The sequence below is a fragment of the Nicotiana tabacum genome, chromosome 13 (assembly GCF_000715075.1).
Source record: "Nicotiana tabacum cultivar K326 chromosome 13, ASM71507v2, whole genome shotgun sequence".
NCBI classification, from domain to species: domain Eukaryota; kingdom Viridiplantae; phylum Streptophyta; class Magnoliopsida; order Solanales; family Solanaceae; genus Nicotiana; species Nicotiana tabacum.
Window position 1 is genome coordinate 15,235,252 of NC_134092.1, and position 72,089 is coordinate 15,307,340.

General features: G+C 37.0%; 2 protein-coding genes across 2 annotated transcripts in view; one reads left to right on the forward strand and one right to left on the reverse strand.

The window, feature by feature from the left end:
- The first annotated feature begins 16,351 nt into the window (after positions 1-16,351).
- LOC107808850 (ABC transporter G family member 1-like) lies at positions 16,352-32,351 on the forward strand. The gene is made up of 8 exons (XM_016633413.2): positions 16,352-16,989; positions 22,753-22,832; positions 23,021-23,485; positions 23,737-23,823; positions 30,590-30,715; positions 30,826-31,020; positions 31,154-31,240; positions 31,365-32,351. The coding sequence occupies exons 1-8, from the start codon at positions 16,479-16,481 to the stop codon at positions 32,037-32,039; spliced, it is 2,226 nt and encodes a 741-aa protein (XP_016488899.1). The 5' UTR covers positions 16,352-16,478; the 3' UTR covers positions 32,040-32,351.
- Positions 32,352-65,785: 33,434 nt separating this feature from the next.
- Positions 65,786-72,089, reverse strand: part of LOC107808849 (uncharacterized) — a 9,657-nt gene continuing 3,353 nt past the window's right edge. The window contains exons 5-15 of the mRNA XM_016633412.2: positions 71,208-71,274; positions 71,072-71,120; positions 70,877-70,962; positions 70,474-70,739; positions 70,309-70,364; positions 69,349-69,434; positions 68,601-68,693; positions 67,601-67,928; positions 66,869-67,419; positions 66,334-66,556; positions 65,786-66,253 (exon numbers count right to left, since the gene is read on the reverse strand). Of these exons, the coding sequence (XP_016488898.1) occupies positions 66,027-66,253; positions 66,334-66,556; positions 66,869-67,419; positions 67,601-67,928; positions 68,601-68,693; positions 69,349-69,434; positions 70,309-70,364; positions 70,474-70,739; positions 70,877-70,962; positions 71,072-71,120; positions 71,208-71,274 (2,032 nt within the window). The 3' untranslated portion in view covers positions 65,786-66,026. The remainder of the gene's footprint in view (positions 66,254-66,333; positions 66,557-66,868; positions 67,420-67,600; positions 67,929-68,600; positions 68,694-69,348; positions 69,435-70,308; positions 70,365-70,473; positions 70,740-70,876; positions 70,963-71,071; positions 71,121-71,207; positions 71,275-72,089) is intronic.

Here is a 72,089-nt window from a genome sequence, read left to right on the forward strand (position 1 = left end):
TCAATTCATCACTATTCATCTTTTTCTTTGCCCAAATTATCATTTTCAAGACCTTCCCTTAGGGTTCATATAATATCCCATTACAACTTCAAATAAAACTCATAAACATGCTACCCATACTCCAATATGACATATATATATGAAGCTCAATGTAACGACTTGGCCGGTCGTTTTGAATATTATAACTCCGTTCCCCCATTTACTGCTCAATTTATGTCTTGCAATTGATTTATGACTTATCGGGTTAGTTGGTTCGGGTCGGGAAGGAATTCGGAAAGAAATGAGACGCTTAGTCTCATAATTGAAAATTTAAGTTAGAAAAGTGGACCGGATATGGACCTATGTATAAACGACCTAGGATTTGAATTTTGATGATTCCAATAGCTTTGTATGATGATTTTGGACTTAGGAGCGTGTCCGGAAAAATATTTGGAGATCCGTAAAGGAATTAGACTTGAAATGCCGAAAGTTGAATTTTTGGGAAGTTTGACCGAGGGGTTGACTTTTTGATATCGGGGTCGAAATCCGATTCTAAAAATTTAATAGGTATGTTATGTCATTTATGACTTGTGTGCAAAATTTGAGGTCAATCGGACGTGATTTGATAGGTTTCGGCATTATTTGTAAAAATTAGAAATTTCAAAGTTCAATAGGCTTGAATTGGGGCGTAATTCATGGTTTTAGCATTGTTTGAGGTGATTTGAGGATTTGACTATGTTCGTATGATGTTTTAGAACTTTTTTGTATATTTGGTTGAGGTCCCGAGAGCCTCGGGTGAGCTTCGGATGGTTAACGGATCAAAAATTGAACTACAACAGCTGCTGCAATTTTCTTCTATTGGAAATTTCTTTTGCCAGATTCGAGCCCAGAAATCTTTCAGAATCGAGCCCAGAACCTGCCAGAATCGAGCCCAAGGTCGAGGGCCACGATCGAAGCCATGATCGAGCCCAGGGTCGAGGGCCATGGTCGAAGGCAGGGTCGAAGACATGATCGAAGGCTAGGGTCGAGGGTCATGATCGAGGATCAGGATCGAAGCCACGATCGAGGCCCAGGATCGAGGGCCAGGATCAAGGACCTCGATCGAAGGCCAAGATCGAGGCAGAACCAAGGTTGTTTGGGCAGAATTATAAAAATAGGGACTTCGTCCCATTCGCCATTTTTGACAAATTGGAGCTTGAGGAGAGGCGAATTTTGATATATTTTCAAGGAAAACTTGAGTTAAGTCCCTTTTGATCATTTTTACTCCATAATATTGAATTATCACCGAATAATCCGACTAGATTACATGATTTTGAGGTATAAATCGGAGATTGGAACTTAGAAATTTAGAAATAAGATTTGTAGACTTGAGGGTCGAGTTGAGGTTAGAATTTGGTAAAATTGGTATGGGTAGAATCGTGGTTCAATGGGCTTTCGGATTTTATAACTTTTGTCGAGTTCCGAAATATGGGCCCCACTGGAAATTTTTGAGCTAAAATTCGGATTTTTATGAAAAATTAGCATTTTCTTATGGAATTAATTCCAATAAATTTTATTGACTGAAACGAATTATTTGTGACTAGATTCGAGGCATTCGGAGGCCGATTTGCGAAGCAAAGGCATAGCAGAGTAAAGAATTTCACGCTCTGAGGTAAGTAACAGTTTTAAATCTGGTCCTGAGGGTATTAAACCCCAGATTTTGGTATCATGTGATTATTTTGGAGGTGACGCACATGCTAGGTGACGGGCGAGTGGGCGTGCACCGAGGAGATTGTGACTTGGTCTGTCCCGGGAAACTGTAAAGTTGAATAATTTGTTGTTAGCTATATGATCTCTATGTGTTGATAAAATTTGACTGTAAATCATGTTAGAAATCATGCTTAGGTTATGTGATTATACTGTTGGGACCCACAGAGTTCGTGTACTTGTTGAATTGCCTGCTAAATGCTATATGTACTCAGTCTTAGTTTTTACTTGCACATTTTATCTCAGTCTCTATATTATTATTGATACATCATATCATTGTTGTTGGGCTAATTTCATGATTAATGAGAGCCCGAGAGACTGGAGAGATTTATGACTGAGAGAGGCCGAGGGCCTGATTGTGAGATATTGATATCTTAGCACGTGAGTTATCCGTGCAGCACGTGAGTTGGCCGTGCAGCACGTGAGTTGGCCGTGCGGATCTAGATATTTATATTATAGCACATGAGTTGTCCGTGCAGATTATAGCGTTTGGGCTGTAGGAGCCCCTCCGGAGTCTGTACACCCCCAGTGAATGCGGGTACCCATTGAGAGTGAGTGATGAGGGTTGGGAGCCCAGGGAGTGATGAGGGCTGGAAGCCTAGTGAGTGATTGTTGTCGTAAGAGATTGTACTTGATTTCCATTTGTTGTTGCACTTAGTTGCTATCTATCATTATTGTGAAATCTCTGAAAGATTTTGATATACGGATTACATGAACAGGAACTGTATAAAAATTGATTTGACATTAAACTGCCAGATTTGATAGCATGTCTATTCTTTGCTGGAATTACTGGAAATGAACCATAACTGTGTAGCTCGTTACTATCTTCGGTTCCTTATTTATTATTGTTACTTGCTGAGTTGGTTGTACTCATACTATACTCTGCACTTCGTGTGTAGATCCAGGTGTTCTTGGACATAGCGGGTGTTGATTCTTTCACATAGTTGATTTTTCGGAGATTCTGAGGTAGTTGGCATGTTTCGCAGACCTTGCCTCTCCTTCCATATCTCCTTATTTACTATATTTGGTCTCAGACTGTTACGGACCGTAATTTTCAGACTTATATTCATAATTAGATGCTCGTGTACTCAGTGACACTAGGTTTTTGGAGTGGTTGTATCGGTAATTGTAAGATTTGTGGATGTTATTTAAATATTATATTTTCAGACTTGAAAGAAGTTATGGTTCATTGAGATTTCGGCTTGCCTAGTATTGAGATAGGCGCCATCACGACTGGTTAAAAGTTTGGGTCGTGACACTTAAGTAAAGGGATTACCTCTTGGTGGAAGAATCTAACTTTTTCTCTTTTTGGTGTTCTTGAAGATTCATCCCATTTTCTATGAATTTGATCCATAATAATATTAGTATTATCACTAAATGATGTTATATAATCACCCTTGTACTAAAATAACTTATCTTGAAGTGTATCCATGGTGGAAGAGCTCCTCCTTCTCTCTAGAAATCCATTCCAAGATGAAGAACTAACCCATTCTCTCTCTAAACCCACGTTTTCAGCTCTTAAAATGACCCTTGAAGCTATTGGATTTGCCTACGCAATGCTGCGTAGGTTATGCAAGACTCGCATAGCTGTTTTTCCACCCTTTAGTACAAATGTCATATCTTCTTGTAGAAATCTCCAAATGATAAATGGTTTGAAGCACTAAAAACTAGACACATAGACCTCTCTTTTCATAGGTTATACACCATATAACTCTTCATATCGTGAGAGTTATTCTCATTTGACGTTAGGTCTTGTGAGAACTCACTTGAAACTTTACCCCATCATAAAATTTTCAACTTGACTTAGCTTTAGGGCTCTTCTTAGACCATAAACTATTCTTAATGCACCTCATACATATATTATTATTATTATAAACTGATTTTATTCAAATTATCAGTCTTGTTCATACCCGAATTAATATAATTAGCATCCGCCAATCTTCTTAATGGTCTTAAAACTCTTCGAAATTTTCCGGGGTGTTACACTATTGATATTGTCAGGGCGGAGGGATAAGGGTGGCTATTATTATGGAGTGACACGGGTGACTATAGGAGAGATAAGCGTGGCTATTATCAGGGATGATATGTGATGATGTTGGATTTTTGTGTTGGTGAGTTTTACATGATGTTGTGATTTTTCTTGTGTTTACTTTTATCTCTTGTGCAACTTGTCTTGTTATTTCGGTAAACTTGATAATAGTATGATTTATGTTAAAATTGTGAGCATGTGGCTATTGCCGGGCGGTTTATATTATTGGCACGTGAGTTGTCCGTGCGGTTATGAAAGAAAGAAATATGGGCATGAGGTGCCGAGACATTATAATGATTTTATTATTGGCACATGAGTTGTCCGTGCGATTATGAAAGAAATATTGGCACGAGGTGCGGGGAAAATATGATGATTTTAGTATTGGCACGTGAGTTGTCCGTGCAGTTATGAAAGAAATATGGGCACGAGGTGCCGGAAAAATATTATAATTTTATTATTGGCACATGAGTTGTTCGTGCGGTTGTGATAGAAATATGGGCACGAGGTGTCGTGGAAATATGAAAGTGGGCTGAGACCTGTAATTTTTATGATTATGAAATGAGGTGTCACATGTTAACTTTTATTTGAAATAATTATATTCGAAAGATATTTACTTGAAAGAATTATATTCGAAAGATATTTACTTGAAAGAATTATATTCGAAAGATATTTACTTGAAAGAATTATATTTGAAAGATATTTATTTGAAAGAATTATATTCGTAAGATATTTATTTAAAGGAAGTATATTCGGGATATATTTGTAGGAAGTGGTGTACTCATACTACACTTCTGCATATTTTTTTGTAGAGCTAGGTGCTGGAGATATTGGACTCGAGCAGAGTTAGTGTGTTGATCGCAAGGATTCAAGGTAAAGCTGCTTGGTCGTCGCAGTCCCTTTGAGTCTTTTCATTTTATTGTACTGTCAATTATTATTCGAACAGTATAGTATATTCGATCCTTGAGATCATTTTATGTATTCAGTTAGAGTTTTTGACTCCGTATTACCAGTCTTGGGTGGTTGTTTGAATATTTCCGCTATTAGTTTTGACACTTGTATTGAATTCAAAAACAAATGACTTGAATTGCTATTATGATCGGCTTACTTAGTCTTAGAGACTAATTGTCATCACGACGCCTATTTTGGGTCGTGACAATAATAATATTGAGCATAATTTTCAAGAATATATAATGTATATTATAATATATCTTTATTTTGAATAAATATTTTTTATATTACGTGAATCGATATATATTATAACACTTTTATTTTTTTTCCTTCTCACTTGTGTAAATAAATTTTTGAGTTTTTGTTGTTAATATTAAGAGTATTAATACGAACAAATTGTTCTTATATTTCTTTTTACTATGATCAATATTTTATTCTTCCAATATTATATATGCTTAAATACTATTTTTCTATTTTAAATTTATAAATAAAATTTATTTATTATATAGGTTAGTCTATAATATAACTAAAAAAAGAAAACAAATCATAATATTAAGAAGTTAAAAAAAGAAGAAGACAAAAGTTGATAATTTAGAGAGTAAAATAGGTATTTGACAATTAAAGTTTGAGAAATCTAGTTGAGTGATCTTCTGAGTACTATAGGCATAATTAATTAACTTTGCTATTACAAATAAAAGAAAGATGACTTTTGTAGATAATTCTGGATAGTCGAGTGACCATTTGAAAAATGGACTCTATATAACAGTTATGCCTCAATCTGAAACTGTAACGACCCGACCGGTCGTTTTGAGTATTTTAACCACCTTTCTCCATTTACTACTCAAATTGGGCTTTACAGTTATTGTGTGACTTTTCGGGGCAATTGGTTCGGATCTAGTGAGATTTTGGAATGAATTGGAATACTTAGTTTCAAGGTTTAAAGCTTAAGTTAAAATAGTGACCAGATATCGACTTATATGTAAACGACCTCGAAATTTAATTCTGATGATTCCAAATAGCTCCGTATGGTGATTTTGGGCTTAGGAGCGTGTCCGAAAAATTATTTGGAGGTCCGTAGTGGAATTAGGCTTGAAATGCCAAAAGTTGAATTTTTGGAAAGTTTGACCGGGGGGTTGACTTTTTGATATCGAGGTCGGAATCCGATTCTGGAAATTGGAATAGCTTCGTTATGTCATTTACGACTTGTGTGCAAAATTTGAAGTCATTTCGGATAGATTTGATGTATTTCGGCACAAGATATAGAATTTGAAAGTTCAAAGTTCATAAGGCTTGAATTGAGGTGCGATTCATAGTTTTAGCATTGTTTGATGTGATTCGAGGCTTCAACTAAGTTCGTATGATGTTTTAGGACTTATTGGTATATTTGGTTGAGGTCCCGAGGGGCTCGGGTGAGTTTCGGGGTGGTTTCGGACTATTTCTAGGCCATTTTTAGTTGCTGGTTTCTGCCTACAGAGGTGTGCATCGCGATCGCGAACATTTGGTCGCGTTCGCGAAGAGCAAACAGCAGTTTGGAACCTTGTGAATCGCGATCGCGGAAGCTCTTTCACGATCGCGTAGAACAAAATCTCTATTGCACTAAATCGATTTTGGAAGCTTATATCTCGCAATCTATACGAAATTTGGAGATGATCCAAAAATGAAAGTTGTAGCCCTTGATGTCTAGTTTTCGGAAATGTATTTTGGAGTTGTCTACAAAAAGTTATGGTAGATATACTATAGGCTGTCCGGGAAGAGTTTGAAAATCTCTGTTGCACAGGGATGACTTTGGAAGATTATATCTAGAAATATGTAAGGAATGGGGACATGAAAAACAAATGAAAGTTATAGCCCTTAGTGTCTAATTTTCATAAAGGTAAACCATTTTAAATTTAGAGTTTTGTACAAAACGTTATGACCATTATACTAGAGGTTGTCTGGAAGTGCTGGAAATTTGTTCTTCGCGATCGCGAAAGGCAAATTTTGGGCTGAAAACTTTTGTGCTTCACGATCGCGAAGAGTAAATGCCTGGACAGAAGATATATTTTGAGGTTTCGGCCATTTTAACACATTTGGAGCTATGGAACTCGGATTGAAGCGATATTTGAGGCAATTTTCACCATATGGATTGGGGTAAGTGATTCTAACTCGGTTTTGGTTAAAGTACATGAACCTATTATTGTTTTTATTAACAAATTAGTATTTTGGGTTGAAAATAGTAGAAATATTCATAGACTTTAATTGAGGATTTGAAGGCCGAGTTGTGGTCGAATTTGAGTAATTTTGGTATGGTTGGACTCGTGGTTGAATGGGGGTTCGGATTTTGTAAGTTTTATCGGATTCCAAGACGTGGGCCACACGGGTGATTTTTGGGGCGTAATTTCAGATTTTTGGAAAATATTATTATTTTGATATGGAATTAATTCCTATAATTTTTGTGAGCTGAATCAAATTAATTGTGACTAGATTCGAGCCGTTTGGAAGTTGATACGCGCAGAATGGAATTTCTGGAGCATTGCTTAGCTTGCTCGACATTGGATTTGGCTTGTTCGAGGTAAGTAACTCTTCTAATCTTGGAGATGAGGGTATGAACTCTGAATATATGTATTATTTGAATTGTTGGGAGGTGACGCACATGCTAGGTGACGGGCGTGTGAGCGTGCACTATAGAAATTGTGACATAATTGTTTCTGTGTAACTTTGTAGTTAAATAATCTTGGCATTTTCCATGCGATTTTATGAGTTAAAGTAATTGAGCTGAAAAGCATATTAAAAATCATGTTGAGGCTATGTGCCAGTATTATTGGGACCCACAGAGGTCATATTGCTGTGAATTATTGGTTATGTTGAAAATTCATACTCAGGCGTATGGATCCAGATATTTATATTATGGCACGTGCGTTGTCCGTGCAACACATGAGTTGTCCGTGCTTATAGTGCTTGGGCTGTAGGAGCCCCTCATAAGTCTGTATACACCCCCAGTGAGCGCAGTCGACTATAAATAGGGATCGGGCTGCACGCTGTAGCAGGTATTGTATAGCGCTGAGTGATTGAGTATGATAAACATAGTGAGAGAGAATGCCAGACAGTGAGATGGAGTACTCTGACAGTGTGAGTACATGAGTACAATCTCTGATATACATTGCATTGACATGCACACATGACATATATGCATAGAGATGTGTTTTCCTCATGCTGTACGGTATCACATTATTCATGATTTCTCACACATATTGACAGATGGGCATAGTGATGCATTTATTTTACATTAGTTATCTGGAAAGAAAATGAGACTTTTTATTTATTATTGAAAGGATTTTAGAAAAATATTACTGTTTTCAAACTTATTCATATTTTTGGTAACTTCGGTAAGCGATTTGGGGTTTTTCACTGATGTACTTGAAAGGCAGAACTATTTTCAGAAGTCATGATTTAGCTGAGCATTTATTCTTTGAGTTACTTCTGGTATTACTTGTTTAATATTGTTATGAACTATTGTTGGTTATGGAAGTTGGACTCTGACCTTGGTACAAGCTCGTCACTACTTTCAACCTAAGGCTAGGTTTGTTACTTACTCAGTACATGGGGTCAGTTGTACTAATACTACACTTCTGCACATTGCGTGTAGATATTGGCTGTCGTTGTTGCTGTGTTCGATGGTTGCCGGATTTGAAGATATACCTGTGTTCCTGTTGTAGCTGCCTCTTGTTCAGGGTAGCCTTAGATTTATAAAAGCTCTGTTTATGTATTATTCAAACAGACTATGTATTTATTTCATTTCCGCTTTGTATACTCTATTCTTAGAAGCTCATGATTTGTACTACTAGTTCTTGGGGAAAAGTATTGGTTTTAGATATTTTCTTTTAATTAATTTCATTGAAATTAGATATTTGGTAATTGGCTTACCTAATGGGTTGGGTTAGGTGCCATCACGACTAGTTGGATTTTGGGTCGTGACAAGGTGGTATCAGAGCTCTAGGATTCATAGGTTCTACAAGTCATGAGCAAGTGTCTAGTAGAGTCCTGCAGATCGGTATGATGACGTCCATACTTATCTTCGAGAGGGTACAGGGCATTTATGATATATACTTCCCATCTTTCTTTCCTTATCGTGCGGGGTTGATTCAGCTTGGGACATAACTCTTTTAATTCCTTCCACGTATTTGTATGCGCACATGAGCGCTCGGTATCAGCTATGCATCGTCGACTTGTGATTCCATGAATGAAGTTCGAGATGAGTATTTTGTGTTTTGGTGATGGGCCAGTCTGGAGCACTTGAGGCCGGGGTTAGACCGCAGCTTAGGCTCGGTAGTTTCTGTTGTGAGAACTTGTACATTTGGACTCGTATATCCGGTAATATCCCTACGAGTGGAATTTATGGCTCGATGAGTGGTGGAATGGCCTTATGATGGATATGATGTGACCGTGGGATGTGTTAAGACGATTTGAATGTGACGAGAAGTGTTTCCTTGAAATGTAAAGAAATGGCCATTGGGTGCTTGATTTTCGTTTTAATGTGACGTACAGTCTCGAGTATGAATGTTTTGAAGGATCTTTCATATTGTTAAATTTTGGGGTAAATTAAATTCTCATGTCTGAGTAATGAGTTTGGACTCAGATTGACTAAGTGATTGCATAGTAATTGTGACTGCAAAAAGATATAACAAGATGCCAATTTGAGGCTAGGGAGGTGGGTTATCTCCTGGAGAGTAATCTACGTAGGTGTGTTCCTTATATGTGAGTGGAGAGTTACTTTTCCGCCAGCAAGGCGTATGTGTGGAGATTTGAATTTGAATCTGGCTTAGAAAGTTGATTTGAGTGTCAAGAGATGATTGCGAGCTTAGCAGATGATTTGGGGTATTTTTATGGTTGGCGTTATATGAGCTTGAGAAGAATTTTTTATTGAACTGGCGAAAGTATTAGGGCAGTAGTAGAGTATGGATATTGTGAGTTATGAAGTGTTTAAATTTATGGCTTTGAGCCAAGTTGGGGAGCCTGCTGCAGACGGGTTAATTTCATTGGTTATATATTAAATTTTAGTTTTGGTCTGAGGCATACTTGTGGATTAGTTATGACTTGCAGAGATGGAGTTCGAGAATGACTTGAGTAAACGAATTCTTGGATACGGGTTATATTGTACTTTATGAGTATGTGAAAATCATGGGATGAGTGAGTTGTTATTTTCAAAATATGTAGTACGCACGGAGTATGAATTTGATTGGGGGTATTAAAGTAGAGTTACTTCTATGAGTGTTGTTGTGCTAATGGGGCACGTGTCTTTTGACCCATTTGGGCGGTGCAATTAGATTTGAGCAAAGTGGGTGACTCTCGAGAAAATTCTTGTGGGTTTGAGAATTTTATATAGCAATTGAGAATTTCTCTGGACTTGTGTATGGATAAAATTTGAGATTTACACTGGATGGTGCCTGGACTTGTGGAAATTCTGTATGACTATGGATTCTATGTTGTAATATAGGGAGGGTGAGGAGAACAATTTCAAATTCACATAAGGTATTTTCAGAGCGAGTGTTACAATTGTGGTATTTTTGAAGGTGCTTAAGAAGAATACAGCTGCTTATGGGTCGTAGGGCATTGTGGTTCTATGCTAAGGTTTGTGGGGGGAGTTGTGGTTAAAGATTGTGGTGTTTTAGCAAGGAGAAATATCAATTTCAAGACAAATTCGGAAGGGACTTGGAGAAATAGGACAACTTGGTAGTAAGTTGGATCAGTATGGTAATGGATATGATCGGTTCTTTGAGTGCTTATGGTGTGGGGGGTTTTCTACAAGTGCTTTGTGGCAATACTTTTGGGTTTGGTGACCTACGTGGCTTGGTTGAGTTAGAGAGATTAAATTTGATGGAATCAGAAATAGTGATTCGTGTGTTCTATGGATTTGGAGACTGGGAGTTCTCAGGAGCAGATTGTTTTGTAGTGTTGGACTATGAAGTTGTGACCGAAGCGAGTCAGATGATATGATGTATTATGAATCAGTCGCGGTGAAATTTTGGAGGGTTATTTATCCATTGTGTTGACGAGAATTGATTTGGGGTCCATAGGTAGTCCCAATTAAGATGTGTATTCTACACCAAGCCGGAATGGTTGGCTCCATACTGATATTGTTGAGGGATGTGTCATCCGATTGATGTTGAACTTATCCGTGTTCTGAAATGATCTGTGAGTTACTCCTTTATGCTATGAGGAGTTGTGATTCATTGGTTATGTGCACAGATGGTGCGGTTCTATTTAAGTTTTATACTGGAATTTGAGAATATTTGGGTATTGCATGAGCGATTGCGTAATGGTTATGTTCTTTCAGGTTTTGTGTGGCATTTTTGTCCTTTGCCTCTCTGTGGTTATTGATTTTGAGCGGGGTGGCTTGAGGTATATATTATGGACCAGCGTTTGGATGGGGTCACGCATTGCAGCAGAGTTATGTTAAGGTATGAACCTTATGTTAGAATCGGGTGATGGTTCTATGGTGTATGATGAATTTTCAGCGTTTCGTTGTGGCGGTATTTGTTAATCTGGCAGGGCAGTTCTCTCATTTGAGTCATTTTCCAGGACTGGATACATTTGAATTGTTGTTTATTGGTGCACGGATTGCATAGGATGTGGCTCTGAGTTAAATTGGTGCGGTATGTCTATGGAACAGTTGTTTTTAGTAATAAAAGGTCATTGGACCTAGAATGGGTAGTATCAGGTTTGATTTCGGTATATTCGGGAGTATAATATTGAGAGTCGGCTCAAAAGGTGATTATGGTTCTGGTTGGGGCAAGAGAGCTCTGTGACTTGTTGATCTGATAAGTGGTTTTGAAATTTCACATGTTTCTTTTTTATCAACAGTGTACGAAGGTTTTGGGATGAGGTTTGGTTCGATATGGGTTTAATACTAGTATTTGGTTAGTTTTGGAGTAGTCACTGTGGTCAGGAATGGTGCTATGAGCATGCGAGTCGTGTAATATGTTAGGTGATTATGTCCATGGTTATGATTATGGTTATGGCTTGATACAGCTGGTTCAAACTCATACAGGGTGTAAATGTAAGATTCGTGTCTTGAAAGAAATTCTAAAGGTTGGAAATTAAATTCCAAGGCTTATGGGCTAAAGTTAACTCAATGATTTCAGTTGAATTGTATTGTCAAGCTCATATGGAATAGGGTGATGTGGGTTCACCCCCGAGTACATGTGTGGTAAGATGGAACAGTGATTTGATGGCTTGGAAACAACTCTTGGCACGTTCGAGGATGAACGTATGTTTAAGTGGGGGAGAATGTAACAACTCGACCGGTCATTTTGAGTATTTCAACCCCGTTTCCATATTTACTACTAAAATTGGGATTTACAGTTGTTGTGTGACTTGCCAAGGCAATTGGTTCAGGTCCGGTGAGGTTTTGGAATAAATTGGAACACTTAGTTCCAAGGTTTAAAGCTTAAGTTAAAATAGTGACCGGATGTCGACTTATATGTAAACGACCTCGGAATTTAGTTCTGATGATTCCAATAGCTCCGTATGGTGATTTTAGACTAAGGAGCGTGTCCGAAAAATTATTTGGAGGTCCGTAGTGGAATTAGGCTTGAAATGCCGAAAGTTGAATTTTTGGGAAGTTTGACCGGGGAGTTGACTTTTTGATATCGAGGTCGGAATCCGATTCTGGAAATTGGAATAGCTTCGTTATGTCATTTATGACTTGTGTGCAAAATTTAATGTCATTCCGGATTGATTTGATGTATTTCGTCACAAAATATAGAATTTGAAAGTTCAAAGTTCATTAGGCATGAATTGAGGTGCGATTCGTAGTTTTAGCATTGTTTAATGTGATTTGAGGCTTCGAATAAGTTCGCATGATATTTTAGGACTTGTTGGTATATTTGGTTGAGGCCCCGAGGGGCTCGGGTGAATTTCGGGGTGATTTCGGACCATTTCTAAGCCATTTTTAGTTGCTGGTTTCTGCCTACAGAGGTGTGCATCGCGATCGCGAACATTTGGTCGCGTTCGCGAAGAGCAAACAGCAGTTTGGAACCTTGTGAATCGTGATCGCGGAAGCTCTTTCGCGATCGCATAGAACAAAATCTCTGTTGCGCTGACCCGAATTTGGAAGCTTATATCTCGCAATCTATATGGAATTTAGAGATAATCCAAAAGTAAAAGTTGTAGCCCTTGATGTCTAGTTTTCGTAAATGTTAATCATTTCTCATTTGGAGTTGTATACAAAGATTTATGGTAGATATACCATAGGTTGTCCGGGAAGAGGTTGGAAATCTCTGTTGCACATGGCTGACTTTGGAAGATTATATCTAGCAATCTGTAAGGAATGGGGAGATGAAAAACAAATGAAAGTTATAGCCTTGATGTCTAATTTTCAGAAAGTTAAACCATTTGAAATTTAGAGTTTTGTACAAAACGTTATGACCATTATATTAGAGGTTGTCTAGAAGTGCTGGGAATTTGTTTTTCGCGATCGCGAAAGGCAAATTTTGGGCTGAAAATTTTTGTGCTTCGCGATCGCGAAGAGTAAATGCCTAGACAGAAGATATATTTTGAGGTTTCGGCCATTTTAACATATTTGGAGCTATGGAGCTCTGATTGAAACGATATTTGAGGCGATTTTCACCATATGGAATGGAGTAAGTGATTCTAACTCGGTTTTGGTTAAATTACACGAATCTATTATTATTTTTATCAATAAATTAGTGTTTTGGGTTGAAATTAGTAGAAAAATTCATAGACTTTAATTGAGGATTTGAAGGCCGAGTTGTAGTCGGATTTGAGTAATTTTGGTATGGTCGGACTCATGTTTGAATGGGGGTTCGAATTTTGTGAGTTTTATCGGATTCCGAGACGTGAGCCCCACAGGTAATTTTTGGGGCGTAATTTCGAATTTTTGAAAAAAAAAATAGTATTTTGATATGGAATTAATTCCTATAATTTTTGTGAGCTAAATCAAATTAATTGTGACTAGATTCGAGCCGTTTGGAAGTTGATACGCGCAGAATAGAATTTCTGGAGCATTGCTTAGCTTGCTCGACATTGGATTTGGCTTGTTCGAGGTAAGTAACTCTTCTAATCTTTGAGCTGAGGGTATGAACCCTGAATATATGTATTATGTAAATTGTTGGAAGGGGACGCACATGCTAGGTGACGGGCATGTTGGCGTGCACTATAGAAATTGTGACATAATTGTTTCTATGGAATTTTGTAGTTAAATAATCTTGGCATTTTCCATGCGGTTTTATGAGTTAAAGTAATTGAGCTGAAAAGCATATTAAAAATCATGTTGAGGCTATGTGCCAGTATTATTGGAACCCACAGAGGTCATATTGCTGTGAATTATTGGTTATGTTGAAAATTCATACTTAGTCATATTCATTTCATTGCATATCATATCTCAGTCTCTGTTGTTATTTATTGATACATCATATCATCATTTTTGGGCTATTCTCATGACATTGTGAGCCCGTGAGAGAGAGACTGCAGAGATTGATGACTGAGAGAGGCCGAGGGCCTAATTGTGAGGATATTTTTGGGATCGGGCTACACGCCGCAGCAGGCCATATTGGCTTTATATATATTATTACTATTATATGGATCGGGACTGCCCGCCTGCAGTAGGCCTTATTGGCGTATTATTGCACGTGAGTTGGCCGTGCGGATCCTTATATTATTATTGCACGTGAGCTGGCCGTGCAGCACGTGAGTTGGTCGTGCGGATCTTTATATTATTATTGCACGTGAGTTGACCGTGCAGCACGTGAATTGGCCGTGCGGATCCAGATATTTATATTATAGCACGTGAGTTGTCCGTGCTTATAGCGCTTGGGCTGTAGGAGCCCCTCATAAGTCTGTATACACCCCCAGTGAGCGCAGTCGACTATAAACAGGGATCGGACTACATGCCGCTGCAGGTATTGTATAGCGCTGAGTGATTGAGTATGCTGAGCATAGTGAGAGAGAATGCGAGATAATGAGATTGAGTACTGTGAGAGTGTGATTATATGAGTACAATCTCTGAGATACATTGCATTGACATGCACACATGACATATATGCATAGAGATGTATTTTTCTCATGTTGTACGGTATCACATTATTCATGATTTCTCACACAAGTTGACAGATGGGCATAGTGATGCATTTATTTTACACTGGTTATCTGAAAAGAAAATGAGACATTTTATTTATTATTGAAAGGATTTTAGAAAAAAATTACTGTTTTCAAGCTTATTCATATTTTTGGTAACTTCGGTAAGCGATTTGGGATTTTTCACTGATGTACTTGAAAGGCAGAACTATTTTTAGAAGTCATGATTTAGTTGAGCATTTATTCTTTGAGTTACTTCTGGTATTACTTGTTTAATATTGTTATGAACTATTGTTGGTTATGGAAGTTGGACTCTGACCTTGGTATAAGCTCGTCACTACTTTCAACCTAAGGCTAGGTTTGTTACTTACTCAGTACATGGGGTCGGTTGTACTGATACTACACTTCTGCACATTGCTCGTAGATATTGGCTGTCGTTGTTGCTGTGTTTGATGGTTGCCGGATTTGAAGATATACCTGTGTTCCTGTTGTAGCTGCCTCTTGTTCAGGGTAGCCTTAGATTTATAAAAGCTCTGTTTATGTATTATTCAAGCAGACTATGTATTTATTTCATTTCCACTTTATATACTCTATTCTTAGAAGCTCATGATTTGTACTACTAGTTCTTGGGGAAACGTATTAATTTTAGATATTTTCTTTTAATTACTTTCATTGGAATCAGATAGTTGGTAATTGGCTTACCTAACAGGTTAGGTTAGGTGTCATCACGACTAGTTGGATTTTGGATCGTTATATGAATCCTTACCTATTACGCTAGGATTGATCATAAATCAACTAATTCTACGGTTAATTAGTATCAAACTTATTATAACTCCTCTTTTGTTTGGCCCGACTTGAGAAATGCATGGAACATTCTCACATTAATTTGTTGGAGTTACTTTGCTTTAAATTATCCTGCTTTAAGAATAATACTAGCTGCCTAAGCCTAAATACTGCTATTAAATGGGTGCTTTTGGAGACTGCCAAGAGGAGCTACGCAAACGAAACACGGGTGCCGCCTACAGTGTTTGGTCCCAAGATATTAAAGAAAAGCAAATTCAGGGTTTAAACTTTTTAAGTTTGAATTTGAGATTTTATTATAATTCAAAAATTTTCCAAAGTGAAGATGCTAATTGGAGCAATATTTATATTTTTTATACAATTCACAAAATCAAGTCCGATCAACCTTCTTAATTATCACTAGAGGAAATAGTAAACGAAGACCAAGCTAGGCCAAAATTGTCTCATTTTATGGAATATATACGTTTGTTTCTTAGTTTCCATGCCTTGTTTGAAGTCAATCTGGTTTATTTAATTTAACTATTTTATACAACTAGATTATTACTCTAATTTCCAAACACCTCCCTCATTTTCATTATATAAATGGTCACCTTTCTATAACAATATTCTTATATAATAACTATTCACTATAAATGCCGAGTTATTCTTAGAATCGAATATTATATTATATCATAATATATGTCCTCTATAACTGCACTTTACTATAACAGCCAAAAATCTTTCGGAACAAATGAGGCTGTTATATAAAGGTTTGACGGTATATGAACCCTCTTTCACCACTCTCATTATTCCATGCATTAGCTTTACTTATTTCCATATATGCCTTTCTCTTTATCTTCTTCTCTCCTATATATATAGAATCCCAGCAACTAGCAGCAGATAGAGAGAAAAAATATTAGGAATGGAGTTACAGGATAATGTTCCGAGATGGACACCTAGTCCAAATAGATCACCACATAGACGCCAAGAATCTGAAACAGATAATGAAAGTGTCACTTATTCTCAAGATGATATTCCTTTTAACAACAACAACCCAACCAAAAATTTCCCATTTAGTAATAGTCCACCACCTCATATTGCTACTATTGAAGCACCATCTCTTAGGGTTGATTCTGAGATAAAGAGGTTCTTAGAAATGGAAAAATATGAAGCACCACCAATATTTAGGGAAGAGATAAAGGGAAATAGTACTACTACTGGTTTTGCATATGAAGTAGTCCCTTTTAATACAGGTGGTGGTAATGAAGGTATATACTTGACATGGAAAGATTTGTGGGTGACAGTGCCGGACAAGAAAACAGGGAGGAGAGCTATATTACAAGGGCTGACTGGTTATGTACAACCTGGTCAAGTCTTGGCCATTATGGGTCCTTCTGGTTGTGGCAAATCTACTCTTCTTGATACTTTAGCAGGTACTATTCTAATACTGCAATTGTTTTGGTTAAATAGTCTAAGTTTATTAGTCCGTCTAATCTAAAGTTATAGTAAAAATTTTGCAGCCACCCTATTTGGTCGTCTCCTTTAACCTATACCCATTTTTTTTAAAAGTTTTAACTTGTACCCACTTTTTAGACAACTTCACACCTCTTTCTCCTCTTCCTCCTCCTCCTTCTTCTTCTTCTTTTCTTCTTCTTCTTCTTCTTCTTCTTCTTCTTCTTCTTCTTCTTCAGGTGACAAAAATTTTTTTATATAGTAGTTGTGAACATATTTTAATGTAGTTTATGATATTTTACAATGGTGAGCTGTTATGACGTTTTATTTTTTACTATTGCTTAGAGTTTCTTCTTCTACTTTTTCTTAATTGCAAAATGGGTTCATTAGATTTATTATTGTTTTGACAAATTGATGATTGGGGATTGTTCCTGATGATATTTGGAGGTTATAATTATGTTTCAAATTTGAGCTCATTTGGAGTAGATTTAGGTATTAAATCGTATATTGGGTTGTTATAATTCGAACAACAAATTTTTGTTTCTGGGCAATTTGCACTTCAGACCTATTTGGCCTTAAGTGCATAAAAACGTTAGTTGCACTTCAGACCTTTTGGCCTTAAGTGCATCTCAAATGCAATTTTTCACTTTAGACTTATTGGCCTTAAGTGTAGCAAAACATTTGTTGCACTTCAGACCTTTTGGCATTAAGTGCATCTGAAGTGCAATATTTCACTTCAGACTTATTGGCCTTAAGTGCATGAAACCATTGGTTACACTTCAGACCTATTTGGCCTTAAGTGCATCTGAAGTGCAAATTTTCACTTCAGACTTATTGGCCTTAAGTGAATGAAAATGTTTGTTGCACTTCAAACCTTTCGGCCTTAAGTGCATTTGAAGTGCAATTTTTCACTTCAAACTTATTGGCCTTAAGTGTAGCAAAACGTTTGTTGCACTTCAGACCTTTTGGCCTTAAATGCATCTGAAGTGCAATTTTTCATTTCAGACTTATTGGCCTTAAGTGCATGAAATCATTGGTTACACTTCAGACCTATTTGGTTTTAAGTGCATCCGAAGTGCAAATTTTCACTTCAGACTTATTGGCCTTAAGTGAATGAAAACGTTTGTTGCACTTCAGACTTTTTGGCCTTAAGTGCATTTGAAGTACAATTTTTCACTTCAGACTTATTGGTCTTAAGTGCATTTGAAGTGCAATTATTCACTTTAGACTTATTAGCCTTAAGTGCATGAAACCATTGGTAAACTTCAGACCTATTTGGCCTTAAGTGCATTTGAAGTGCAATTTTTTTACTTCAGGCTAAAGTTTTTTAACTTCAGATCCGATAAGTCTGAAATTGATCGTAAAGTGGGTACGCTTGCAAACTTTTTTGCAAAATGGGTATAGGTTCAATTGTGACTCCAAAACCGGGTATAAATACAAAAGCCCCAAAGTTATACTGTGGGTGGAAATTTGAGCCCAACCCCATTTGACCCGCCCAACCCATCCAAGATTAGGTCAGTCATTGATCCACCCATTTATTGAACTCAGTCCATCTTGATCCAGCTCATCTGAGCTTATCTAAAGTTGAGCTGATTTTTATCCCAAATTGATCCATGAGTGACTTTCTTAAAATATCTTTAAAATAATTCTTTTTTGTTTGATATGTTATATGTCACCATAAAAAAAAGTCTTATTTAGTAATTAAATAATCCATACGAAAATAACACACATTAATTAAAACTTGATAAGAGTTGGGCGGGTTGGGTTATGACCCAAATTTAGCCTATTTTGACCCAGTCCATCTCAACCCAAATAACTTTTTGGCGGGTCATTGATCCACTCATTTATTGACTCGGCCCATTTTAATCCGTCCAAAATCAGCTTAACCCGCAAATTTGATACCTCTAAGTTGTATAAATAGGCATAACAAGAAGTGATTTTTTCGTTCCTATACAATATTTGAAACTTATTTACCAAAATTATTCTAATTTTATATATTACCCGTCCTAAACAAAGATTACTTACAAAATATATACAATCTATTATTAGTGTCTTAAATTAGGGACTTAATTACATCATTTTCCTATTTTCTCTCTACTCCTCTTTCAATAAGGAGGACATGACTACTCTCCAGTTTTTATCTCTCCAGTTTCCCCCAAAAGAAAAAACAATTACAATATATAGATTTAATCATTTTTACAAAAGACTAATTCAAAATATAATCACTTCATAATTCACTTCGATCTCTTTTCCTTCGTTCTTCATCTATTTATGCTGGTGCACATGGACCACAATAGATACCTCTCTCTTCCAACTTTTGCGAGATAAGTGTATGCGGATAGAACCGAGCTCGATGCTTGATCTAGCATCTGGAACAATAGACCGGACTCGACACATTTGTAAAAGATCGAAGGTATAGATGAAACCGAGATCGATATCGAGGTTCGAAATTCGACAATACCATCAGATTTGCCCTCGAGTTTACAAAAAGCACGACTGATCTTGCTTCTAACGGCCTCGAAGAAGAGCTTTGCCAACTCATCCGACAAGGATCCGTGATTCTCGCCATTAATCAATCTTTATGGCAGAAATCACGGGATTAAGTCAAAAAGGGAGCTAACGGTCTACATAATTTCACATAAAATAATGTCTTAAAAGCCTAATCTCCCTAAATATATAGAGAAGAAACTCACTAATTGGGAGACATTGTAACTCACTTCAAAGAACAAGATACTATTTTTTTTCAGCTTTGTTAATATTATCCTGGCTTCAATAATATCACATCTAAATTCGAAGGAAGTTAACCTTGCGAGGCTTAAGTTGTTCAATCTGCATGGTTCACATTTATTTTTTTTACTTATTCTTCCATTTTATCTGATTTCTCACTTTGTATCAAATTAGATCACATATCCTTAAAATCATAAATTTAATTATTATCCGATTTTGGGGTAAACAATAAGTATCACATGTCAGGATCGAAGACTCTAAATCCTTACTACTAATTTCTGGCAAAATCAGACAAGAAACCAGAAATTAAACTTCGTCCATTAGTAACAAACCCTACTGACTAGGGATAACAAACCCTAAGGCACAACATATTGTTACAGAACTAAGAGACCCACCAAGACGCCGCTCCCTAATCTAGGATGGGACTCAACAAAGAAACACACTAAACTCAGTAATACATAAAACAACTTTAGCAGCGTAGAATCTTTCATAAGCCCCTATCAGAAATTATTTGCTATTCATTGCTCTACCTTTCATATCATAAGGTTAATCCCAATTTAAGAAATCACAACATGGCTTGTCCATGAGCCCGAAATTATAAAAAGTTACCTTGAATCACAACATGGCTTGTCCTTCAATCAATGTATATATAATATGTGTTTGCATATTGACTTCTTTCATTTAACTGTGATTTATCAATAGGCAGAATTGCTCAGTAGAAAACTTATTTACAACTTTCATATATCATTTCTATACAGTTAAATACAACTACAATATCCTACAACTTAAATATAATTTTCATACAAATTTTATATAATATGTCTTTTTGTATATTTTGTATATTATTTGTATATATTTTGTAAGTGGTGTGTTCTTCTTTCTCTATGAAATTCCAATCAAAACTTTCTCTTTTAATCTAATTTTGATACATATCAATAAATATAAAAAGATAGTATTTATAACTTAAATACAAATTTCATACGACGATTCATACATTATACAACTATTTTTTAACTTCCATACAACATTCAAATAAAAAAATATATAAATATAACATAATACAATTTACATACAACTTTAATACAATTTCGTACGGATATTGTATGTCATGTATTCTTCTTCTTCTTCTTCTTCTTCTTCTTCTTCTTCTTCTTCTTCTTCTTCGAGTTTTAGTCTGAAATTCAGCCAAAATCAAGTTTAATCTTCACCAAACACGAGATATAAACTCCAAAGAATATTCTCAATTATTTGCAACAACACCCAATCCAAACAAACAGTAATTTTTGAAAACCCAAATTCGAATTCAAAGCTTCGGAGCTTTTTAATGGCTGTCAATGGTGGAGAATCAAACACGGGGATGAGAAATAATTGATTCCTTATTCAATTCATAATATAAAGGGGTGCTCATTAATATTAATTTGTATATAATTGGTAATTTGTATATGCCAATGTAATTAAGTTAAAATTTGATTTGGGAAAGTAAATAAATTTTATATGTAGTATAGATAGGTAAAAATTTCATGTGGTCACATCCCTCGGTGATTAATTTGATGCTAGGAATTGGTCCATCTAAACCATATATTTAAAAAAAGAAATGTTTTAATCCACCTGAAAAAGACCCTGCTAGTTGTTAGCTAGTCGATACATTAAAAAATGAATAAGTCCCGTTTGGCCATAGATTTTGCCAAATTTTTTCCAATTTGTTTTTTGACAAAATATGTTTGTTTATAGATTTTATTCATGTTTTGGTAAATTTTGAAAACAAAATTTCCAAATCCCAAAACTAGTTATAGGCTTGTTTTTGGCCCAAAATATCACTGTTTATTTTTTTTAATAATTTTAAAAATTACCCCAAACTTTTGTATTTTATAAAAAAGTCCACCATCTATTATGACCCAACCCACCAGCTAATTACTATCATTTTTTTTGGACTGGTGGATCTGGTAATATTATTGTAATTTGATGAATTATAGTGGCTAGTAATTGTGTTATTAACATTTGTATTAAAATGTTGTATTATGTAGTTCATTGTAAAAATGATAATTTTGTGTCAAACTTATCTATGTTCAGGAATATGATTTGTGATAATGTTAATGAATGGTACCGATGAAGGTTCTACGTATACAGGATTAGCTAGTTTGTTTGTTTGGTATTGTTGACTATTTTTGATAATTTTTAGAACTTATGAGTATAAGTCATATTTCATGTTTTTCCAAACAAAAAAAAAGTGATATATGTCCAAACAGACTTTTATCTTCAAATCAAACTTCATCCCAATCAGATTTTTTAAAATAAATTTAATAATCTATGACAACGCTAGCTAAGAATATTTTTCTATGAAATCCACGTTCACATTGCTCAGTATACATTTCTGACCCCACCCGTTTCCTCTATACCGTATAAAACATAGGAATAAAACAAGAATTTATGTTTAAGTTTGTAAATCTGATTTTAAGCTGGGAATTAATACTATTGCAGGCAGGGGCGGATACATACCGTTACAAGCTTCACAAAAAAAAATACTAAATTTATGAATAAATGATAAATTAAAAACGTAATAACGGTAAAATACTATTACAGTGACACCACTTGAAAAAATGAAGTGCTCTAAGTCCAATGGTAACATAGTTCATTATGCTAGTGTGTGTTGTGGGTTCGATTCAAAGCGTTTGTTTAGTTTGGGCACTATTTTTACTTATTTAATTATAAGTTAAAGAGTCCTAATCCTAATGACATGTGATTCGTCCAGATATTTTCCTTTAAAAAAGTAAGAAAAAAATGACAAATCACAATAGTGGCTCTAAAAAAAGTTTATTATAAAGGATAAAATATTTAAAATCTAAAATCTATTTAAAAAGAAATTCTTAATGATATTCTACGCGTTTTACAAGTCATAACGTTTCTCGGGGACATAGTTTATTCTCCGAGTTTGGTGTTATGGTAAAAAAAAAAAAAATCATTTGTTTACTTTTTTTTTTAAGTGTGACACCACTTACGCAAAATACCATTGATTGCAGGGAGATTAGATTCCAACACCAGACAAACTGGAGAAATCCTCGTCAATGGTCGGAGGCAAGCTCTTGCTTTTGGCACATCGGTAAGGAGAACTAATAACTCACCTCTTTCTTGTCGAGTTTAACTTCTATATAATGTGTAAAACAGAGTTTAACACTTTAACTTAGTATTTTTAGGAATATAGCATGTTAAAACTATGATATATTTTATAGGCTTGTTTAGTGACTAATTAAATGACATCCTTTTATTTATATTTTTCTTTTTCAAAAGGCTTATGTGACACAAGATGATACCCTGATGACAACACTAACAGTGAGAGAAGCAATATACTATTCAGCACAACTCCAATTACCAGATTCAATGTCAAGATCCGAGAAGAAAGAAAGAGCTGAAGCAACAATCAGAGAAATGGGTTTACAAGATGCAATGAATACTAGAATTGGAGGGTGGAGTGTAAAAGGATTAAGTGGTGGACAAAAAAGAAGAGTTAGTATTTGCATTGAAATACTAACACGTCCAAAGCTTCTTTTCCTTGACGAGCCAACTAGTGGACTTGATAGTGCAGCATCTTACCATGTTATGAATCGAATAGTTCAATTGGCTAAACAAGATGGAAGAACTGTTGTTGCTTCTATTCATCAACCAAGTAGTGAAGTTTTTGAGCTTTTCCACAATCTTTGCCTTCTCTCCTCTGGTAGGACTGTCTACTTTGGTTCCATTTCTGCAGCAAATGAGGTATTATAACACTATAGTCACAGGAGTTTAACTTCTATATAGTACAAAAGATTGTTTTTTTAAAACATTATCATGGTTCATAATAACTGAAATTGATCACCTGAAAATAAAACAAACAACTTACTATAACAGGTTAAACTACACTGATAAATCAGTCGATATAAGTTAAATCTATAACAATGATGTCACTCAATATTATGAAAAGTCTAAAATTAGTTGATGATGAATCTTTAATACTAATTTTTTTTCAGTTTTTTGCGTTGAATGGCTTCCCATGTACAACTATGAGGAATCCTTCTGATCACTACCTAAGGACAATCAACAAGGACTTTGATGCTGTAAGTATATTCCCATCTTCTTCATTTAAAATCTATTTATTTGCAGAAAAATAATTTGTTGAAATCAACATGTGCAGTATAATGTTGTACATAAGCAATGGTAGTTGTACATAATTAATTAGTATAAGTTTAGTACTAATAGATAGTTATATGTATTGTTAGAAGAAGTTCGAGTAGGGGGTATATATTTAAAGGGTTACACATGTGTAAAGATAGATGAAATAATAGAGTCAAAATTTCCAGAACTTTCTTCTCTCTCTATTCTCTCATTCTTAGCTTGAAGAGCAGCTCTCTTCTCCCTTTCACTATGGTATCAGAGTCATAGATCCATGGTGGTTTTCGAGCTGATTCTTTGAGGAATCTAATATTAGTATAGATATACTCACTCAATTTTATCGGAGAAGTAAGAAATTAAGAGAGTTCGTCAGAAATTTGGGCGATTCACCTAGGGTTTGCGATCGATCTCATAATTCGCAAATTCCGGCAAAGTGCAAGGTTTTCCTTGAAGATCGACCTTGATTCTACCTTCGATTCACTAATTCCAAGCCTCGTCGATGACGAATTCAACTCTGGAGACCGGGAAGGACGACGGAGAAAAGTTCACAGACATACATCCCAGGCATCCTCTATACTTACATCCCTCCGATAGTCCAGGTAGTGCTCTAATCCCTCAACAACTAATGGGAATAGAAAACTATACGGCTTGGAGTAATTCTATGCGAGTAGCTTTATTAGCCAAAAATAAGCTAGGGTTCATAGATAGAAAATCTCATAAAGAACAGTATAATGGTGATTTGGAACATGAATGGGAGAGATGTAATGCTTTCATGTTGTCCTTGATAACTAATTTAGTGTCTAAAGAACTAGTAAATGGTATAATGTACTCAACCAATGCCTATAGTGTTTGGACAGACCTAAAGGAAAGATTTGATAAGAAAAATCTCACTAGAGTTTATCAACTGCTCCGATAAATTTGTACCACTAGCCAAGGGAGTTTATCAGTGTCAAAATATTACTCAAAATTGAAACGTGTATGGGATGAGTATTAGTCGATGGTACCATTGCCATTTGACTGCACAAAGCATAAGGAATATGCAGAACGCATGGAACAACAAAGACTGGTACAATTTCTGATGGGTCTAAACGAAACATATGCACAAGCAAGGAGTCAAGTATTGTTGATTGTCCCTATTCCCACTCTCAATCAAGCATACAATATGATCATGCAAGATGAAAGCTAAAGAGTGCAATCAAACATGATATCACATGTAGCTCCAGCCTTGCAACAGCTTGATTTGAATGACCCTACAGTCTTGGCTTCCATCCAAAGTAACAGGTTCAGAAATAACAATGGAAATAGTGTATTGCAATGTGATTACTGTCATATGAAGGGTCACGAGAAAGAGAATTGTTATAAGCTGGTAGGGGGTATCCACCTAACAACAATTTCAACAAAAGGAGAACTTTTGACAAGGGAAATTCAGGAGGAAGCAGGGGATCTACAGCCAACAATGTGAGCTGTGTTGAGGAATCTGAAGGAACCAGCTCAGTAGGCAGCTCATCAAGGCCCAGCAATATACCATTTTTCACTCCAGAACAGTATCACCAACTGTTGAAGTTAATTGACAAAGAACCAACAACAACAGATGCACTCCTTAATGCATGTTACTCTATAGGTTCTGAAACTAACTCTTGGGTCATAGATACTGGAGCTTCGAATCATATGATTTCTAGCTTGGACCTCTTAACTTAATCTCAATCTATTGCTACTAACTCTAGTAAAGTACATCTGTCAAATGGCAACACTACTTCAGTAACACATACAAGATCATTAATTCTTTCTAATGACCTAGAACTGTATAATATTCTTTATGTTCCTAATTTCAAATACAATATGTTATCTGTTTCAAAGCTAACTAAAAAACTGAAGTGTTGTGCATTATTCTTTCCTAAATTCTATATTACAATGGCAGGGTGAGGGGGATTGGTAAGGAGAAGGGTGGACTTTACATACTTCAACCTGCCAAGATACCACCATCTGTCAAAGTACCTGAAACACCTTCAGCTCCTGCTTTCAACTCTTTTATACCTTCAACAACTCCAGCCTCTACTACTCCAGTCTAGGAGTGTTTGTTGGTCGATACGGTATGGTATTTAGATATTTTGGTTCGGTATTTTCGGTATTCGATTTCTTAAAATTCTATATCAATACCGTACCTAATTAAATTCGGTATGGTTCGGGTTTTCTCCTTTCGGTTTCGGTTTATTCGGTTCAGTAACTTCGTTTTATTCGGTTTGAATACTAACTAGTGCATTGAGTCATAGACTCTAATATTCTTAATTAAAGTACTCAAAAATACAAAACTAAAAATATTTGTTGACAAAAGTTTTGTCAAAAAACAGTAAACATCGACCCATAGAGAGAAAACTGTATATAAAAGAATAAATTTGATCATTAGAAATGTCTTGTTACTTGTTTAGAGTTAATTGATGAACTTAGAGAATAAAAGAAAGTAAAATTTTTATGATATAATTGATAATATGTGTTTTGTAATATATATTTCGGTACTGTATCGGTATTTCGGTATTTTATTTTAAAATACCAAATACCATACCTAATACCAATTTTTTTTAAAACTTAAATCAAATACCATACCAAATACCAAAATACCGAATACCAAATACTAAAATTTTTAGTTTCGATATGGTAATTCGGTATTTATCAAATTATGCACAGCCCTACTCCAGTCCCAGAATCATCCAATATCTCATCAAAGTCATGCTCACATTCTTCCATTTGGCACCAAAGATTTGGTCATGTTCCAGTAGCAGTATTACAAAAGATTCCTTCATTGAAGAATCACTTGTTGAATAAAGACACTCTAAATTGTATTGTTTGTCCTTTAGCAAGGAAAACTAGATTTCCTTTTCCTGCTAGTACAAAGAACAGTGTATCTCCTTTTGAACTTGTACATATGGATGCCTGGGGTCCATATAGACAATGTACTTATAATGGATACAAGTATTTCCTTACTATTGTAGATGATTACTCTTTAATGACTTGGATCTACTTGATGAGAATGAAAAGTGATGTCTTCCTTTTAATCAAATCATTTTTCACTATTATCAAAAGTCAGTTTTCTGCAACAATTAAAATTATAAGATCAGATAATGGTCTTGAATTCTTCAATTCTCAGTGTTCAACTCTTTTCTCATCAATTGAAATTTTACATCAAAGTTCTTGTGTACACACTCCACAGCAAAATGGAGTAGCAGAAAGGAAATACAGACATTTACTTGAAATGGTTTTAGCCCTTAGGTTTCAGGCTCATGAACCATTAAAATTCTGGGAGGAATGTGTACTCACTGCAGCCTTTCTTATTAACATATTACCATCTTCAGTCCTATCTAGGAAGTCTCCTTATGAGGTTTTTCATGGACATCCTCCCACGCTTGACATTATTAGAATTTTTGGATATCTTTGTTATGCAACCACCTTACATAATACTGACAAGTTTTCTCAAAGAGCCATGCATACTGTTTGTCCTTTAGCAAGGCAAACTAGATTTCCTTTTCCTGCTAGTACAAAGAACAGTGTATCTCCTTTTGAACTTGTACACATGGATGCTTGGGGTCCATATAGGCAATGTACTTACAATGGATACAAGTATTTCCTTACTATTGTAGATGATTACTCTAGAATTACTTGGATCTACTTGATAAGAATGAAAAGTGATGTCTTCCTTTTAATCAAATCATTTCTCACTCTTATCAAAAATCAGTTTTCTGCAACAATTAAAATTATAAGATCAGATAATGGTCTTGAATTCTTCAATTCTCAGTGTTCAACTCTTTTCTCATCAATTGAAATTTTACATCAAAGTTTTTGAGTACACACTCCACAGCAAAATGGAGTAGTAGAAAGGAAACATAGACATTTACTTGAAATGGTTAGAGCCCTTAGGTTTCAGGCTCATGAACCATTAAAATTTTGGGGGGAATGTGTACTCACTACAGCCTTTCTTATTAATAGATTACCATCTTCAGTCCTATCTAGGAATTCTCCTTATGAGGTTTTTCATGGACATCCTCCCACGCTTGATATCATTAGAATTTTTGGATTTCTTTGTTATGCAACCACCTTACATAATACTGACAAGTTTTCTCAAAGAGCCATGCCTACTATCCTAAATCCACTTTTCTCCATACTCTATCTTCAGGATCAACACCTATATTTCCTACCAGTATTCCAACTTCTACTTGTGATGATTCCTTTCTAGCTTCCATGGATCCCTTACCACCCTCAATCCCAGATCCTGATTCTCCTTCAACTTCTTCTGAGCATCCCTTATCTCCATCTACCTCTTTTCCTATGTCATCTCCAGTTCACTCATTTCCATCTACCTCTTCTATTTCTTCTCCTGCTCCAGCATCCTTCCCTGTCATGTCTGCTCCTCCTATAATCTTTCCTTCAGCACCACAACACCAGGATTTGCCTCCTACTCCTACAGCTCCCTTGAGGAAATCTGGAAGGCTATCTAAACCTCCCGTGTGGCTTACAGACTTTATCCATCAGGTCAAACCTTAATCCTCCACTCCTTACTCCATCACAGATTCCATCAATTACTCTTCCTTATCCTCTTCTTATCAAACCTATTTGTCTTCATATTCCTCCACCATTGAACCATCATCTTTTGACCAAGCTGTCACTGATAGCAATTGGGTACAAGCTATGAAGCTTGAGATTCAAGCTCTCACAGATAATAATACATGGGAGTTAGTAACCTTGCCTACAGGGAAGTCTCCCATATGTTGTAAGTGGATTTACAAAGTCAAATACAAAGTTGATGGGTCTGTAGAGAGGTATAAAGCCAGGCTAGTGGCCAAGGGGTTTACTCAGCAGGAGGGTCTGGATTATCTTGAAACCTTTTCCCATATAGTAAATATGGTCACAGTAAGGAGTGTGGTTGCCTTGGAAGCTCAGTGTAGTTGGCCTTTATTCCAGATGGATGTTTATAATGCATTCCTCCAAGGTGATCTTCCAGAGGAGGTCTACATGTCCTTACCACAGGGCTTTGGTAGTCAGGGGGAGACTAGAGTGTGTAGACTACTCAAGTCCCTGTATGGTCTGAAACAGGCCAGCAGGCAATGGAACCTGAAACTGACTTTAGCTCTTGTAGATTCTGGTTTTAGCCAAAACAAACTGGACTATTCCTTGTTTACCAAAAGGAGTGGTAGGGATATAGTAATCATATTAATATATGTAGATGATCTCCTAATTGCGGGAAGTGACAATGGCCTAATACAAGATGCTAAAAGGATTCTGAATGGTAATTTCAAGATGAAAGATTTAGGGGAGCTCAAATTTTTTCTTGGTATTGAGTTTGCAATATCACACAAAGGCATTGTCATGAATCAGAGGAAATATGCTCTAGAGCTTATCTCAGAATGTGGCTTAGGGAGACCAAGACCAGTTACATTTCTACTGGATCAAAATGTGAAGCTAACTAGTGTGGAATATGACAAGTTGTTTGGGATGCAGGAGAATGACTATGAACTTGAAGACAGAAGAGTATACCAGAGGTTAATTGGCAGACTTCTATATCTGGCAATCACAAGACCAGATATCTCTTTTGCAATTCAGACTCTAAGTTAGTTCATGAATGCACCAAAGCAATCTCATTATGAAGCAGCCCTAAGAGTAGTAAAATATATGAAAGACTACCAAGGGAAAGGTCTGCTAATGAGTAGCAAACAAAGTGGCAAGGTTATTGCATTTTGTGATGTTGATTGGGCATCATGCCCAGTGACCAGAAAATCAGTAACATGTTATTGCATAAAACTTGGAGATTCAATGATCTCCTGGAAATCCAAGAAGCAGAGTACAATTTCAAGAAGCTCAGCAGAAGCAGAATACAGGAGTATGGCCGCGACTGTAGCAGAGTTGGTATGGCTACAGGGATTGCTTAAAGAGTTGGGTATGAAAGTTGATTTGCCTATGAAGTTATACTGTGATAATAAAGCAGCACTGCATATTGCATCCAATCCTATGTATCATGAACGTACAAAGCATATAGAAATTGACTGTCATTTTATTAGAGAAAAATTACAAACAGGGATGATAAAAACAACACATGTGCCCAGCAAGGAGCAGATAGCAGACACATTGACCAAGGCACTTGGGAAGCATGTGCACAGAGAAATGGTTAGCAAGTTGAGTATGATAAATATTTTTCATCACCCAACTTGAGGGGGAGTGTTGAAATCAACATGTGCAGTATAATATTGTACATAAGCAATGGTAGTTGTACATAATTGATTAGTACTCCCTCCGTTTCAATTTATGTGAACCTATTTCCTTTTTAGTCCGTGCCAAAAAGAATGACATCTTTCCCTATTTGAAAACAATTTACCTTTATGCAATGATTTATAGCCACACAAAATATATGTGCGTCATTTTACACCACAAATTCTAAAGTCTTCTATCTTTTCTTAAACTCCGTGCCCAGTCAAATGGGTTCACATAAATTGAAACCGAGGAAGTATTAGTTTAGCACTACTAGATAGTTATATGTATTGTTAGAAGAAGTTAGAGTAGGGGATATATATGTAAAGGGTTACACGTGTAAAGATAGATGAAATAATAGAGTCCTATTTCCAGAACTTTCTTCTCTCTCTGTTCTCTCATTCTTAGCTCGAAGAGCAGCTCTCTTCTCCCTTTCAATATAATTCTAATCCTGTACTCTTCTCTATTTGATGACCTTAGGATATCGAAAAAGGAGTTAGTGGAAAAGACAGTGCAATAGAAGCGATCAATATTCTGGTTAAGTCATACAAGACCTCACAGGGTTGCCAACAAGTTCAACGGCGAGTTTTGGAGATTTGCCAACAGGTTTGTCTACACGTCATGTGATTCACAAAATCGTAATTTTGATCTTATATATATTATGCAAATCCAAGAAAACTACTTAAATTGGTCTAATTATGAATATCTGTGTATAGAATGGTGGACAAGAGGCAAAGAAAGGAAACCAAACAAGTTTCATTACTCAGTGCATGGTTCTCACTAGGAGATCTTTTGTGAACATGTATCGTGATCTTGGCTATTACTGGCTTCGTTTTGCAATATATGTTGCTCTGTGCTTGTGTGTTGGCACTATATTTCATGACATTGGCCACGACTATGGCTCCATTCAGGTGAGACATTTTGCCTTTTTGTATTAATTTGAATTAGACTTGCAACGTATAGACAGTTATCTGTGTAGTTATCTTTTAGTTGACATGTCACACTATATAACATTTTCCTTTCTTCCCTTTGATACCTTTGCAGGCTAGAGGTTCAATGCTCATGTTTGTTGCTGCCTTCTTAACCTTTATGGCAATTGGTGGATTCCCTTCTTTTGTGGAGGATATGAAAGTATACACTTATATATAACTATCAACAAGAAAAAAACATTCCAATAATTTGTTCATTTATTCTACACATAATAATCTTTCACAATAATAACAATTATTTGTCATTTGCTCCTAATTGTTGCTAGATTTTCACTCGAGAAAGATTAAATGGGCACTATGGTGTGGCTGCATATGTTGTGGGAAATACATTCTCTTCCATTCCATACCTAGCAATGATCTCAGTAATACCTGGTGCTATGGCTTATTACCTTGTTGGATTACAAAAGGAATTTGATCACTTTGCTTATTTTGCCCTAATGCTATTCACAACAATGATGTTAGTCGAAAGCCTAATGATGATTGTAGCAAGTATAGTACCAGATTTTCTCATGGGAATTATAACAGGAGCTGGAATTCAAGGTGTTATGATGCTTAACGGGGGTTTCTTTCGATTGCCTAATGATCTTCCTAATCCATTTTGGAAATATCCAATGTATTATATTGCATTTCACAAATATGCAAATCAAGGGTTTTACAAAAATGAGTTCTTGGGATTAAGTTTTCCTAATGAGCAAATTGGAGGGCCAGCTACAATTACTGGTGATGAAATTTTGAGAAATATATGGCAAGTGCAAATGGGATATTCAAAATGGGTTGATGTTGCAATTGTTTTTGGAATGGTGATTCTCTATAGGTTTATGTTCTTGGGAATAATTAAGACTGTGGAGAAGGTTAAACCTCTGATTAGAGCATTTATGGCTCGAACTTCCAAAATTCCAACTCATGCTGAAGATCCATATGCTTCTCCTATGGATGCTTGAAAAATAATTATTATAGCGTGTTTATGATATATGTTGTTGATGTAAAATAAAAGTTTTGTTGTATTCAAGACCAATGCCTTGCTGGTCTTCTGTCTACTTTTTTTTTTGGTTAACAAGGGAACTCGAGTCGCTATCATCCGGGTGCGCACAGGGTAAACCTCGCTCCTGTAAAATAGTAATTCGCAAATCTCAGAGTAGGATAAATCGTACTAGGCAAGCTTCTACCTACTTTTGAGAGTATTAAATGTTGGAATAATTTGTTTTTCCCTACTTGTTTGATGGATTGTTATAATATAAGAGTTTATTCTCTGTTGTCGTCTTTGTACGTAGGTATATATGCTAAGGTTTCCAACATAGCATATATGTGCTTGAAAAGGTTGAATTGTAGAAAAAATTTAAATTTATTATGATACTGAAAATGCAAAGGGAAAGAAAGAAGATAACGATGTATTTATTAATTTATTGTTATGTAATACTTTTGAATCTTAATCTTATAAAGACGTACGAGGAATTCCCAAATAATCGAGTATATATTTAAATAGTAAAAGGTCGATAACCACATTCCATAGATTTTGAAAATGTAATTACCAAGTCAGAACGTTGTTATCTTAGTTTTATTATGTTGTCCTTTTGTTTGTAGTCATAATTTGACGAGTTTCACGTCATACGCAAAGAGAATCCAGTGTTTGTTTTGTCATATCATCTTCTCTTAAATTCTGTTAATGGTCCATGTATAAGAGACGTTAAAGTTAGATTTGCTTTGAGCCAAGGTTCAGTCCAAAAAATGACGTGGGTCATTCGCAGGTTGCCATCTTATACTCATAGCAGCAATTATTAGAAAATATAATTGTGATTTTTCAAAAATAAAGTTTTGGCGTGAGACATTGGTGAACATATTGATATGGTCAATGATTGTATGGGAAGATTTACGAGAGATTTTTGCTGTGACTATGATATCATCTGCAAATAAAAGGTGATTTGGGGACCTAAGGTGAAAATTTGGATGGGTTCCCATGAGTTGTAGTACACAACTACATTAATACTTCTGGAAAACATCTCTAAACATAGTATGAATAAATATAAGGATAGAGGATTGCCGTATTTCTCTTGTGGGAGAAAAATAGGTGGTTGGTGATCCATTAATAAGTATAGAGATACTAGATGAAGAAACACACGACATGATAACCTTGATTAAAGGCTTTGGAAAATTGAAAAAGTTTAGTGCTCGGTATATGAAAGACCATTCAATACGGTCAAAACATTTCTCTAAATCGAGTTTAAGAAGCATAAGTCCTTTCTTCCCCTTAGTCCTCTTAAAGTGATCTAGGATTTCTTGGACTATAATAGCATTGGCAGCCGCACGATGATTTTGGAGGAAACTGGATTGGGTAGGCCCCACTAATTGCTGAAGGAAAGGCATAATACGAGCAACGATGATTTTTGTAATAATTTTGTAACTAGTATTACATAAGCTAATATGTCTAAAATAGCTAAGGGAGTTTGCAGTTTGGTTTTTGGGTATGAGGCAAATGTAGCTAGAGTTAATTTCTGGAGGAATTTCATAAGTGGTAAAAACTCGGTGATAAAAATTAAGAACTGAGGTTTGAATTTTAGTCCAGTACTGTTGATAAAAATATAGATGTAGCCCATCAAGACCGGGAGATTTAAATGGTTTGAAAGAGTTAATAGCTTGTGTCACTTCTATATGTAGGAGTGAGCGAGCAAGATGTTGGGAATCCATGCATGACAAGGATTGGTGTGAGTTAGAAAATAAGTGAGTTGTGGAGTACTCACGTTCAATGGTGAAAAGCTGTTCGAAATAACTGTAGATTGAATATTTAATAATAGAATTATCAGAAGTCCAATTACTAGTTGTGTCACACAGCGCGGTAATACGATTACTCTTGCGACACTGTAAAGTGGTAAGATGAAAAAAATCTGGTATTAGCATCTCCGTCATTTAGCCATTTCGTGACTTTAATTTTCAAAAATCCTCTTCCAATTTTAATATATTATTAAATTTCCGAATGAAATCAGATTTTAGATTTTTAAGGAATGTGTTGGTAGGGTAATGAGAAGACTATTGTAGGCCATTTAACCTAGCAAGTAAAATTCTTTTGTTTTCAAAAATATTTTCAAAAGTATTTCTGTTCCAATCTTGCACCTCAATTCTTTTGGCGTGAGACATTGGTGAACATATTGAGATGGTCAATGATTGTATGGCAAGATTTACGAGAGATTTTTGTTGTGAGTATGATATCATCTGCAAATAAAAGGTTCGAGATTTGGGGACCTAAGGTGAAAATTTGGATGGGTTCCCATGAGTTGTAGTACACAACTACATTAATATTTCTGGAAAACATCTCTAAACATAGTATGAATAAATATGAGGATAGAGGATTGCCTTGCCGTATTTCTCTTGTGGGAGAAAAATAGGTGGTTGGTGATCCATTAATAAGCATAGAGATACTAGATGAAGAAACACACGACATGATAAGCTTGATTAAAGGCTTTGGAAAATTGAAAAAGTTTAGTGCTCGGTATATGAAAGACCATTCAATACGGTCAAAAGATTTCTCTAAATTGAGTTTAAGAAGCATAAGTCATTTCTTCCCCTTAGTCCTCTTAAAGTGATCTAGGATTTCTTGGACTATAATAGCATTGGCAGCCGCACGATAATTTTGGAGGAAACTGGATTGGGTAGGCCCCACTAATTGCTGAAGGAAAGGCATAATACGAGCAACGATGATTTTTGTAATAATTTTGTAACTAGTATTACATAAGCTAATATGTCTAAAATAGCTAAGGGGGTTTGCAGTTTGGTTTTTTTGGGTATGAGGCAAATGTAGCTAGAGTTAATTTCTAGAGGAATTTCATAAGTGGTAAAAACTCGGTGATAAAAATTAAGAACGAGGTTTGAATTTCAGTCAAGTACTGTTGATAAAAATATAGATGTAGCCCATCAAGACTGGGAGACTTAAATGGTTTGAAAGAGTTAATAGCTTGTGTCACTTCTATATGTAGGAGTGAACGAGCAAGATGTTGGGAATCCATGAATGACAAGGATTGGTGTGAGTTAGAAAATAAGTGAGTTGTGGAGTACTCACGTTAAATGGTGAAAAGATGTTCGAAATAATTGTAGATTGAATCTTTAATAATAGAATTATCAGAAGTTCAATTACTAGTTGTGTCGCACAGCGCGGTAATACGATTACTCTTGCGACATTGTAAAGTGGTAAGATGAAAAAAATCTGGTATTAGCATCCCCGTCATTTAGCCATTTCGTGACTTTAATTTTCAAAAATCCTCTTCCAATTTTAATATATTATTAAATTTTCGAATGAAATCATATTTTAGATTTTTAAGGAATGTGTTGGTAGGGTAATGAGAAGACTATTGGAGGGCTACCTATAATTTCAGATGATGAAATTTTGAGAAATATATGGCAAGTGCAAATGGGATATTCAAAATGGGTTGATGTTGCAATTGTTTTTGGAATGGTGATTCTCTATAGGTTCATGTTTTTGGGAATTATTAAGACTGTGGAGAAGGTTAATTAAGTCTATGATTAGAGCTTTTATGGCTCGTACTTCCAAAAAATCCAACTCATGCTGAAGGTCCATATGCTTCTCCTATGCATGCCTAAAGAAAGATTATTAGAATGTTAGGTTAATTATTTTTGTTGTTAATATAAAATGTACTAAAGTTTTGTTGTATTTAAGATCAATTCCTTGTTGGTCTTTTTGCCTACTTTTGCGTGTATTATAAGATGGAAAATGTGTTTTCCCCTACTTGTATGATGGATTGTATAAAAGTTTATTTTACAATTAATTTTGGTTTATTTTGATAATTTCTTAGGTCATATATATTTATACATATAAGACTAAAAGCATCATTCTTGCTCCCAAACGCACACGCAAGTATACGTGGTCGTACAAGTAATAAAATGATAAGTCGACTGTCGAAACCATAGAGACTTGTGTTAACTACGCACTAGTTTCACCAAGATTATTATCCAGTCAAGTCAATCAGAGTTCAAAAGTGTGATTATACTAAGCAATAATTCTAACAAGTAACTAATTTATCAAGTTGCAAAATAGTTGTTGTGTATTCAATAGAGACAAATATTTCAGGGTTGTGATCGATTCACCAATCTTATTGTGTTCTAATTAACTCTCTCTTTCATACAATTCACGTGTAGTTGCTAATTAATCGAACAATTGCTCTCGTAGTATTCTCCTGAATTACTACTCGCCTATTTAAAATAGGCTAACGCCTATATTCCTATGGAATCAATCTATTAAGAACGCATTAAGATTACAATATTTAATTAAGCATGGTGACTAGGTATATTCCTATCCTAACCACAAACCTGCCCCCCACTCAGAGTTAAGATCATGCTCTTTTCAATTCTTTTTTAATCTAGACGTAGTTTTCCCAAGCATAGCATAAATAGTAAATAGAACCTAATTGTTGGCTAGATAACTAAGCAATTAATCACAGAATTGAAGAAACAAGCATATATTAGTGAATTGTAATCAAGGTTAAGTCATCCTTAAACAACAATATTCATGGATAAATTACAACCCTAGAACTATGGGTTTTAGCCACTCATGATAATATCAAAACAAATTCACAAGTGTTGAATAATTGAGAATACTAAGAAAAGATGAAGAAAACTCAGATATCCTCGCTCTCGGATGTTCCTCGTATGTATTTTTCCCTCAAAGTGGCGTTTCCCCTCTCAACATAGGCTTAGTCTTGCTTTTATATGTGTAGGAGGGGTCTTGGGCCGAAATAACCTTGTCCCCAGCGAACTAAGAGAAAATTCTCGTCACCAGCGCCCAGGATAGCGTGGGGCGCTATCCCTGGCGCTGGAATTTTTAAGTTTCTGACTTTTGCGCCACAAGTAGCGCCCCCACGCTTCCTGTGGTGCTATAAAGTGGTCATTTTCCCATTTTGCTCCTTTTTTCCTCCAATCTCGCACCTTTATCCCATATTGCCTACGGATGATTCTTACACATAACAATACCACGAATTACAGTAAATATTAAATTGCATAAAAAATGAAGAAAACTATAAATATGTGATATATATATATATATATATATATATATATATATATATATATATATATATATATATATATATACACACTTAAGCTAAATATCAACACCTCACACTTAGACTCTTGCTCGTCCTCGAGCAATGGGACTATCAACTACACCCCAACAACGTACACATCTCAACTAGAGAGGAGCACTTCAATCTTTTTTAACCATACACTCTACTCTTGACTATGATCGATACCGGCAATCAAGCATGAACATACAAATTTTATATTCTTCCCGTTTTACACATGCCCAAGTATAAACATTTCAATTCAATCAATTCAACAACCTACCCGTAACCACCTTACCTCAAGAACCGACTCGTTACCACTAAGCACCCACAACTAGCGCACTCACCCAACAAGAGAAATTCACAACATCACCAATCCTTCATGAGATCATGTGCCCTCACCAACAAACAAAAGAATGATTATAGAATAGTCCACACATTCAAGTATGACTTTGAACATCAATTAAGGACATCACACAATTTGAACAAAAATCACTACTAATCTAAGCTAGCCAAATCTAGGATCAATTAGGACTTTAAGGTTGTAATGTAGGCTAAAGGACGGGTAGGATATATTTAGGAATAGTAACTAACCCTCCTAAGTACTTTAATACACTACACTCAAAAATCGAGCACATCTTCTCAACCAATTCACTCGCCACAAACCATATATAACATAGCCTTTTTTCAATTAAGCACTTCAATATTCCCACTAGCACGAATTAGTAAGATTAGGAGGTGTGGGTTTATTCTACATTAATTGAACTATTATTTTTTTTCTTCCTTTCAATTTTTTTTTCTTTTCCTCTTTTTTTTCTACACACACTCCATACATTAAGGTTCATCGGCAAGTGATATTTTTTCACAACTTTAGTGCACCTTAAAGGCCCTTCCAAGGTTCCACTCGAAAGCTACTTCCCAATCACTCACTTTACTTCTTTTAGCGACTAAGTGCCTTCGGAGGTAAAGATTCAACAATCTTAAATTAAGAACAAAATAGGGATACGGCTTGTAATGTGGGTGCCAAGTGAAAGGTCTATAGGCTCAAAGGGGCTAGCAACAAAAACTTTTATTTTTAAGTGACAAGCACATCTATGATCAAGCAAGAAACGCCTACGGCATCTCCTAGCCTAGAACAACTTAATGATTTCGCTTCGATTAACACACGGGGCAAGTTCTAGACTACACATGATAGCACAGAATATTACAAATCCTCACACACATATTGCACATGACTCAATCGAGATGGTTCTGTTCAACTCTCAAGTCAAGCAAGCACATATAGTTGAAATTTTTTAAGTAATATTGCACTATGTGTCGTACAAGTCAAACAACTGAGAAAAGGCATCACAGAGTAGGCTATTTATCTTACTCAGGCATCAAAATTCAAATCAAATATACGGGAAGACAGAGCGCATGCCATAGCCTAATGTGCTAGCACCAAACACGTCAATAGGTGCCTCCGAGCAACTCAGCTTCTTCATATCCTACTCCTAAAAGAAAAAAAATAAATTACCCGGTTCGAGCTATACCCTTGGAAAAGAATCGGCACCCAAAGAAAAACCAAGGGATACTACCTAACTACCCTAAAAAAAATACTTTTTAGTGTTTTTAATAGGACGTTAATCCCTCAAGAAAATTATCAAAAAGATCCACCGTCGGGAAAAGTCCGAGCTTTTTCTGTTTTTTTTTTTTTTGTATTTTTTTTATTTTCTAAAACTGGACTATGTCTACTATGGGTTCTAATAAAACCTAATAAAAAGAAACAGATTTATACAATTTACATCACAAGAAGTAGTTCCCTCATCCCACACTTAGCATATGCATAGTCCCCAATGCATGTAAGAATTTAAAGCAAAGTAAGGTGGAAGAAAAACTCCCTGCTAGTCGGATTCCCCCTCCTCAGAATGCCCACCGGCCGCATCTCTGGGCTCATCATCATCATCCACTCCCAGGGGCACCAAAGCCATAGGCCCCGTGACTTCATCACCAATCTCATCCTCAGTGTAAGAGCCTTTGTGAGTGTTCTCATCCTCTGAGGGGTGAACGGGAATGCCAGGTGAAATTCCCAACATCTCTTTGGAAGAACTGGACAGATCATTACATAGATGCATACGCTCCTTGTCCGATATGCCCAATCTACTCATGATCACATTTAGGGAGCTATAGAGATGCATGTTGAAGTTCCTGTCCCTCTCATTCTGTGCCGCCTGGCTAAGATTAAACGTAGACTCCAACAAATATGTGATGTCCATTAACCCCTTAGGAGCCTCCATAACCTCATCATAACCGGGGTATTCAGGTATATCCCCCCTCCCCCGGGGACAGTATGTACTGCGTGAGCAAGTTTCCAAAGAAGAATCTATTGAGTTTTTTCCCAAATCGTGTGTGGGCCATATCCCCTAGCATGATCTCACCCACATTGATAGGTCGCCCAGTCATCAGAAAAATATCACACACACTCGAGCTCGAGTGCATTCACTGTTGTGCTCAACCGGTATTACTCTGGCTTGCATGAAATTTTGCCACACCTTGGCGGTCTTGTTGAAGTCAAAGTGGATCATTTCAAGATGGGAATCACCCTTAGTTCTTGTCCACTTTGCATTCAAATCGTCGCCACAGAGAGTGTGACGTATCGCCTGGTAGCTTGGGCATTTGACAAACGTTTTGCAGCCTTCGCGGGTTAGAGTTATCAACTCCCAAAAATTTGCATAAAGACCACCTATCCATTTGCACCTCCTTTCCATAGACCCATGACTTGAACAAGTCCCCATTCCAATTGGCATAAAGTTCTCCCACCATGCTCAAATTGGCATGGCCGGGGCACTCTAGGAACTTGTCCATCTTTATTTCTCTCAACCGGGCAAGCACATTCGTGAAGTTCTTTTCCAAAGTTTTCACATCAATTCCCATTTCGGAGACATACCGTCCATATGGCACAAAGTTATTATGCCATTGGATGGCATCCTCATGAACTAGATCCAAATGAGTCCTTGGTGCCAATGGTGCCTTCTTTGATCTGTCGTCAACTTATTTCCCTTTAGCTTGCCAAGATGATCTTTCCCCGTGCTTGCGTGTTGGCCTAGGTAAAGTTTGTTTTGATGATTGACAAAGGAACTCAAGCATGAACCAGGTCCATACACATACACGGGTAGATTCAAGCACAAGGCATGCACGTGAAGGAGAGAAGCTTAAGTGATTATATATGATATCTCCTGAACGAAAAGGTTGCATAAGTGATAAGGAGAAGGACTCCTTAATCGAAGAGAACTCTATCCTAGATAAGGGAGGAGTTAGAAATTGAAGATAACTAGAACTCTTCCACCATAGAAGAGTATAGCATTAGAACTCTAGTTATTTCCTATTCTACTAACTCTATATATTTCAGGATGTTCTCATTTCACAGGTACGCACAAATGCTGAAGTTAAACGTGAGTTGAGAGAAAAATAGCAAGGCATTTTGAAAGCAATTCTTATGTGATTCAAGTGTGAGAACCTGAGGCTACATGAACCAGATAGAAAAACCAGTTCCAAGTGTCTGTCTTTTATTCTAGATTCATTGTAGTAGGACTTTTGAGTTGTACCTTTCAGCTTTATCTAGAAGCAATTGTACTAGGTACTTTGAGTGAAGTATTCAAGTTAGAGTTAACTTGAAGTTATCACAATAGCTAGAGGCTGGTTGCCACAAAGGGTTAGAGGTAATCTTTAGGTTTACAAAGAGTTTTGTAAATATTGTGTTTGGCTCCGTGATTTAGTTAAGTGTTGGGAAAAATCCTACTGGGTAGTAGGTCGTGATTTTTTAACCTTTTGAGCCAGGAGTTTTCTACGTAAAAATACTTGTGTTTCTTTACTTTCCGTATTTATTATTCTGCAATAGTAGTAGAAGGAACACATAGAAGAATCGGGTCCTTCTATAATCTGTGCATGCGAAAAATTGGACACCACACAAATCAACCCCCCTCCTTCCTCCCCCGTGTGGTATTGAAGTATAAAATATCAATTGGTATCAGAGCGGATTATTCTTGAAGAGGCTAACACCTTAGGAGAAGATCAAGATAAGTATACCTCCTGGAAACTGGAAAGGACAATCCACTACTAGGCCACCACTCTTTAATGGCCAGTACTACTCTTGGTGAAAAGATAGAATGAGAGATCACATTCAAGGAGAGGACTATGAGGTATGGGACATTGTCATTGATGGTTTACTGGCTACATTGAAGAAAAATGCTGAAGGAGTAGATGTGCCAAAGACAAGAGCGGATTGCACTGCTGAGGACTTGAAGAAGTGGGAGAGAATGCTAAAGCCAAGAAATGACTTGTTTGTGGACTTGGTCCGGATGAGTACAGCAGAATCCAAGGTTGTGCCACTACTAAGCAAATTTGGGACACACTACAAGTGGCTCATGAAGGACCTACTCAAGTGAAGAGATCTAGAGGAACTCTAATGTACTCTCAGTATGAGAACTTTGCTATGAAGTATGGAGAAACCATTCAAGAGATGTATACAAGGTTCACTACACTTACAAATGAACTAAAATCTCTTGGAAGGATTATTCCTGAAGAAGAGAGGGTTAAGAAGATACTTACTAGGGTCTTGCCAATCACTTGGGAAAGAAAGATCACTGCCATCCAGGAGTCAAAGAACATTGCTACTCTCTCACTAGATGAATTATTGGAAATATCACTGCCTATGAACTTAGGAGATAAACCATGAAGATGGATGTACCTAAGAAGGAAAGAAGCTTGGCACTCAGAATTACTGAAGGTTCTGATTTGGAAGATGATGAAATGGTCATGATCACCAAAGACTTCAAGAAGTACCTAAGGAGAGGAAAGGGTTCTTCAAGAAGTGGAAGCTACAACAAGGCATTAACTCCTGAGAAGCAAACCAATAATGGCTGCTACAAGTGTGGAAAGCCTGATCATCAAATCAAAAATTGTGCTTTGTGGGAAATTGAATGGAAAAAGGAAAGAGTTGAACAAAGGAATAGGAAAAAGGAATAGGTTCAACCCAAGAAAAGCAACAACAAAGGATCAACCAGGCTATGGTCGCTGGTTGGGTAGAAAGCTCGGATGAAAGCTTATATGATGATGATGAGGATGAACGAGCACTTATGGCCATTGGAGAATCTGATGAAGAAACTGAGGTAAGTGTCTTTCATCTCAAAGACAAGATTAATTTTTTGTCTAAAGAAAGGTTATCTGAGTTGCTACTAGAGCTAACTGATGAATCTAAGGATGTAAATAACAAAAAGGAACAGTTGTCTAAAGAATGTGTGATTTTGAAGGCTAAGTGCAAAAACCTGAAACTTAGGGCTAGTGAAAATACTGTGTTGAAGAACCAAGTTCATGCACTTGACTCAACTGTCCTAGAGCTTAGGTCTGAAAAACTAAAATTGAAACTAGGAACAAGCAAAAAGACAGTTGATCACACACAACTCACTTTAGAAGAAAATGTAGGAAAAATAAAAGATGAGTTGTACAAGAAAGATGAACATGTAAGAATTCTAAGGGAGGATCTAAGAAAGGTCAAGCATGAGCTAGAAAGAACTTGTAAATGGAATAGGTCCTCTGATACACTTTCATGGCTACAAAAACATCGTAGTAGCAACAGAAGAGGACTTGGCTTCGGGAACTCTGCACCTAAATGGGATCCCAAAAGCAAGTATCTTACACTTCCTGAGAACAAGATTTGCACACATTGTGGTAACACTGGTCACCATAAAAGTGAATGCACTGCAAAAGAAAAGGAAAGTCAAAAGAACAAAGATTTTGTTCGAGGGAAAAATAGGCTCCCAAGTTGGGCTAAAAAGAATTTGATTCATCATTTCGCCTATAGAAAGGGTCCCAAACTAGTTTGGGTTCCTAAGACTAACCTCTAATTTCCTTTTGTAGGTCCAAGTGAAGGGAAGCAGCCAAATATGGTACATGGATAGTGGCTGCTCAAAGCATATGACAGGAAGCAAGAACTAGTTTCTTTCACTTGAGGACCTTAAAGAAGGTAATGTCTCCTTTGGAAATGGAAAGAAAGGTGAGATCATTGGGGTTGGAAAGGTAGGCAAGACTGATTCTCACTCTATTGAGAATGTCTACTTGATAGATGGACTGAAGTACAGTCTAATAAGTGTATCACAATTGTGTGATAGAGGTAACATGATAGCATTCACCTCTACAAAATGCTTTGTGATTAATCATACCACTGACAAGATAGTTTTGCAGGGAAAAAGAGTGAACAACATATATATTGTGGATCTGTCCACACTTTCAGATAATGAACTTACTTGCTTAAATGTGTTGGATAATGATCCCCTCCTTTGGCACAAAAGACATGAACATGCCAGTCTAAGCCAACTCAACAAACTAGTCTCCAAGGACTTGGTGATAGGGTTGCCTAACATTAAGTTCAAGGAAGATAAAGTTTGTGATACTTGTGCAAGGCGAAGCAGGTAAGATCCTCTTTCAAAAGCAAGAAAATGGTAAGCACTACCAGGACGATGGAACTGGTCCATATGGATCTTTGTGGTCCAGTGAGAACACTGAGCAGGGGTGGTAAGAGATATGTTATGGTGCTTGTTGATGATTAATCTAGGTTTACTTAGACATTATTTTTAACATCTAAAGATGAAGCATTTGACATGTTCACTTCTTTTGTTAGAAAAACTCATAAATAACTAGGTAATCAACTTGCATCAATTAGGTCTGATCATGGTACTGAATTTGAAAATGCTAAATTTGCTGAATTTTGTGATAAGCATGGCATAAATCATAACTTTTCTGCTCCTAGGACTCTACAACAAAATGGAGTAGTTGAAAGAAAGAATAGGACGTTGGAAGAAATGGCTAGGACTATGCTTCTTTCTAGTAAACCGCCCCATAGTTTCTGGGCAGAAGCTGTGAACACTATATGCTACATGATAAATAGGTGCATGACTAGACCTATTGTTGAGAAGACTCCCTATGAGTTACTTAAAGGGAGAAAGCCAAATATATCTCATCTTAGGGCATTTGGATGCAAGTGCTTTGTGCACAATAATGGTAAAGACTCCCTAGGTAAGTTTGATCCCAGAAGTGATGAGGGAGCATTCTTGGGATATTCTTCACATAGTAAAGCTTAATGATTTATATTAAAAGAACTATGTGTGTAGAAAAAAGTGTACATGTGTTTTTTGACGAAACTAACATTCTTTCTGAGAGGCAGGAACATGATGATGAAGTAATTGGGCTGGTAAGAAACTCAAATTAAACCACAGCCCAGACTGAAGCTGCACCAGAGGAAGGAATAAGTGATAGAACAGGTGCTTCCACCCAGGGCACCCTGACAGGGGGAATTGAACAAAGAGGAACTGATCCTCAAACCTTGAGGGAACCTGTCCATGAACATGTTCCTCAGCAACAAAACATTGAAGGAACGTCTAAGGGAAACCAGCTGGTTGTGAAACCTTACAAGTATCAAAGCTCTCATCCTATTGAGAACATAATTACTGATCCAACCTCTGGAATCAAAACCAGATCTTCTTTGAAGAATTTTTGTGCTTTGATGCCTTTTTATCTCTTATTGAACCTAAAAATATTGCTGAGGCTTTGCAGGATGCAGACAGGGTGAATGCAATGCAAGATGAACTTAACCAATTTGAAAGAAGTCAAGTTTGGCATCTGGTACCAAGACCAAAGGGCGGATCAGTAATTGGCACAAAATGGGTCTTTAGAAACAAACTTGACGAAGGTGGAACAGTTATAAGGAACAAGGCAAGATTGGTGGTTCAAGTATATAGTCAAAAAGAGGGCATAAACTATGATGAGACTTTTGCTCCAGTTGTAAGATTGGAAGCAATTAGACTCCTTATAGCCTTTGCTGCCTACATGAAATTCACTCTCCATTAAATGGATATCAAGAGTTCCTTTCTCAATGTCTATCTAAAGGAAGAAGTGTTTGTCAAGCAACCTCTGGGCTTTGAAAGCAAGAGATGTCCTGGTCATGTGTACAAGCTTGACAAGGCACTTTATGGGCTCAAACAGGTTCCAAGAGCATGGTATGAAAGATTATCAAAATTATTGCTTGAGCATGGCTACAAGAGAGGTAAAATTGACAATACTTTAATCTTGAAAGAAAACGGTAAAGATCTCTTGGTAGTTCAGATATATATATTGATGATATAATCTTTGGAGCAACTACTGATAAGTTAAGTAAAGAATTTGCTAAACTAATGGGGATTGAATTTGAAATAAGTATGATGAGTGAGCTTAATTTCTTTTTAGGCTTACAAATTAAATAAAATTCAAATGGAACTATGATCCATCAGTAGAATTATGTGAAAGAGTCGCTTAAAAGGTTTAAAATGGAAGATTCTAAAGAAATTGACACTCCTATAGCAACAGCCACAAAATTGGATGTAGATGAACCTGGTTCATCTGTTGATCAGAAGTTGCATAGGGGAATGATTGGCTCCTTGTTATATCTCACCGCTAGCATACCTAACATTGTTTTCAGTGTAGGCCTTTGTGCTAGATTTCAGGCAAATCTAAAGGAGTCTCACTTGACTGCTATCAAGAGGATCTTGAGATATCTAAAAGGCACCACTGAACTTTGTCTATGGTATCCAAAAGGTAGTAATTTCAACTTAGCGGGATATGATGATGCTGATTATGCAGGTTTTCTTGTGGATAGAAAAAGCACCTCAGGTATGGCACATTTACTTGGCTTATGTCTTGTGTCTTGGGCCACCAAAAAGCAAAATTTTATGGCCTTATCTACTGCTGAAACTGAGTATGTTGATGTTGTCTCATGTTGTGCTCAATTGTTATGGATCAAACAACAATTAATGGATTTTGGATTTGATGTAGGTTGTATCTCAATCTTTTGTGATAACACTAGTGCAATTAGTATGACTAAGAACTCGGTTCATCACAAAAGAACTAAGCACATAGATGTTAGGCATAAATTTTTTAGGGACAATTATGAAAAAGGTTTGATCACTATGGAATTTTGTGCTACTGACAAGCAAATAGCTAACATCTTCACAAAAGCTCTAAGTAGAGATCACTTTGAAAGGAATATGTTAGAATTAGGGATGATTAAGATCGCCTAAAAGGAACCAGTTCTAACTTAAAATAATTGGTTAGATAATTTGTGAATTTTGTACATAATTAGATTAGACTTTGCTCAGTCTCATACTTTCACTAGTATACTCTTGTGCCATGTGCTAAAATATCTCTTTAATCTCTAATGATATTATCTTTATTCTCTTGGAAAATTTAGACTTACACAAGAGATTTCTCAGTGAAGAACCTGGTTCATCAAGATTACTTTGTACGTACTCTCCACTCTGTATATTTTGAAATAATTATAGATGGATTACGATCAAAAGGAGAGTCCCATTTAATCATAACCTTCCTTGAGCTTATCCATTACAAAATGAACCAGTTTCACCCAAAGAGAGTCCCAAAATACAATAAGTGCCTAGATTCTGGGGAGAGTCCTCAACGTCTTTTCAACCTGACTCCCAGTTTGATTAGACTTATAAGTTTCTAAAAAGGTTGTCGTTACCTAATTAAATTCTCCCTCTTTATATTGATTTGGCCTTAGCTGTTTCTTCACTTCTAAATTTCCAGCCGCCAAATAATTCTCTCATCTTCTAAACACACACATACTCATTTTCTCTCATCCTCTAACCATCAATGGCTAACATCTCTGAAAATCCCTCATCACCACCCAAAGAATCCGCACCCACACCTTCAACCACACCTATCTCTAAAAAAGAAAGATTCAAGATGCTTGCTCGCAAAGTAGTCACTGGAGGAGAACAAATCAAGAAAATTAATGAGCAATTAAGGGCAAGTCAGGTAGAAGAACCCCAAAAATCTGAAGATTCCTTCAAGTCTAAGTGGGAAGAAACTATTTCATCTGAAACAGAGCAAGTAACATCTAGTCCAAAAATTACATCTGAGACAAGATTTGAGGTTGCTGAAAATCTGGAAAATACGTTTGTTTTGGTAGGAACTATGGTTGGGGTTCAAATAACTGAATCTGGAAAACTGGGTGGTAAAAAGAAAAAGAGAGTGAGGGTGCTCAAGGTGATATGAGAGGAATGGGAAAAGGAGTGGCTGAATCTTCACCCACTCCTGTTGGTTTGACTGAAGAAATAGGAGCTATGGTAGTGCGGAGTGAGGAATCTACTAGAGAGGAAGAAAGTTTGAGAGAAAAAAGGGGTAGTGGGTCTGGAGAAGCTACTGAGGGGTTGGTTAGATTGGGGAAGAATGTTCAAGAACCTGTTCTATCAGTACAGAAACCCCTTGAAGACCTACTGAAATACGTGTCTGATAGTTATAATCCAAAAAGGAAGAAGAGTTCATGAGTTAAAATCCCTGGAACTACTAAGGCAAACAAGAAGATAAAGGCTGTCTCTTCTATCCTTGTAGAGACTCCTCCACAAAATAAAGAGCTACAAGGAGTTAGAAGAAGCAGAGTGAGGCTGAACTTGAAAAGTCCTTGAAAGAAAGTAAAAGAAAAGTTGTTGCAAAAGGAAAGAAGAAAGTGAGTGAGCTTGTTGAGGCAGTTTAAATTAAGGAGATAGACCTAGTTCTTCATGATGAAGAGGAGGCAAAAGAGGTGGAGGTTGTGACTCCAATGCAAAGAAAATAAAGACTTCAAAAAAGAAGTCTCCTTCGAAGACAAAGTCTGCAGAGCCTTCTACCTTGGAAAAAAGAACCAGGTCTGCCATGAAGTCTAGGAAACTGAAAGTAGTGGAGGAAAAAGAGAGTGAAGAAGAAGAGGAATCTGATGAAGAGCAGGACAAGAGGGTTAAGTTTGGAAAAAGAACCATCTTGAAGGGTAGACTCCTCAGGGACTTGGAGGAGGAATGCATGATGATGCTGCTGGAAAAACTACAACTGCAGGGTTGGAAGGATATGGTCCTTCAGATGAATGGAAAGCTTGCCAAAACTGAGATTGTGGAGTTCATGGCAAATTGTGAGATCAAAAATGGCAGAGTCGCCAGTATGGTAAAGGGGGTGATTGTGAGCTTTGATGACATAGAATTGGGAGAAATTCTAGGATTACCTGCTGAAGGGTACAATAACAACAAAAAGTTAAAATGTCTAAGCATAGAAAACCTCCCCACCTCACTTGCCATTACAAGGAAGTTTGCTGACAATGAGGAAGAGCTTCAACCCAAGGTTGTGTAGAAAAGTGAGATAAAGCCACCCTAAAAAGTATTATTTGAATTTGTTAACAAGGCTGTGCTGCCCAGGTAGGAAAGATGGCACAATGCCACATTCATGGACCTAGTCCTTATGGAATGCCTGGATAGTGGGAGGCAAATCAATTGGCCTAGGTTTATCATCTAGCTTCTTGATAGGGTTCTAACTGGCACCAAAACTCATGCCATACCCTATGGTTTCATTCTCACTATTGTACTTGCTCACTTCAAGGTACCCCTCAGGAAATGAGATGTTAGTACAAGCAAGGATCATTTTGGAGCAAACACCTTGAATGTTTGTGACTATGAAGTCCATGCTGCTGCTAAAGAACCTGGTTCATCCAAGAAGGTGCCTATGAACAGCAAAGTAAGAGTATTGGTGCAAGAGAGTGGGGATAAGGATGTTGAGATTGAGAGGCTAAGGAAGAGGCTGGCTGAAGTTGAAATTGAGAGGGATGCTCTCAGGGCTAAGCTTGCAAAGGAGAAGGAGAAGAATGAAGGCATTCTTCACGATATGTTAAAGCTACTTTAGGCCAGAAACCAAGAACCTAGTCCTTCCTAGCCTTGAAACCTTCCTAACCTAGTTAGACAAACCAGTGACCCGGATGGGATTTCTTTTTGTTCTGTTTGCTCATGATCCAATATCTTTATTTTTCTTTATGCTTTGTAGATGACTAGTATCAATGTTAATCAACTGCTTTTGTGCTCTAACTGTTTATTGATGCTTCTTAGATAGCTAATATCATTAGATTGATATATGATACTTGACTCCATGATTGCATTTGAAGTAGCCTCAGTGGCCATAAGTGATATCTATTAAAATCTGGTTATCTAACATAATTATGTAACTTTTCGATAATGCCAAAAGGGGAAAGATAAGTTGTGCATTTTACTTTGGAATGTGATATTTATAGCCTAATGAACCTGGTCCTTGATGATTTGTGACTTTAAAGAGGAAAGTATTCTAACATTGTGTTGATGTTGAGTTGAATTGAAACAGGTCTTATGCTTATAAAAAGCACACAGTTTGTCATCATCAAAAAAAAGGGATTAGTTTGCCTAGGTAAAGTTTGTTTTGATGATTGACAATGGAATTCAAGCATGAATCAGGTCCATACATAGTGTACACAGGCACGGGAAGATTCAAGCACAAAGCATGCACGTGAAGGAGATAAGCTTAAATGATTATATCTGATACCTCCTTAACAAAAAGGTTGCATAAGTGATAAGGATAAGGACTCCTTACTCGAAGAGAACTCTATCCTAGATAAGAGAGGAGTTAGAAATTGAAGATAACTAGAACTCTTCAACCATGGAAGAGTATAGCATTAGAACACTAGTTATTTCTTATTCCACTAACTCTATATATTTTAGGATGTTCTCATTTCAAGGTACGCACAAACGCTAAAGTTAAACGTGTATTGAGAGCAAAATAGCAAGGCATTTTACAAGCAACTCATGTGTGATTCAAGTGTGTAAACCTGAGGCTACATGAACCAGATAGAAGAACCAGTTCCAAGTATCTGTCTTTTATTCTAGTTTCATTGTAGTAGGACTTTTGAGTTGTACCTTTAAGCTTTATCTAGAAGTAATTGTACTAGGTACTTTGAGTGAAGTATTCAAGTTAGAGTTAACTTGAAGTTGTCGCAATAGCTAGAGGTTGGTTGCCACAATGGGTTAGAGGTATTCCTTAGGTTTACAAAGAGTTTTGTAAATGTTGGGTTTGGCTCAGTGATTTAGTGAAGTATTGGGATTTTCCTACGGGGTAGTAAGTCGTGGTTTTTTCACCTTTTGAGTTAGGTATTTTTCACGTAAAAATACTTGTGTTCTTTACTTTCTGCAATTATTATTTTGCAGCAGTAGTATAAGGAACACATAGAAGAACCAGGTCCTTCTATAATCAATGCACGCGAAAAATTAGACACCACACAAATCACCCCCCCCCCCCTGTGTGGTATTGAAGTACAAAACATCATTGCGGTTTTAGGAGCGGGAGCAGTGGATGAGGACTTCCCCACTCTTTTGCCCTTGTTCGCACTATCACGAGCCATATCAACCTACAATACAAATAATCATGAATGTGAGAATGAATCAAGAAATCCGCCTAAGGTTATCGTGAGAGTCAAAGATGACCCAACACTTAAAACGGAATGCTCAATATAATATACTCACAACCGTGGTTTAAAACGCATAAGGGTTGCACCACAAGGCAATGGGTACTCAAGACTTCCCCATTCCGCACATTTATAAATCAATAACTATGCCACACATATCAAATAGTCGAACAAGGAGAAGTGACTTAGCCTTAATGCAGGCAAGTAGCACATGGTCCTCAATCTCTACCACTAATACAATACACTAGCGAATTCTAACAAAGTGCTACAACATACATAATACAAGATACATGGTGTGGGTGACATATGAACTTTAAAGACAAGCTTCGAATTATGTAAAACCACCCCCAAATACCCCACTTTTAGCCTGATATCACATACAACCACACTTGGCCCGATATCAAATTCACCAGTGCGCAATTTACTCTTTGAAGCATTTTATCAAACACATGGTGGGCATTAAGTGTGTGCAACTCAATTCAACAATGGTGGAACATGGTGGCCCTCTGTCACGCCCCAGAGGAAATTTTAGTTTACTACTCTGTATGCAACACAACAACCAAGTTGTAACAACCAATTTCGTTCCACAGTCGCGCCACCCACCATAGAAACAAGTTCTAAGAAGCAACTTATGGGGGGATCTCGGGATGAGGCGTTTGGAAAATGGGGGATGTTCATTATAATCTACAAAATAGAAGAAAAATAAGAAGGAGGGAACATACCTGGATAATTGAAGAGGAATGCAAGGAATAAAACATAAAAAACTTGAGAGAACGAGGGAGAGACAGAGATGCGTTTGAGAGAGAGTTGAGGGGGGAGATACGGGTGAGAGGGGGGGGGTTAAAGGGTTAGAGTTATTTCTAATGGGTATGATATTAGGAGATGGGTTAATGGGTGAATGGAAACGGGTAATTGGATCAGGTTATATGGGAATGGGTTAATAAAATAATGAAATGAAAAAAGTGAAAAGAAAAAAAAATAATCTTACCTGCCCCCAGCCCAGCGCGTCATGCTAGGCCCGGCGCTGGGGAGAAACATGATTCTATTTTTTGCGCCCTAGGTAGTGCTGGGCGTTGGTCTGCCAAAAGTTTTTTTTTTTTTAAATCCCTGATCCCCCTAAGCACTTTATATATCCACTTTACATACCTCACACCATTCTACCTATAATTTTTATGCCTACAAAGAAAATAAAAACTCTAGTCTACTCTTACTAAAAATAAAACTAAGCTATGAAAGCAATAAAAATTGGGTTGCCTCCCAATAAGCGCTTGATTTAACGTCGCGGTATGACGCAGGGCCTCGCTCACTCATCAGTGAGTATTACTTTGGACTTCTCACGATCAATGACACCTGCCTAATAGTGCTTGACTCTTTTCCCATTCACAAAAAACTTTATTTCACCATTTAAAGCGTGCAACTCAATTGCACCATAAGGAGTGACTCTCATCACCTCAAATGGACCTGACCACCTCGATTTTAACTTCCCAGGAAACAGCTTAAGCCTTGAATTGAACAATAATACTTTTTGGCCCGGTTCATAATGGTGGGGCTTGATACGCTTGCCATGCCATCTTTTTGTTTTCTCCTTGTAAATAAAGCTTAGCATTTTCATAAGTGTGCAGCATGAACTCATCTAACTCATTCAACTGCAAGAGCCTCTTCTCGCCCACGGCTACAAAGTCCATATTCAATTTTTTAGTTTCCCAATACACCTTGTGTTCAAGTTCAACAGGATAGTGACATGCCTTCCCATAAACAAGCTTATACGGGGACTTCCCAATTGGTGTTGTGTATGCAGTTCTATATGCCCATAGGGCATCATCTAACTTTGCAACCCAATCCTTCCTATTCACACTCACTGTATTCTCTAATATTTACTTTATTTCTCTATTGGACACATTAGCTTGTCTACTTGTTTGCGGATGATATGCCGTGGCAACTCTGTGGCGGACCCCATATTTGGCTAGAAGGTTATTCAACAATCGATTACAGAAATGTGTCCCTTCATCACTAATCAAGGCACGTGGAGTCTCAAATCTCGAGAATATATTTTCTTCACAAAAGCAGCTACCACCTTGGCATCATTGGTTGGCAATGCGATCGCCTTTACCCATTCTGACACGTAGTCAAACGCTAGCAAGATATATTTGTTTCCTCTAAATACTGGGAACGGTCCCATAAAGTCTATCCCCCACACATCAAAAATCTCTACCTCCAGGATGTTATTCAAAGGCATCTTATGCTTCTTTGTGATTGTTCCTGTTCTTTGACATTGGTCACACTTCTTAACAAATGCGTGGGCATCCTTGAACAATGTTGGCCAAAAGAACCCAGATTGTAGCACCTTTGCAGCTGTCCTATCACCTCCATGATGGCCCCCATAAGGAGAGGCATGGAAATCATTAAACACTAATTCCACCTCCTTTTTCTGGAATGCACCTCCTCATCAACTGATCAGCACACTGTTTGTACAAGAATAGCTCATCCCAGTAGTAGAAGTTCACATCATGTAGGAACCTCTTCCTAGCTTCAGATGTAATTTCAGGCTGAAGTACCCCACTCACAATATAATTCACATAATCCTTGTACCATGGGGGAGGGTCTTGGGTGATAGCAAAAAGTTGCTCATCAGGAAATGCCTCATTACTTTGTCCACCTTCCTCCACGTGCTCATGCTTTTCCAGCCTTGATAGATTATCGGCTACTTGGTTTTATGTGCCCTTCCAATCTCGTATTTCTACATCAAATTCCTGCAACAATAAAAGCTAGTGCATCAATCTATCCTTGGATTCTTCTTTTATAAGTAGATACCTGATTGTTGCATGATCGGTATGGACTATAACTTTTGTTCCCACAAAGTATGCCCGAAATTTCTCAAAGGCCTACACAAAAGCCAACAACTCCTTTGTAGTGGTGGTGTAATTTAGCTATGCATCATCAAGAGTCTTACTCGCATAGTATATGGAGTGAAACATCTTGTCCTTCCTCTGGCCTAGCACTGCCCCAATAGCATGGTCACTTGCATCGCACATAAGTTCAAATGGTAAGGACCAATCTGGTGCCACAATAATGGGGGCAACCACCAACCTCTTTTTGAGATCCTCGAATGCCTTCAAGCAGGCTTCATCAAAATTGAAGGTCACATCCTTTTCAAGCAACCTGCACGAAGGAGTAGCAATTTTTTAAAAATCTTTAATAAAGCGTCTATAGAACCCCGCGTGCCCCAAGAAACTCCGGACACCCTTCACAGAAATGGGTGAAGGTAATTTTTCAACCGCCTTCACCTTCGTCTTATCAACTTCAATGCCACTTTTGACACTCTATGGTCCAACACGATGCCTTCTTGTACCATAAAATGGCACTTTTCCCAATTTAGTACTAAATTTATTTCTTCACAATGTGCCAGCACCTTGACTAAATTCTTCAAACAACCATCATAAGAAGATCCAAAGACTAAAAAATCATCCATCAAAGACTTCTACGAATTTCTCCACCATATCAGTGAAAATAGCCACATGCACCTCTAGAAAGGACTGATGCATTACAAAGACCAAATAGCATTCTCTTAAAAGCAAAAATACCATAAGGACATGTAAAAGTGGCCTTCTCCTGATCCTTTGGGCATATGACAATCGGGTTTTACCCGGAATAACCATCAAGGAAGCAATAATATTTATGCCCCGCCAATCTGTCTAACATCTGGTCAATGAATGGAAGTGGAAAGTGGTCCTTGCGGGTTGCTTTGTTGACCCTTCTGTAGTCAATGCAAACTCTCCACCCAGTCACGGTGCGAGTAGGCATTAGCTCATTTTTCTCATTCTGTACAACAGTCATCCCCCCTTTTTTAGGCACACGTTGCACTGGGCTTACCCAGTTGCTGTCAGAAATAGGGAAGATGATACCTGCATCAAGCCACTTAATTACTTCCTTCTTCACGACCTCTTTCATAATGGGGTTTAATATCCTTTGTTGCTCAACACTGAGGCGGTGTCCATATTCCAGAAAGATTTTATGCATGCAAAATGATGGACCAATTCCTTTGATATCAGCAATTGTCCACCAAATAGCCTTTTTACGCTCACAAAGCACTCTGAACAATTTTTCTTCTTGCACATCGGTCAAGATGAGATAATCACCGGAAATGTCTTAGAGTTCCCTAAATAAGCATAGTGCAAATACGCTGGAAGAGGCTTGAGTTCTAGCTTTGGAACTTCTTCAATAGATGGTTTAGGAGGGGTCAAAGTAATAGGTATGTTCAACTCCTCGAATCTCCCAAACCCATGGACATATTTGCAAGACATGTTAAGTACTTGCTCAATTTCATCCATCATCTCATCTTCACTTTCTTCTTCATCCCCCATCCAGGCTCGTTCAAGAGGATCTATGGGGATCATATAAGGCACCAATAAGGTCATCTCACTTTCCACCACAGAAATCATGGATATCTCTTCATAGTGGGATGGCAATCTGAGTGCTTTATACACATTAAATACCTCCACTCAATCACCCACTCTCATTGTCATCTTTCCTTTACATACATCAATAATAGCGCGGCCCGTGGCTAAGAATGGACGCCCCAAAATAAATGATACTTCCTGATCGGGCTCATAGTCCAAGATAATAAAATCGGCAGGGAATATGAAAGAACCCACTTGAATTAACACATCTCCAATCACTCCTTCAGGATGAGCAAGGGAGCGATCAGCTAACTGTAAAATCACTATGGCTGGGCGCGGCTCACCCAACCCTAACTGTCTGAAAACAGATAGCGGCATCAAATTGATGCTCGCCTAAAGATCACATAAAACTCGCCTGACTGCGTACTTACCAATCGAGATTTAGATAGTGAAACTATCTGGATCCTTCAATTTCTGAGGTAGCTTGCTTTGAATTCTTAGGCTACATTCTTCAGTGAGTGCCACAGTCTCGAACTCTGCCAACCTTCTTTTATTTGCCACTATGTATTTGATATATTTGGCATATTTGGGCACTTCTTGCAGGATGTCTACCAGTGGAATATTGATTTTCACCTGCTTCAAAATATCAAGAAAATTTTTATAAGAGGAATTATCCTTCACTTTCTGCAATCTCTGAAGGAACGGATGTGGTGGCCTTGCAATTAATGGAGGGGGTTGCTTAGCCACCACCACTTCAGCTGGCTTCTCTGACTACTTTGCTTTTTCTGATTCTGCTTCTATGGTGGTCGATTTCTCATTAAAGGTCACTTGCTTCCTCTTTTTAGACGGGACTTCTTCTAACTGTCTCCCATTCCTCAACTGGTAGAGTATTTTGAGCATTGGCAAGTTGCCCCACTTGTCTCTCCAAATTTTGAATCATTGTAGAGTGGGTTGTTGCCTGAGCCTACCGATCAGCCATCAATTTCTTTAGCATCTCTTCAATGTGACTCGTTGAGTTTGTAGGTTGTTCAGCCTAAGGTGGTCTATATTGTTATTGAGGAGCTTGTGGCCTATACTAATTCTGAGCACCTTGGTTTCCACCCCAAGAGAAGTTCGGGTGGTTCCTCCAGTTAGGATTGTAAGTGTTCCCATACTGGTTTGTCTGGCCCCTATTTGCATTACCCACAAAATAGGCAGACTCTGGATTAGCTGGGCATAAGTCGCTCGTGTGACCCTCTCCACATACTTCACAAAATATCTGAACCTGTTGCACTGGCTGAGCTTGTTGCTTGTTAATAACCAAGGTCATATTATTGACTTGGTTGGCCAATGTGGCAACCTGCACTGATAATGTAGAGACAACAACTAACTCGATAACCCTCGCAGATTTTTGCATTGTGTGTCTGCCCATCTCTCCTTGCCAATCAGGATTGCTTTTGGAGATTTTGTTCAATAATGCATATATCTCATCGAAGCTTTTCTCTAACACTTGACCTCCCGCTGCAGCGTCCACCACAATCTTTGTCTCTGGATGTAGCCCTTCTATGAAAGTGTGAGTTAACACTTCATTAGTCTGGTTGTGATGAGGACAGTCTCTGAGCAACCCCTTGAACCTTTCCTAAGCTGAATATAAAGACCCCCCCCCCCCACCCCCACCCCAACTTCTATTTGAAGGCAACTATCTCACTTTTGTTCTTTGCAGTTTTGCCTGAAGGAAAGAACCGTGCCGAAAATTTCCTCGCCAGATCATTCCATGACATAATAGAATTGGTTGATTCCGCCTTCAACCACCACTTTTCTTTGCCCAACAGAGAAAACGAGAACATTGTGAGCCTCACATAGTCTTGAGTGACTCCGTTAGTGATATAAGTATCACTAATCTCCAAGAAGTTCAGGATGTGCTATTGTGGATCCTCGTGTGGAAGACCCATAAACTTCCCATTCGCATGTAGTAGCTGGATTATGCTCTATTTCAGCTCAAAGTACCCAGTGATTCTGGGCTTCACAATGCTGGAGGTGACATTAGCAATGATGGGCATCGCCACCTCCTGAACAGCCAAATGTTTCTCCTCTGCCATGTCCATAGGAAATTGAACAAGTGCCTGAAGATAATATGTGTCCCTTGCTTTCCTCAGCCTCCTATGAAATGTTTTTTCAGGTTCGGGGTCAAAGCCTTGAAGTCTATCCTAGCTTCTGACCCTTCGCATTCAATCAAAGTTCCTGAGAGCATAGCAACCAATAAGAAACGTTAGACTTGACGAAATAAACAACTAAAGTAAAAATTAGAAAGTAGTCAATATTCAAGTCCCCGGCAAAAGCTCCAAAAATTTGTTGCTTTCAAACGCACACGCAAGTATACGCGATCGTACAAGTAATAAAATAATGAGTCGAGTGCCGAACCCATAGAGACTTGTGTTAACTACCCACTAGTTTCACCAAGATTATTATTCAATCGAGTCAATCAGAGTTTAAAAGTGTGATTATACTAAGTAATAATTCTAACAAGTAACTAATTTATCAAGTGGCAAAATAGTTGTTGTGTATTCAGTAGAGACAAATATTCCAGGGTTGTGATCGATTCACCAATCCTATTGTGTTCTAATTAACTCTCCCTTTCATACAATTCACTTGTGATTGCTAATTAATCGAACAATTGCTCTCGTAATATTCTTCCGAATTACTACTCGCCTATTCAAAATAGATTAATGCCTATATTCCTATGAAATCAATCTATTAAGAACGCATTAAGATTACGATATTTAATTAAGCATGGTGACTAGTTATATTCATATCCTAACCATAAATCTGCCCCCCACTCAGAGTTAAGATCATGCTCTCTTCAATTTTTCTCTAATCTAGACGTAGCTTTCCCAATCATAGCGTAGATAGTAAATAGAACATAACTGTTGGCCAGACAATTAAGCAATTAATCACAGAATTGAAGAAACAACCATATATTAGTGAATTATAATCAAGGTTAAGTCAGCTTTAGACAATAATATTCATGGCTAAATCACAACCCTAAAACTACCGGGTTCATCTCTCTCGACCAGTTCAGGTTCAAGGGAGGGTGAGTTTTAGCCACTCATGATAATATCAAAACAAATTCAGAAGTGTTGAATAATTGAGAATACTAAGAAAAGATGAAGAAAACTGAGATATCCTCGCTCCCGGATGTTCCTCGTGTGTATTCTTCCCTCAAAGTGGCATCTCCCCTCTCAAAATAGGCTTAGTCTTGCTTCTATACGCGTTGGGGGGTCTTGGGCCGAAATAACCTTGTCCCGGACGAACTAGGAGAAAATTCATATCACCAACGCCCAGGGTAGCGTGGGCGCTATCCCTGACTTTGGGATTTTTAAGTTTCTGACTTCTACGCCACAGTTATAGCCCCACGCTACCTGTGGCGCTACAAAGTGGCCATTTTCCCATTTTGCTCCTTTTTGCCTCCAATCTCGCACCTTCACCCCATATTGTCTCCGGATGATTCCTACACATTAAAATACCATGAATTAGCATAAATTATAATATTTCGCATCTGAAATCTACGAAACATGAGTAAAATGCGAGGCGATATACATATAAATATATATACTATAAGCTAAATTGCAATCATGTTTACACTAGGCTAAGACCAGGCTAACTCAATAATTCACGTACGTCGTATGAGTTTGCTTTCATAAATTATTCTCATTCATTTGTGTGTGTGGCCGATTTTTGACGTAGACTAAATTTATACATACTAGTAATATGAAATCACATACATATTTCACACTTTTGATATCAATAATGGCCGGCAACTGTTCGGAGTAGATTAATTAATTTGTCAATGTTATCCTTGAAAATGTAAATTAATTTTGGAAAGATCTTAAGATTGACATAGTTATCGAAAAAATGAAATAAAATAAAGAGATTACTATTCACCTTGAAAATTGATTATTGTACATAATGAACTAAAATCTCCTCTATTTATAGAAGAAAGGAAGTTGTTCTGTAAGCTGCTATGTAAACTGCTTGTAAGCTGCTACTATACCAGATATAGATAATCTTCTACCGGGGGTGATGTTTATCCATAACGGAGTACCGAAATGATAAGATCATTGTACCAGATATAGATAATCTACTACCGGATCCATAACGCAGTACCGAAAGGATAAGCCCATTGTACCACATATAGATAATCTTCTACCAGGGGTGATGTTTATCTATTACGGGATACCGAAAGAATAAGCTCATTGTACCAGATATAGATAATCTTCTATCATGGGTGATGATTATCCATAAAGGAGTACCGAAAGGATAAGCTCATTGTACCACGTATAGATAATCTTCTACCGTGGATGATATTTATCCATAACGGGGTACCGAAAGGATAAGCTTTTTCAGGAGGCTTATTTTCAATAGAGTATTAAATAGATAAACATATTTACGGCGGAGTCTCATATAGATAAGTTTCTTCAAGAAGCTTATTTACAACGGAGTACTAAATGAACATTCATAATATAATATATTTATAACACTCCACCTAGGATGTTCACTAAAAGATAATGTGCCTCATTAAAACCTTACTAGGAAAAATCTCGTGAAAAAAAATCCTAGTGAAAGAAAAAGAGTACACATATTTAGTAATACACATAACTAGTTATCTCATTAAAAACCTTATGGGAAAAATATTAGTAAGGGAAAAAGAGTATAGCGCGTATTTTGTTCCCCCTGATAAAAACCTTATTTCAAATATTTGAGTCTCCGCATTCCAATCTTGTATACCATCTTCTCAAAAGTTAAAGTTGGCAAAGATTTAGTGGACAAATCTGTTGGATTATCACTTGAACGGATTTGTTGCACATCGATGTCACCATTTTTCTGAAGATCATGTGTGTAGAATAATTTTGGTGAAATGTGCTTCGTTCTATCTCCTTTTATAAATCCTCTCTTTAATTAGTCTATGCATGCAATATTGTCTTCGTATTAAATTGTGGATCTACTATCATATTCCAAACCACATTTTCCTTGAATGAAATGAATCATTGATCTCAACCATACGCATTCCCTACTTGCTTCGTGAATAGCTATTATCTCAGCATGATTTGAAGAAGTAGCAACAATAGATTTCTTTGTGGAGCGCCATGATATGACAGCACCTCCACATGTAAACACGTACCCTGTTTGAGATCGAGTTTTATGTGGATCAGATAAATAACCTGAATCTGCATAACCATCAAGATCTGCACTACCTTTGTTAAAATAAAATAATCTCATATCAAGTGTTCCCTTTAAATATCGCAATATATGCTTAATCCCATTCCAATGTCTTCGCATAGGAGAAGAGCTATATCTTGCTAGTAAATTAACAAAAAATATTATGTCATGTCTTGTAACAATAGCAAGATATATAAGTGCACCAATTACACTAAGATAAAGTATTCCGGGACAAAGGAGTTCCTCATCCTCTTCTGGAGGTCGGAACAGATACTTATTCACTTCAAGTGATTGAACATCCATTGGTGTACTTAATGGGTGCACTTTGTCCATGTAAAAGCATTTTAAGACCCTTTCTCGTTAGGCATATTGATGGATAAAGATCTCGTCTGCTAAATGTTCAATTTGCAGATCAAGACAAAGTTTTGTCTTTGTAAGATCTTTTATCTCATATTCTTTCTTAAGCTATTGAATTGCCTTTTGGAGCTCTTATGGAGTTCCAACAAGATTTATGTCATCAACATAAACAGCAATTATAACAAATTCTGATGCCATTTTTTTTATAAAAATATATGGACAAACAACATCACTTATCACTACTAAAAATTCGGGCAAAATAATCCAAAAGAACTGACCAATGTTGATCGGTAATGGCCGATAACTGTCCAAAACGCCACCATTTACGTGTAAACGGTATTTTGAAGGTCGGAAGGGCATACCAACCAAAGTTGGTCGGAAATTACCGACCAACTTTGGTCGGTCAATTAAATTCAAAAAAGAAATCCGAAAAAACTGACCAACAATGACCGGCCGAATTAACCGACCAATTTTGGTCGGTTTTTTAATATTAATATTTATTTATTTTTATTGAAAAACCGACCAAAGTTGGTCGGTTTATTGAAAAATAAATTTCGTGGGACTCAAAAATAGTTTCCCGCATTTTTGCGCCAAAGAAAACCGACCAAAGTTGGTCGGTTTCGTAAAATAAAATTAAAAAATAAAATATTTTGAAAAATCGACCGACTTCGGTCGGTTTTTTGGCTGGTTTTTTGACCGACCAAAATCAGTCGGTCGACCGCGGTCGGTCGAATTTCTAGTAATGTATGCAACCTTCTTTCAGCAAATATGTACTGAGGCGATTATGTCACGTGCGCCCAGATTGATTTAAATCATACAAAGATCTTTGTAATCTGATTGAGTACATTTCACGATACTTTGAACTATATGCTTTAGGCATTTTAAATCCTCCAGGGATCTTCATATAGACTTAATTAAATGAGTCATATAGGTTACGACTTGCATTTAAATGGTATGACATCTTCAGGTGTCTAGACTGCAGGTCCGATCCTCACAATCTTTAATAATATTGTGAACTATATTGTATCAAATATATCATCGACGATCATTTTGTATCGGTTCTTAAGCGACATAACTTGTTGAGATCTCATCACTTTCTTTATTTTCAGGTACCTGAACTTCTTCTCGAGTTTCATGAAATGTTATATCGTGGGCTCTTCTAGAGCTCATTTCCTCCTCATTATCATCATTTTGATCATTTGCTCCTATCATTTTTCAAGGGTTGTTACCTTTGGAACCGATCGGTTTACTACGCTTCATGCGTGCAGTAAACTTTATCCTGCAGGGACTTTAATTATAATAGGAGCATTTGCAGCTGAAATATGATATTTAATTTTAGATCAGCAAATGCTTCTGGCATTTGACTTGAATTATGTTCTAAGTGAGAATCATATTAATGATAATTCGATTCATATAGCATATTTTTCAGTTGTTTATTCCATCTCCCAAATGTTAGAAACTCATATCCCAATCTTCTTTGGGAAACCTATCTTTGTGCATTGTGGTAGAGAAATTAATCATATACCACACATCAAAAGTTATTAGATAGTAAAAATATTTGATTTCTGATCTTAAACCAATTGTGAGGGGAGGACTTATCATATTTTGTTGGTCTGATGCATACAAGTGTTGTTGTATGCAATTTAGAAAATCTTAGACCAACACGTGAGACTTTATTCTCATAAGCAATAGTTTAGCCATTAATAGGATGTATTCAATGCTAAGCTAGCTTGGATATAAACCAGCATTATCAAGATGAACTATCTTGATTTCATAATCTAAAAATTATGCTCTTAATTGAGAAAGGCAATTTCAAATGCCAAACTGCAGGTTGACAATAAATACACATATAACCATCTCATATATGCATCTATAAGTGGTTCACATGATAGGTGAATGGGCCCATATTTACTTTTTATATATTCCAGAATTCAGGGGGTTTAGTCCCAACTTTAGCTTATATAATCAATTTGTTATGAGAACAAGCAACACAAGAGAATTCTTGAAGAATCTTCAAGTTCTTCAGTATATGCTTATCTGAATTCTCAAATAGCTCATTTAAAAATGGCAAATGAAAACTTCAAGTTTATCATGACTTGTGCTATCTCTAAGTAAACTTATGTTTTACTGTGATACATAACATAGTACAAATGGAAGAATAAGGCGGGTCACTTCTCACATACATATTATTTTACCCCCTATGATTGTGGAAACATGAAGATTTTCAATCTTCTAGTCATTTGTAGTCTCAATATGATAGCCATTTGTATTAGTAAACTTCATGTTTACTATAACATATGTTTTGACCATAATCATATAATATGAATGACATATTTGCATATAAGCTCTTCGAGAGCGTTCGTTTATTATCCACAATCTAATATTTATCGGACACTACTGGTATCATGTGTCTTCTAGACAAACAGTTAGCTCTTCAGGAGTTGTTAATATATTTTATACTATCAAATATTACTCAGACACTTCTGGTATCATGAGAGAAAATAATAATCAAAGTATAACTTTTATTTATGTACAACAATTACATAACCATACTATCTACTACAAGCAACAAAAATTAAAATATTTACATTTCTACAGATTCATCACCGATCATATGACTTGTTTCTCCTTCCGGAAGTGCAAAGTAATCAGCTACATCCAAATGCATGAAGTCTAAATTATCTTCAGAAATAAAATTTGCTTCAGTATTTTTCTCTGTCTTCTTCAGGGAGGCTTGATAAAGCTCAACCATGTACTTTGGCGTACGACAGGTACGTGACCAATGCCCTTTTTCTCCACATCTATAGCATGCATTTTCTGTCTTTGTTGCTTGCACCGCTTCATGCTTTTGTTCCTTCCTTTTCCATTGTTGGTGGTGAGGAGGGTTTTTTGGTGCATTATTATTACCATGATTAGATTTTTTTTCCCGACCACGGCCATGACTACGACTGGGGCCACGACCTCTTCCACGCTTAGCTTGGTGGAAGTTCGTCTCATTCACTTCAGGGAATGGACAAGAACCAGTAGGTCGGCTTTCATGGTTTTTTATTAATAGCCCATTATGTTGCTCGGCTACAAGGAGATGTTGGTTAGGGGTTACCGTACCTCGGTAACTTCAAAAAAATATATGTATATATATGTATATATCTTAAATAATTGATATATATTTTGATTGATATCCTAAGATTTAAATCTTAGATAGTTATATTGGTCGATTTGGGAAGCACCACTTAACTTTTAGTGTGCTGTCTCAGTTCGATTTTGACTCTAGTATTTGTTCAAATTCTTATTCGATGTATATGTCACCTGTCACTAGTGGGTTCCATATAGCCACAATTAACTAACATCTCTATGTACGTACTAGGAGCAGCATTATCTTTAAGGAATTAAGTATATGGGAACGGAATTAATTGAGTTGACTTAAGACTATTTACATGTTTGAAATTTAAAAAAAACAAATGCTGGAATAACTTGACCGTCGTTGTTTGCTGGGAGAATAAAACACTGAATATATTTACTTTTGGATCAAGTCAATGTCCACCTGAATTGAATGATGGTTAAATCCAAATATAGTTATATACACCGACGTTTAAAGGAAAATTACACAATCTATGAAATTTGACATGCAACATGTTGTTAGGTACTATTTTTAGTAGGTTACAGTTAATATATTCTAAACATCTATCGACAATTACCTTACAAGTGATTTGTTTGTATAAATATTTTCTGTTATCCGTTCGTAAAAATTTAAACTCAATCCAAGTACGTCCAAATGAGTGTATATCAACTTTGACTAAGTTTGATAAAATGGTGGTTTCTTCTTCATCTTGAACGTGTAGCTACTATTACTGACTTCTCTAACTGCAATTTCTGCAACAAGACAAGGGCATTTTTATAAAAAAAAAAGAGTTAGTATTGTATTGGTGTAAAAACCAATTGAACAATTCCCTCTTTTCCTCTGATTCTTGTATTCGTCACAACTTCTGAGTTTTTTTCCTAAATAATGTAGCTTATTGTCATAACCCGCATTTTGGGGTTGTGACTTCATTCGGAACCGGTGAGAAAAGGTCTTTCTGATTCTCTGACGTAGACCTGTCTACTCAGAAAACTTGGGCTTTTTAATTTTAAGCATATATAAGGGGGTATAGGTATTGAAAACTCAACCTGCCTCCCCCATACGTGCTGCCACCAAGTCGTATCAAATGAGCGACCTTGAGGGGAACCTCAAGGGCCTGTCTGGATGACTCAAAGGAGTGTCCTAGGTATCCATACGAGTTAGGAAACTCTATGGACGGCGCGACGCCTTCGGGCTAGCGTTGGGCACCAAACGGGTGCTGGAGGCTCGATATGTGGAACGTGCATGCCCCGCGGGCTGCCGAATGTTGGATCGAGACCTCTATGCCGATTGGATACTTGATGCATCTATCTTAGGGGCGTCATGTGTCGACTTGTAAGCATGGCTTGGGTTCAGCTATGCGAGCAAGGGTCTGTTAGCCTAAACGTGCAGTTGTGGGGCGACACTGCACTATGCGGGATGGAAGTGTGTCGCAAGGGCTATGTATGGGCATGGCACGAAAGACGCACATGACAATGGCCAAGGACTAAAGGTTGCCTTACTCGGGCAAGGCACAAGCTGGGTGCGGATGCACGAGGCGAGTGTCAAGCTTGAGGATTGGACTGTGCACGCGAGAGCGATGCTCAGTTCTAGGTGAGGGACAAAACATGTCCTTAGCCAACCCCCAGGGCGCGCATGGATCATGATCCTAAGACGAGAAGCGCCACAACTAGTCGAGGCCAAGAGCCTAGACATCGTACAGGCGGCACAATTGGAGCAGGCCTTCTAGGCAAGCTTCACCACAGGCACAGGATCGTGCTTGGAAAACCTGGGAAAGGAGAAAGGCTGGCCTGCAGCGAGGGAAACTGCAGGCGCCGCACGGGCTATTCGATGCCGCTGACGAGCGTAAGAAAGTCGATGCCTCTTCAAACCTCTCACCTTATTGTATTATTTGATCAATCTATTTAAAATCTTGTTTATCTCACGAACAAAATGAATTTTGTAAAATACTTCCTTTTTTATAAACGACACGTAAGTCCCTGAATTGTTTGAAGTTTGCTATATACACTCATTTTAGATTTTTTTGTACTTAAATTATTAAACAAAACATAAAATATGTTGAGATGTATGTACGAATCTTACGCTCCTAGATTATCTGTTTATAACTAAGAGACTGATTATCTGTTACATTAAAACCATTCTCGAAAACTAATTATTAACATCCAACTCATTCGCCCAATAGACTATAGAGTTATAAAAGCATTATATACAAAACATAATATTTCATATTCTACCATTGACTGAGATTTGATTTTTAGTCATCCAACAAAAGTTAATAAATTGGTTCTTCAACATTTTGATTACAATACATAACAGCAAGATTACAAAGGGGATCCTTCTTTCCATTTTCATCTGAAATCTAGAGTTGTAAAAATTGGCTAAACAGAATAAACCAACAAATAAGCAGCAAAATCTCAAAAATTTCCCTGTAATGGTACACTTATAACGGCTTCCAAAATTGTTAGTTTACCTATGATTTGTCTCATTGTTTTTCAATATAATGATATATTCAATTCAGCTTCATCTGCTTTAACTATTTTATCTGCCTCAGCAGTCAATGGCTTGTTATCTGCATTCTCCTCCATATACATCAACATCCTCTCTAGGAGTTCTTGGATATCAAGTTCAGTCACCATCACTGTGATACTATTCCGGCCTCTCCAGCATCCTATAGCGACAGTTGATGCATCCACTTGAGGTTCTGACAAGGTTTTATTGTCTGAAAGAAATAGAAAGCAAAGTTATGCGAGAACAAACCAATCGCGTCTACTAAAATGAAGATACAAGATCACATCTAACCTTTATTCAAAACCACCACACAACAACCAAATTGCAGCTTTGAAGCGTTTTCCCGAAATTCAGTGTCCTCAAAATCGCCAAATTTAACGCTCTTGTGCTGCAAAAGATGTTTGAAATCTACCGGAGATGCATACAGTATTTGTTTGGTTATATGTGGCAACAGCAATGGCAACCCTTCAGATGTTATGCGGAATGCACCAGCATCTTTCGATTTTTGTCGCTCCTGCAACATGGAAAGACAAGACAGGAAGGTCATCTCAATAGTACAATAGACAGAAGTCGCAGGAAAATATCCAAATAGTGCTTTTGTAGTTTGCTACTTGTTTTTTAAGAGGGCTTAGCAAACTTGCTTTGTACTGTACCTCCTTTCCTTTTTCAGAGAAGAGGGAGGGAGGAAGGTGTAGGGTGCTAAGTTCTTTTCTAAGACAAACTTTGTAAATCATGGACATTCAAACACATGCACGCGAAACTCCAGTATAAGATGAGTCATAAGAACAGAAATTGAAATTTCAAGTGTCGATTTTGAGCGACTTACAAACATCTTGAGCCCAATGGCAGCTATCTTGAGCTGCTGACCAGCTAAAAAATTGAGTTCGAGAACTTCTTTCACAGATTTAGATACATAATAAACTCTCTTCACATGGTTGATATTAATATTCCTTACAATCAAATGACCTTTGAATAGAAAGGATTCTTTGATGCCATAGAAAGCCTTTATCTGACCCACAACTGCCTCCTCCTGGTAAAATATTACTGGGTCAATCCCTCTCCATTTTCCTTGCATTTGTAACTTCCTTTTCCCTCTATCCAACTCGGGGCCAGATCTTCCATCATCGGAAGGTTCAATCTGCTCCGGCCTCTTTTCGTCCACTATTTTATTGGGGTCAGTATCCAGTGGAGCTTCATCCTTTGCGTTTTCAAGTATATCATCATCATCCATAGTTGCTTCAGATAGCTGGTTACCTACAGAATCCACTTGCTCAACTTCATCAGCATTAATATCTTTGAACTCAGTAAAAGTTTGTGCTTGGAAATTGCCTCTGGAAGTCGTCTTCCCTGGCTGACCGAAAAGCTTCTTCTGTATGACTACAAAGTCATAAAGAACAGAACCTCAATACTTACACAAGTACAACTAAAAAAGTTAGATAGAAAATTGCATTATGATATCAGTGCAAATGTTCTATCAGAACTAGGCCATATCATGCATAATTAAATGTTAAATGCCCCAATTTTCTACTTTTGACAAACAGGTAACGTTTAAACTAACCTGGCAAAGGAGAAAGCTTGTGAAAGACAGCAATAAAGAAGGCTCCAGTGTTCTGATCATGTGGCACTATCCTCATACAACGTTCCAATGGCAAATTTGAAGCTTCCTCATCCAAGATTGTAGTTTGAGTTGCAGGATCCTGCACCACCGCAATACCATTTTGAGAGTTACTATTACTCCCATTATCAGGCAATTGACTTCTACTCGCATCATCATCAGGTGCATCCACAAAGGCTTTGCCAGAGGGGAACATTCCAGGAACAACTGCAGCTCTGCGAGAATTACTAACTTCTTGGTAAGAAATCAACCACATTCCTTTATCTTTAACCTGCATGCATAGAAGATTGATTACTAAATCAAAACTCAATGAAGCAGCATAAAGCTATCATACCTGTGTAGAATAAATGGAAATAAGAATTTAAGGATGGATACTAGAATTTAAGTAAGCTGACTGATCTAAGGCTACTACAGAATACACTACATGGAAGATGGAATACAGAATAAAGTAAAGGAGGCAAACCTATGCAGCACCTTGGTAAAAGTTACAATATTTGGTAAAGAATTACCTTGTGCAAACTATAAAGGATTTGGTTTCTTACAGCCCCTTCTTCACCTTGTATAAAAAGGCCTATATTTAGTTGTATTTTTCATACATGTGAATATGATAGTAAATTTCAAGTAGTTAATATTAGGTCTTAGGAATTTAATCTCGACTGGAAGGGTATCCCCACTCCAGATATAGTCTTATAGTATTTGAACTTGATTTGACATGAATCCCACAACCATGCTAACATTGGAAAAACCGAAAAAGCAAGATCCCTGTGCAAGATAAGCAATTCTCTAAGTAAAACTCCCTTCTCCATTTTAGTTACTATAACAACCTTAACATTGAAAGTCAATGCCCCAACCTCGTGCAAAGCAAGTTAGCCAAAATCTGTCATCTCCGAATATCAGACAGGAAAAAGATCGCAAATGAGCACCAAGAAAAATTACCACAAACCTTCCATTTTTTCAGACCTGGCCTTCTAACAAGCTGAGGAAGTTCACTGGAAACATCAACGAGTTCAACAGATCCCCCACACCTCCTTAAAATCTGAGAAACAAGAGAACCAGGTTTTATGAGAAGGAAAGGTGGACTTAGAATTTACAAAGTTGCAATGCAATATCAATATTGTTATCTCTCTGTCATTCAGGAGAATTATGCAATGCAATATCAATATTGTTATTTCTCTGTCATTCAGGAGAATTATGATGATTATGACATCAGCAGAAAAAGTAATTTTGTGGAATGGTTGTAATACTAGGGACAGAGAGGCTGCACATTCAGCTACTTATTTTACAGTTTTGTTCAACATTGAAGAGAGAAATCCAGGATATCGTAGTTGACGCAACGGAGAACATACAAATAAATCAAAGAGAAAGAACACTTGCACCACATTTGTAGATATAAGGTCAGACAAACCAGGGTGTAGGGAACAGGGGGAAGAATTAAGGGAGCGCTGTAAAAAAGAAAATCAGCTAAAAATTTGCAGCCATTGCAATGACTAAAGAGTTCAATGAGGGGTTCCTTTTTTAGCTCTTCCACCCTATCGTAATCGAGTAATTTTCTTTTCTTTTTCCTTCTACTTTTGGTAGTATCACTCATTGACTTTCTGGGAAGCAAAAAGTGAGCAAAATTTTTCATTTTGTGACAAAAGCTACACAGTTAACAGAATCGTAATAAATATGTGATGCTTTCTGAAAATTACCTCGGCAACCACAGCCTCATTCTCAATGGGATTCATTGAGCAAGTTGAATAAACCATCCTTCCACCAACTTTAAGCAAAGACATACCTGAAATATATGTAAGAACAACCATGTGTCAGTTCAGCAACCTTTCATGCCATTCTAGTTACTAGCATCTCTCCAAAGCTCAGACTCTTCGAGAAACTTCTCCTAAAGACTTAAACTTCTCTATTCTATATTGCTCAAGGAATAAACATCCCTAGCAGGGAAAATATAGCCAGGATTCCACAACAATCCGAGCAACTAAATTATAGTTTAACTGCTGTTGCTTCTTGAAAGACATAAAATTCATCTCATGCTTTTGTGGTTTTCTAATCCATCTTGTTCGAGCAACTAGAATCTTTTCCTTTCTATCTTTACTTAGGAAGGGCCGAATCTTTTAAATTTTAACCAAGCATATAAAATAGCCTGTTTATGCAATTTCTCTTTGATGTGCATTAAAAATTCCTTTCTTATTTGTTTGGTGCAACTGTGGCATAAAAGCAGTTTGTAAATTCAGGTCATGACAGTGGTTCCTAACCTTAGACCGCATATATGGATCCTTTACTTCCATGATGTTCTGTTCTTAGCTAAGACTATGATTTCGAGAGATTTTAAAACTTTGAGACAACTTCCCTCTTTATGATTTTAGGTTTACCTCATCCCGTTTATTACCTTCAATTATCATATTGTCATATCTATGGACCGCAAAGCCTGAAGGTCAACATAGGACATGGTTAAATCATCTCACATGAACTTATCTTATCTTATCGTTTGTGTGTTACACTCATAATAGTAAATCTCTGAAATAACCAACAAACTCATTCTTATCCATGATAGGTCAGTGACGGTCAGCTTGTTTGAGTTAGAACAATAATGTACGATTAAGAGAGAGAGAGAGAGAGAGAGAGAGAGAGAGAGAGAGAGAGAGAGTATAATGAACCTCGCATTGCTATCTGAATCTGTAGCCCATGTAGACCATTACCCATTCCTGAATTCCTGTACAAAAGAAAAATAGAGGGGGTTAGGAGGGAACAGAAGACAATTTTATTGATTGTAGAATGCAAAATAAGAGTGAAAATGACTATAGTAGTTCATAAATAACTACCATCTCCTCCATATATCAGGAGCCTTGCGTAAAGTGCCATCACCACTACATGGAACATCACACAAGACACGATCAAATAGAAGTTGATCAATATCAAGTTCCTTTGCTTCTCGAGGCTCAGAACCTTTTGCATAACTTCTATTCAAATGACAGCTAGGAAAGTGCTGTGCTTCATGATTCGTGACTATCAAGTTGGCAGTGGACATTCTCTTTGTTTGGTGAATGAGAAGATTACACCTTTGAACATCAGCATCATTCGCTAAGACCTATATAATGAGGCATTTCAAAGAGAACTAAAAAATATGTTACAAGGATGCGTCTCAACAACAATAGGTGAAAGAGCTACAGAGAGAGTTGCATAGACACACTGATTTTAAGAGAAAAAATGAGGAAAGAAGGAGACCATTCCACCGGGTAATGATCCAGGTTCAGCTGAGTGGTGTATCATTTCAAGTAACTGAAACGTTTTTGAACCAGGAGCTGCACACACTGCACAATAAAGGGAAAAGTGAAGCTTCTATTTATCCAGTTTGATATCCATATATTAATGAAGAGATGCAAAATAAACTTAGATACAGAGTATTATAGAATAGCTTACTGTCAAGAACGAAATCATCGGGTCGTACATCCAGGAACAGAGGAGGAACCTGAGTCAAAGCAGTCGCAAGATAAATAAAGGGCACAATCGTAACCTGTATATACCAAACAAATCAGCATAGCAATAGTTGGCCCACCATGCTGACAGCCTCCTGTCTCGTAATGTTACCAATTTCATTTTGTAGCTTCAAGAACTCATGGAACCTGAATGTTTTGTGTGATGACAAAAATCAATACCAGAGACAACCAAAAGTTGTCTTCAATTATAATCCGTAAATTTCTTGACTGTCCACAGATTCCAGGAAAAAGAATTGCACAATTTTCAATTGAGGTGGGGAGAATTACTAGGAAAGGTATAAGATTTTTGATGTCCAGAAAGGGGAACAGGACATGGACTTCTAGATATAAAATTTTCTATGTGAGATGTGCATTTTTTTCATTTGAACATAATTAAACGACAACCATGTCTCAATCCCATGTAAGTTGAAGCCAACTATTTGAATCCTTTATATCCCTTCTGCTCCATGGGACCCGTTCGTTCCACCATTCAATAGTCTCTCTTTGAAGAAATTAAGGACTCTCTATAAATAGAGATTAAGATTTTCTCTAAATCTCACACTTATCCGTATACTATCATGCAATCTCTAACCAAATCTTTTCTTTTTTAAGTAAAAGGTAGCAATCTCTAATCAAAACCTAAGAGACTTCTATCAAACACTGGACCAAATGTAAGTATTACCAATAACAGCTAACCTTAACCCCAACTAATTGGTATAAAGAAAAACGGCACGAATGAAATGCTGATGCAAAGTACATCCAAAACAGAACTTTAAAATGTGTAAAGAGCAATGATCACATTCTTCAAAAGGTGTTAGCGGCAAATATAGAGAAAAAGATGAGGGAATGTCACCTGTGATGGCTTGGTTATGTTTTTTTCATAAGGACCTTCGAGTGCACTGGTCTTATCTTATGGGTATGTTAGCATTATAGTCCAACATTTCGAATAGTTCAAGGGCAAA

What these genes read in the sequence shown, in the direction of transcription:
- LOC107808850 (XM_016633413.2), top strand. Translation starts at nt 16,479, where the DNA reads ATGGAGTTACAGGATAATGTTCCGAGATGGACACCTAGTCCAAATAGA. An exon ending in TCTTCTTGATACTTTAGCAG is followed by an intron (nt 16,990 to 22,752) that starts GTACTATTCTAA and finishes CATTGATTGCAG; the next exon opens with GGAGATTAGATTCCAACACC. An exon ending in CTTTTGTGGAGGATATGAAA is followed by an intron (nt 31,241 to 31,364) that starts GTATACACTTAT and finishes AATTGTTGCTAG; the next exon opens with ATTTTCACTCGAGAAAGATT.